Here is a 71,383-nt window from a genome sequence, read left to right on the forward strand (position 1 = left end):
GAACCACTCTCTTTTGATGGAGCATGTTATAATTATGCAGTGGTAAGCATGTTCATTTTTATTCTAATTGGTATTCTGCATACAAACTATTTTTTAGTGGGCTTCTCTCCATGTTGCTTCTCAAATACCATGTTTTTTTTAATACATTGAAGGTTTGTGATGGCTCTGTGTCCAGCAAGTCTTATTAGTGCCATTTTGCCAACAGCATTTTCTCACTTTGTGTCTCTGTGTCCCATTTTGGTAATCTTGGAGTATTTCAAACTTTTTAATTATTATTACATTTGGTATGGTAATCTGTGATCAGTGATTATGACTTGCTGAAAGCTCAAATGATGAATAGAATTTTTAGCAATAAAATATTTTTAAAATAAGGTCTTTACTTTTTTTTTAGACATAATGTTATTGAACACTTAATAGACTGCAGTGTAAACATAATTTTTATGTGCACTAGGAGACCAAATAAATCATTTTGATGAGGGAGCAGGAGGCTGGCTGAGGACAAAGCAAAAGCTGGCACCTTGCACCCCCTCTCCATCCTCTCCCCTCGGTGATATGTGTGGCATTCCTCAGGCACCCGTGACTGCCATAAATGAGAAACAAATAGTTAACTTGCAGAGATCACAATCCTGCAAGACAGGAATCTCCCAACCATCTTGATGTTAATGGCTTGATGAAACACAACATTAATCAAGCTGGGAGACCTCCGGTATCCCGATCCAGCACCTTTCAGCACCTTGTAGACCTCCTTTAGCATATGAAAACTCCGTTCAAACCTCCGTTTCCCTGCCTTCCCCCAACCTTGTAGACCTCCTTGAGCATATGAAAGCTCCGTTGAAACCTCCCTTTCCCTCACCTTCCCCCAACCGCAGGGTACATAACCTGCCATCCCTCAACCCGGGGCAGCAGCTCTTCCTGCCCACGGGTCCTGTCCCCGTGCTTTAATAAACCACCATTTTGCACCAAAGATGTCTCAAGAATTCTTTCTTGAGGTCCGGTGGGCTCCGGACCTCAGCCCACCGAACCTCACCTAGGTTCTAGAACTTCATCAATTTGACTCACTTTGTTGCTGTATTTACTTCATCGCAATGGTCTGAAAGCAAACCCACAGTATCCCTGAGGTGTGCCTGCATAGATAATCATGCTTGCTTTTTTGTCACTCACTTTCTATGTTGTACTCTTGGAGAGACTTATGGCCTTAGCTACATCACTATTGGAACCCCAATTTTAATCCCAAACAGTAGATCTGTAGTGAGTTTGACAGACTGATGTTTTCTCCTTATCCTCGCTTCCCATACAGTACTGGGAGATGTGGGAAACAAAGGCAGAAGGAAAAACCATTTAATTTCCTTACTACGTACAGCCCATTGATAAGTCCTTGAAACAGGCAGAGTGACATTCCTCTAGGGATGCAACTGCCTGGATGTTAATACTTTGCTAAGGGCAAAAGACAATCCTAGCCTGATCCCTCCACAGCCCCACCCCAGGATCCTGTAAGTCTTACTTTAACATATAAAAATTCCTTTGGAAACCTCCTTTATCTCTAAACCCCCCCCCCCCAAGCATATGAATGGCCCACCGATATATATCTAAAGTGTCTCATGACTAAGGTTTTATTAGATGGTAATAAATGACCTTTTCCCAACATCTAGCCCCCTCAAGGTCCTGGAAACCTTGCCTCCAAAGTTCCTTAGAAACTTAGGCTGTCCCTAACCCCCTCCCAACTTGAAAGTATATAACGTGTCACTCCTCATGACCCCGGTGCAGCTCTTTTCTGCCCACGGGTCCTGTGCCAATGCCTTAGTAAAATCAACTCTTTGCACCAAAGACATCTCAAGAATTCTTTCTTGGCGTCAGCTTCGAACCCTAATGTCATCTTTCCTACATCACTAGGTACCCAGTAATTTTTCAAATCCTTCTTCAATTTAACTAAAAGAAATCTCATAACTCTGAAAAATTTATATTTTGTAGAAAATCTGAAGGCTCTTATTTACCAGTTGATAGACAGTTGAGTGATTTCTAATTTTGGGCCAATAGAACAAATGCTATGAACATTCCTGTAAAACTCTTTGCATGGACTATGATTTCATTTCTCTTCATTAAATACACTAAGAGTGGAGCTAAGTCCTATGGCTGGTTAATTTTTAACTTCTAAGATGCTGCCAAATTATTTTTGAAAGGTTTTGTACCCTTGTTAACATTTCCATCAGCAGAGCAAGGGAATTCTTGTTGCTCCACATTCTCACGGGATTGTGGTCTTCTTAATTTGTCATTCTAATGGGTGTGTAGTTGCATATTGTTATGATTTTAATGTGGTTTGTCTCTAATGGTGAGTATTGTAAAACATCTTTTCATGTGTGTTTTTTTTTCTTTCATCTATATATCTTTTTTGGTGAATTGTCTGTTCAAAACTTTGCAAATTATAATTTTTTTGTCTTCTAGTTGATGTGTGGGAATTTTTACATAAATCTGGATACAGTTCCAGTATTACACATGTAATTTTGAATTAATTTATACCATTTTTGAGTTGTGTTTCTTTAATTTAATACTGCCTTTCCAAAATCAAACACTTCTAATTTTAATAAAGAGTAAATTATCAATTTTTAAAAATAAATCTTGTTCTTGGCATTGATTCTAAGAAATCTTTGCTTGCCAAAGGTTACAAATACTATTGTTTCCTTCCAGACATTTTAGAGTTTCACATGTTACATTTATGCCAAGCAATCATTTTGAGTTAATTTTTAGTAAGTTTCCACATATGGATCAAAGTTAAATTTTGTTATACATACTCATATCCAATATTCCAACCTCATCTGTTGAAAGATATTTCCCCACTAAGTGCAAAGAGGTTGAAAATAAATTATTTATATATCTCTTTATCTTGAGCAAATACCATACTGTCTTGGTTACTTAGAAGTATCATGATAATAATTTCATCCTTTTCTTATGTAGGCATTTAGTCTTATAAATTCCTACATACGGTTCCCCTGGGAGGCTCAGTTAGTTAAGCTGCTGCCTTGGGCTCAGGTCATGATTTCAGGATCCTGGGATCAAGTCTCACCTTGCGAGGAATCCTTGCTCAGTGGGGAGCTTGCTTCTCTCTCTGCCTCTGCCTGCCTCTGCCTGCTTGTGCTCTCTCTCTCTGAAAAATAAATAAATAAATAACAAAATTTTAAATAAATAAATAAATAAATAAATAAATAAGTTCCCATATAGGCACTTCTTTAATTTCATCCTGAAGGTATTTGAATGTTATATACATTTTTTATTTCATTGAAAATGCTTTCTAATTTTCTATTAGAATTCTCCTAGATGCCCTGAGTTTTTAGATGTGTGTCCACCACTTAGATCACAAAAATTTGAGAATGTTCCAGATATGTTTGTGTAATTGATTTTAATTTGTTTTTATATTAGGTATCAGTGTAATTTGTAAATTTTTAATTAGCTTTAAAACACTGAAATTTCTTTTTTTTAAATTTTTATTTATTTATCAACAGAGAGAGAGAGAGCACAAGCAGGGGGAGTGTCAGAAGGAGAGGAAGAAGCAGGCTCCCTGCTGAGTAGGGAGCCTGACCTGGGGCTCATTTCCAGGACCCTGGATCACGACCTGAGCAGAAGGCAGATGCTTAACTGACTCAGCCACCCAGGTGCCCCTGAAATTTCTTATAGGGACCAGAATTTGTTCCATCTTGATAAGAATCTACTTGTACTATTGGATTATTTTGAGTTAAACATAATCAAAAGCCAGCCAGTGCAAGAAAAGCTTTTTGCTGCCCCTCAACTGCCTAAATTTACCTTGGAATGGAGAGTTATTAACAGAGACTCCTCTCTTTACTTATGAAACTGCATGATAGATCAACCTTTGATTTTCAAAACATCTCTTTTCACCTTCCTGCTAATGACCTTCTCACCTTTGTCTACTCAGGCTCTACCCTTCTCCCTACCTCATATAACCTTCAAGTCCCTTCTTGTCTTTGGATTTCCATGTCTGTGTGGACTCCCTGTATGTACACCTATTGAATTTGATTTTCTCCTGTTAATCTGTCTCCTGTCAGTTTGATTCTAAATCCAACTAGAAGGGCCATGGGAGTGAAGAAGTTCTTCCTCCCCTACAGTACTGGAAAAGAGTGTGTGCTGTACCAGAGATGTTTTTTGTTGTTGTTGTTGTTTTGTTTTTTTGTTTTTGAGAAGCCACATATGCATAGATTTGTTTCAGGTATTTGATCTTACACAATTGTGGAAGATGACTAGGGTTTCGACTGTAAGATTGAATTTAACTGTAAGACTCATTCTGCAAGGCTTATTCTTCGCAACTCCTATTGGAGATTAAGGCCACCGGAGAGGCAGCTGGGAAGAATGACGGATTAAAGAGTGAGAGACATCCAGGACAAATGAGCCAACACCAGAATCTGAAAATCATGTCTGTTCTTGTGATCTCTCATATGGTGGAACAGATGCCTGGCAGAATGAGACCCTTCATCTTGGAGTTAATTATGTCTATCCACCCCAGATAGTGTAGAAACTGGAGGAAGATCCAGGGGAAGATTTGCCGTGCACTTGCCTCTTCTTCTTCTCCTTCTCTTGCTCCTCCTCCTCCTCCTCCTCCTCCTTCAAGATTTGATTTATTTATTTGACAGAGAGTGAGGGAGCATGTACAAGCGGGGAGAGTGGGAGAAGCTGGTTCTCTGCTGAGAAGGGATCCTGCCATGGGACTGGATCCCAGGACCCCGGGATCATGAACTGAGCCAAAGGCAGATGCTTAACTGACTGAGCCACCCAGGCATCCCACACTTGCTGCTTCTGACTAGCAAGTTGACTTAGCAGATCAGCAGCAATATCCCAGAGCTACAAAATGGCTTTTCAGTTCTGCTTTCCAAATCTGCCACAGGAATCATTTTCATGGCCCCAAATAGCCAGAAAATCATAAGAATGACCACTATTGGAAGTGTATTTAAATCTATTCATATTGGCATATGACAAAGCAGCATCATGTGTTCTGCCGATGTTGGTTAGAGTTCTAACAGATGTCTAATGTGCTTGGACAACTGACAGTGTTACATACTTTATATTGACATTATTTTCTATATATGTTATCTCAAGTTTTGAGCGAGGAGCATTGCGTTCTCTATATTTGTGGGGTATTGTTTTCTGTTTCCCCTTGCTGTATATACCAAATTTTTTCTAATAAAGTATATAAAATAACCAATTCAGTGTTATTTTAGTAGTAAACTTTTTTCAGTAAATGTATTTAATATTTAAATATGAAGGATGGAACCACCAGGAACAACGTGAAAAAAATAAAAACACCACGTATCAAGGAACCAGTCGACAAAGCTTTTTAAAAAATCATGGAATTTATAGTAGTGTTTGTATAATCAGGCATATATTTTCTATAGATACACTTAATATCAGTTATAAACATAGATATTTTGCATAGTTAAGTATCCACACATTTAGTTGTTTTTTTTTTTGTTGTTGTTTTGTTGTTTTTTTTTTTTTTTAGATAGGTTGATGAAAGGAAACACAGCAGTGCCCATTTCTGTTAACCACAGAAGCAGGAAGTGGATTCAATGTTTACTAAGGTTGATTCCGTTTTCATCCAGACTCTAGGCATTTTTGCTTTAGGAAGGTTTGAAGTATCATATTTCTGCTGAAATTCTGAGGTGTTGAAATGTTCATAATGCTGTCTTATTACTGTTACCCAGTAGGAAGGTTTAATAACCTGGTTCTTTTAAAAACATCAGTCTGCTGGCTTCTGCACACAATGCTACTTTCTAAAGTTTTGTAAGAGCTCATTTTTTTTTCTGCTGTGTATTAATAAGGTGGGCAAATGAGGGAGTGGGAAAGACATGCATGTGCTATACACAACAGCAAATTTTAAAATAACACTTGACATGTGACCTATGTTAAAGTATACAATATAAAAAATTATTTTGTGCTTATCATTCACCTGTTCTTCCAGTCTGTCTTCTGGGGGAGGAGCCTGCCATGAGAGACTCTGGAATCCAAGAAACAAACTGAGGGTTACAGAAGGGAGGGGTTAGGGCGATGGGGCAGCCAGGTGATGGGTATTAAGGAGGGCGCGTGTGGTGATGAGCACTGGGTGTTATATGCAACTAATGAATCATTGAACACTACATTAAAAACTAATGATGTACTATATGTTGATTAATTAAACATAATAAAAAAATAAAAATAAAAAAATTTTGTGGTGAGTAAAACACTTTAGTTTTCAATTTGCCTGTTAATTAATCTTCAATAATATTGGGCTAAGATGTCCAATAATCTGTACATATGAAATTTACCTCAGCACTTTTTTATTACGTGGTAATAAAAATACTTTTGAAAAAGCTATTAAAGAGTGTTTGTGTAGAAAATGCTAATGGCTTTTCTGGAAATAAGGAGCAAACACTTATTTTTTATGGTCTTCATGTTGCCATGAGCTGGGCTAGTTTTACAGCACTGAAAATTGTTCTTATGGCCAACTTAGTATGGTTGTATATCACACATTTCCCAAGGCAAAAGAAATCCCCAAGGTGATATGGCAGGCAACTGAGAATGTTACCCAGAGTGGAAACCTACCATCTATCTGTCATCAATCTGGTCATCATTGTATTATGCAAGCGTTCTATAACTTTCAGCTTTTCCTTTTAGATTCTTTTCTCTTGACGATTGAGTTCTGTAAGATTTAAATACCCAGATTAAAAAAACAAACAAACAAACATTGAAGCAGTGATCACATTCACCATCACTTTCACTGTTACATTCACTGTCATGAATGGGTACAAAGACAAATACTGACTGGATGGCAGACATTATCATTGTCACATGACTCAGTTCCTGTGATTCCTGAGCACAGACTTGGCTCAAATGACATACATACAGTTACTAATAATCTACCACTCCTTTGTGTTGTTCTCTGTGAGTTCACACTGCTTTGACAACATTCTGGAATTTTGTGCAATTTCACTCGACTCTACAGTACAAGAGTAAGAACCAAGCACACAGTCATATTAAAATTTCCATAAGATTCTAGGGTTGTTTTTTTTTTTTTCCTCTAAAAATCCAGTGCTAGCAATATAGGTTTCTCCCAATATCTGGAAGTGGAAAGTTTCTACGAAATTTTTCATAAGCCAAAATAGTGTAAAGGGAGGAAGCATTACTGTTAATTTATGGGGAGAAATTTTTAAGCAGCCCCAAACCTAAAAAATAACCTCTCCTAGGATTTTCTGATACCTTAGGATGCATCTGCTAACGGGTGCAGAAAATAAATGCAAATAAAGCCCAGATGCTCAGAGAATAGTTCAGTGCTTTGGGTACTTGGTGCTGAGATGCTGGTTTCTTCCTGGGAGGGAGCCTGGAAGTGTTACTCTCACTGCTTGGGGTGGGCTCTGCCTCATAAAGGGCTAAAGCAAAATGAATGCTGAAAGCTATTTTTGCTTTTTTTCTATAAAAGCGAAAATCCTCTGGATTTCTTTCAGTTAGTGAAAACAGGTACTAACGTAGGTCTTTTACACACGTGAAGGGGTATAATGCAAACTCAAAAAGAGGGGACATCAGTATCTTCAATCGTGCAAGCTAAATTTTTAAATAATCATATTATTCTTAAATATTCTGGTTGGAAGAAGAAGGCCAATATCTCAATTTAATGTATCAACAGTTGAGTCACAAAATCAAAATTTAGTAATTTAGTAATAATATGCAGATAGAGCTTTTCTTTCAGATGCAGTAAAGAGTTGAAGGAAATGCTTCCACTAAATCAGAGGAGGGTTAGAAATTCATCCTAGCCATTTGTTCACAGCTTTACCTCAGACATGTTAATATCTAGCCTCTCTGTATTTCAGTTTCTGCATCTGGAAATGTGACCCATTTCCACACTCCCCAATTTTTCCAATTATTTAATGAAATACCCTATGTGATACAGTTGTGATATGCCAAATCATGTACTACCTGCACCATTAACGAATGCCAGTTTAGATTAAAATTAGGTGCAGTGTCTGGCATCTCATTGGTAAATTGTGTGTAAAAGTAAACATTAATAGCTAATATAACATACTATCTGTTATAGATTCAGTGTAGATTTTCTCTCTATCTTCACAGTAACTCACAAGGGAGACAGTAGCATTATTATCCCCATTTAGAAATGAGGAAACTGAGGCACAAATGTTATCAGGTGGGTGTCAGCAATAGCTATTCTATAGGCCAGATGAAAGGCAGAACCTCTCTATCAGAAGCTGTGGGACAAATAACCTCCCTAAGCCTCCTATCCCCTCATTGTGTATGTCCCCTTGAAGGACTACAACAGACTGCCAATAAATTGTGGAGGTTGTTTTTACTGTAAGGTTTTTTTTGTTTGTTTGTTTGTTTGTTTTTTGTAAGTCATTGATCTGCTCTTTCGAATAAGTTTAAGATAGTCATCTAATAGAGTTTCATTATTTTCCTTGGTGCAAATAAAAATGTAGCTATCGTATGTATATGCTGCCATCTTGTGCTCATTTCTAGGATTACCCTTCATGTTATTGAACATTCTAGATGAATTAATAACTCAATAGCCTGACACAGAGTAACAACGTGGTTTTGCAGCTTTTAATTATTTCATACAAAGATACACATTTCTGTCAACGCTATATGTAACTGAAAAATAGAGATGACAGAACACACCCCATCCAGGGATAGGATCTCCTGGCAATAATTATACTAAAGAAATCTTGTCAGTTATGACAGGTTATTAAGTGCTTAGATCCGAATTTATCTGGCTAACTCAGGGATGATCACATCCATGCATGCTGTGATGTATTAGGCAGGTCCCTTTCTGCGCTGAAAGACTTATTCCTCCAACAGCTGGCAGTCCTGACCACAGGCAGCTCTCCTGTCTATTTTCTCTAAAAATTGCCCTGTCCATCATAGTAATCCCTTCTTTGGGAAACCCACATTCAAGACAAGTAGATGTGGGGGCTGTACGTGGCAGGCAATGTATATTTTTGTGGCACTTTCTGTAGGGGTTGTTGGGTCTCTGACTCTATCCTAACTCATCTTCTCTGTGTGTCCAGTCTTGCTTCTCTCACTACCTCCACAAGAAGATGTAAAACTGGAGATCTTCTCCCCAGTAAACCCCATACATGCTAACCTCTATCAGTATGATTATCTTCATTGGGCAAATTACTTGCAATATGCATCATTTAGTTTGCAATTCATGTATCTTTTTATAAAGGGTCTCTAGATATTACCTCTATTACTGTTAGTATGCTACTCCCTTTTTGTGATACATCCATGTTTAAAATTGCAAGTGATTATTCATGTTGGTAGTAAGCCATAAATGCTGGTCTTAACGAGTGGTTCTATTTTATCACATCCTAATGCTATGTACTGACCTTTATTCCTTTTTTTTTTTTTTTTTAAACCTCTGCCTGGCAGTTGTGTTTGTCTTTTCAGTTCTATTCCTGTTCCTTTAATTAGCTGCTGCTAATTCTATCAGCTTCATTATATTCATTGCCCTCTGCATTGTTCCTGGAAGAGTTCAGCTCTTCTATTCCCCTTGCAATGCTAGTCAGTTTTACTGTGCACTTAATCAATCATACTGATCTCCTACATTTGTACCTTACCACTTAAATTCATTCCCTCATTACTTCCTAGTGTTTTCTTTTTATTTGTCTTTAATTCTCAATATTAAGGTTTTTGAAAATCAGAACTATACTGTCCTTATATTCTTTAATTGTATAGCAGTTCCTGGGCACACTAATTGCTAATCTGAAAACCAAAAATTTTAAAGCCTTTTTACCCTAAGTGAAGTGAATAATTAAGAGGAGGATCCCTTGAGCTGGCCTACTTACATTCTAATCCAGGTTCCAAAATTTAAGACTTTGGATAAGTTACTTAAGTTCTGTGGGGTTCAGATTTATAATCTATAAAATGGAGATGATAATATTATCTACCCTACATGATTACTGAAGGAATTAAATGGGAATTAAATGAGTTACTATAATAAGGTTCTTAGTAAGCACCGAATGCCTGTCAACTATAAGAATGCTCATGATAGCTATTGGTTTTTGTTTTTTGTTTAAGCAACACATTGGCTTTTTTTTTTTTTTTTTTTTTTTTAGAGAACGAGAGAGCATGCACCAGGAGTAGGGCTGGAGAGAGGGGGGGAGAGAGAGAATCTTGAGCAGGCTCCACACCCAGTACAAGGAGCCTGACACGGGGCTTGATCTCAAGACCCAGAGATCACAACCTGAGCTAAAAATCAAGAGTCAGATGCTAAAGCAACTAAGCCACCCAGGTGCCCCTAAATAACACATTGGCTTTTAAGATAACTGAGAAACAAATTTTGAAATATTTTTCTATTTACTTGCTTTCTCCCCTTTGTCCTTTGAGGGAAGAAGCTTTCCTTTACAGTCACCATCTATAGCCTGCACTATTTCTAACCCTTCTTAGTTTAGGACACTTTAGGGTTAAGGAACAAGCTTTAGGATCCCCAAAACCTGAGTGATACTTCTAGGAGATAAAAAAAAAAAAATGCGGGGCTTATCAACCCCAAGCACCTAAGGTTTCCTGAAATCTTATTTTTAATAACACCTAGTCTGTTCACACAGCAGTTTTATAGCAAAAAGACCCTTTCTCTCTCATTGTATGGGATACAAAAAAACTGGGATAGAGATTTGCCAGTATTTATCTGCCCAGTGAAGACAGCTATGAAACCCCTCTATAACTTAAAGTTGTCTATAGTGATGATACTGACTGGCAGCATCAGAATCAGCTGGGACCTAGGTGTGGTCTCCATCCCAGATCTTTTGAACCAGGAACTCAGAGGACCCAGGACTCTACACTTTACAAAAGTCCTCCAGCTGATTCCAAAACACACTCAAGTTTGAGAGACACTGTCCCAGGGTTCATCAAAAATGAAGCTAGTCCGTCTGAGTTGGAATTAGCTCTCTGTTCCTTACTTACTGTATAATTTCAGGGAAGTCATTTACCTCCTCTGGGCCTCTGTTTCTTTTTCTGAAGCAAGACATGTCATCAAGGGCTCCTGTTCCAATGACTGTGACATTTGGGGCATGGGCTGAGAACTCTACCAGCCACTCGCTTTGGGAAGACAAATGAATGATGGAAGCCTCAGAATCTACCTGAAAACCTAACACATGGTGGGTTTCTTTCATTCAGGGAATTAAACTGCTTTCTACTTTATTCTTTCTTATTTGGCATTTGAAAATATGAATACCACTCATATCTCTATTAAAACTATTGACTGCAGGGCACCTGGGTGGCTCAGTTGGTTAAGTGTCTGCCTTTGACTTAGGTCACGATCCCCGGGCCCTGGGATGAGCCCCACATTGGGTTCCCTAATCAATGGGGAGACTGCTTCTCCCTCTGCCTCTCCATCTGCCTCTGCCCCTCACCCCTCTCATGCTGTCTCTCTCTCTCAAGTAAGTAAGTAAATAAATAAATAAATAAAATCTTTTAAAAAACCCAAAAAACTATTGACTGCAGCTTCTCTTAAAAATATGTTTTGTAAAATAAATATAAAAACCAATATAGAAAAATAATCCAAAATTTTGTTTTGATTTCAAAATGAAGACAGTGTTTGTTCAATGAGTACATAGCTTCAGTTTTAATAAGATGAAATGTTCTGTGGAGCTGTTGCACAATAATGTGAAGACGCTTCACACACGGAACTATACAATTAAAATATTTATGTTATACATTTTTTACCACAATTAAAAATCAAAAAATAAATGTACAATAAAACAGATAACAGGCTTTGTGTAAATGATGAAAATAAATTTTTATAGCAAAGCTTAGATTATTCATAGTGAAGGTTATTATTGAATTTTGGCAAATTATTACGGTTATATTCTTTAGCATACTTTTTAGCACTTTGCTTCTGCCCTGTGATTGCTGATGTTGTTGTCTTCAATGAGGAGTGGGCATCAGGGCCCATAGATTGATGCCATGCTGACAGTCTGTCACACCCCTCCCCATCTGGGACAGCTTTCCCTTTCGTATTTAAATTTGATATAAAAGTTCCTGTCATAATCCCAAATCAGGTATCTATATTGGATTATATACTTACCTGATAAATACTTATCCTCTCAGGGAAGAAAAAAGTGAAGTATTTTTTGTCTGTTTAGCCACAGAAAATTCATGGAGTTGTAACAAAGTAATTTCTGAGGTTTTCAGCATGTTTGTGTTAGCCAGAGGAGCTCTATTAAATAGGCCTGGGTCCTTAGAGCCAGACTGCTAAAGTTGTGTGACTGTGGATACAAGATTTAGCTTCTTTTTGCCTTGGTTCCTTCATTGGCAGAATAAGATAAAGAGTAGGACTTGGCCAACAGGACCTTTAGGAGAATTGGTGAGCAGTGTGCCTTGTGTCAACCAATGTCTGTAACATAGTAAGGTCTATTTAAGGGTTAGCTCTTAGCCTTACCTTGAAAGTAATAAGGAAACATAAAATCTTTACATATTCTTACCATCAGGCAAGCAGGAAGACAGCAGCAGGTGAAAATAAGAAAAATTTTATTGTCATCCTGAATAAAAATTAATGTAATTTTACAGTTATCCTCCATTTGTTGGGCAATGTTTTGTGATACAGCCTTTTCTGAACTACTTTCTGAACTACTGATGGGTGTTTGTATTTTCTACAAAGGAGACCTATAGGGCAAGAAAAAAGCCTTGATACACAGTTATTGGGACAAAGGGAGATGCACGGAATACAGCAAGTACATTTTCCATAATTTGAAGCATTTGGTAACAGTGAGAGATGCTTTTGAGAGGCAGTTAATTCTCTCATATTACCTAAAAGTGTAACAAAATTAAGATATTTTTCAGTCACATGGGCAACGTCTCAATGTCAGCAGATGAGTGTATTAATGAAACCAGTATCTAATTTATTTTATTTTTTAAAGATTTTATTATTTGACGGAGAGAGAGAGGAGAGCACACAAGCAAGGGGAGAGGCAGGCAGAGGGAGAGGAAGAAGCAGGGATCATGACCTGAGCAGAAAACATATGTTTAACCAACTGAGCCACCCAGGCTCCCCATAAGCCAGTATTTTAATGTATATGATGTGTCCTTTTAGTGATTTTGGCAAAACGCTACACTTTGAAATTGCTCCACACCTTCTGCACCAACTCTTCTCATAGAACTGTACTTAAATTTTCTAAATGAATTACATCATTATATCTAATGTGTTTCACTGTGTATTATATATCAGTAGGGAATAAGAAAAGTTTTGGAATATCTTAATAAATAATGGAATAAATATAAAAAGCTTAGATTTTATTTAAATACTTTGAAAATCTTCAACCGATTATTCAAAATGATAGCGTTATTAGGGAAATGCTTTTTAAATATATTTTTCATCTGAAAAGGCATTTATTATTTCCAATTTTCTCTTTAATTATCGAGTTACATTCATTGGTATCTTTTTCTTTCTTTAAAAAGAAACTTCCTTTTAAAAATTTAAACATGAAACACATGGTAGAAATCATAATGGAATCCTGAAGGATAATTATGCCTATGTAAGTCCATTCAAGGTTTATGGTTTATAGCTGAAATACTCTTCTATGTAAATGAAATGAATGTTTGAGTTCCTCAAGTCCCTTTCAGAGTATATGCATTTCTTTACAAATTTTCTTTATAAAGGTGACTCCTTAAATCAGCTTTCCTCGTGTCCAGGACACAGAAGTTTTATCATATCATCTCAAAGGAAGGATATAGTATGATGGTGACCACACCAGTCCATAGGAAAAAAAAGGCCAAACATAAGCAACTGAAATATATCTTGTAGATTATTTATCTTTGTGAAGTAGAGATATTCTACAATCTCTGAAAGAGATTGTAATCTCTTTCAATCTCTGAAAGACAAACCAGAGCAAATCTGTATCCATTTTTAAGTCAACACAGTCAAAATTTCTCAGACCTTAATGAAAATATGTCATAAAATTGGTTAGCACATAGGTTCTACAATACGACAAGTTGCTTATTTTTCAATCAATAATAGAGTGGTGAGCAGAGAAGTCCAATAATTATTTTACAGAAAATGTCAAAGAGAAGCTAAAAAGTTTTATAAGTTAAAAAGGAAAAATAAAGACACATCAAAATTTGTAGGATGCCCCTAAAGAAATGTACAAGTAAGTTATTTATAGTACCTGATGACTATTTAAAAGGATCAAATAAAAATGACCTTCACTTTCACTCTAAGAAACAACCAAGCAAACCAACAAGCAAAACCTCAAATTAAATGGAAAGCATGTAGATGGGATGGAATAGTAGAGTAGAATAAATGAAATTTTTAGAAAATGATAGGAAAAAAATCAATGACCAAAGCTAGTCCCTGGCAAAGATTTATCAAATTGAACAGGTTAAGGAGGGAAAGACAACACACCTTAATATTAGAAAGCAGAGAGTTAACATAAGAGAATAATATAAATAATGTAAGCAATAAATTTAATTACCTAGATAAACCAAATGGATTTAAAAGTCCTAAATTTCTAAAGTTCATTCAAAAAGAGATAATAACATGAAAAGATGTAAAAATAATAAAAACACTTGATTTGTCTTTAAACATTCCAAATGAGAACTTCTGGTTTAGATGACTTTACTAGTTATGTTAATATTTAATCTAACATTTAATTAAGAAGTGATATTTATTTTATATAAACTTCCTGAAAACTGAAGCACAGATAAGCTTTGGTATGTATACTATGAGGTCATAATTACCCTGATTAAAAAAACCTCCCCAAGAGTTTTCATGAAGAAAAAATTCTGTAGTTCAATATCTCTCAGAAACATAGACTAATATTTTTAACATGAGTATGTCAACTACAATAATACACAATGGTTAAAACATCATAATATGGGGTGCCTGGGTGGTTCAGTGGGTTAAAGCCTCTGCTTTCGGCTCAGGTCATGATCCCAGGGTCCTGGAATTGAATCTCACATCAGGGTCTCTGCTCGGCAGGGAGCCTGCTTCCCTCCCTCTCTCTCTGCCTGCCTCTCTGCCTACTTGGGATCTCTGTCTGTCTAATAAATAAATAAAATCTTAAAAAAAAATCACAATATACTGTTGTGCAACCCCAAAATGCAATTTTGTGTGAATATACAAAAATCAATCAATGAAATTCAACATATATATTATTTGCCCAATGTTGCTATAACAAATTACTACACAATTAGCAATTTAAATTAAAAAAAATTATCAAATTACAATCTGGAGGTCAGAGGTCCAAAATGAGTTTTAAGGGTTTAAAATAAATGTGGCAGAGGTGCATTTGTTTTGTGGAGTCTAGGAGAGCATTCACTCTTTGTCTTTTCTAGCTTCTATAGACATCATATTTCTTGGCTCATAGCCCCCTTCTAACAATAGCAATAACAATAGGACATTACTAAGATAATAAGGAAGACCTAACTAACTAAAAAGGACAGATCATGGATGGTAAAACTGAACATTCTTAAGAAGTTATTTATACAAACTGAAATGTATATATAACATATTTTCAATGCAATGCCAATAAAAACCTCCAATTCCTGAAGGTTTTTCCTTTTATAGAATTTGACAACTTAATCTGAAATCTATATTGAAATTCCAAAGATAACATAAGGCCAAGACAATTTTGACACTGAAAACAATGTTGGAGAACTTATACTACCTCATTACAAAGCTGTATAAGGAAGAAACTGTGTAACTGGAATAAAAATAGTCATATAGATCAATAAATCAGAATAAAGAGTCCAGTAATAGATGAGGACATATTTTATCAATTGATTTTCAAAACAGGTAGTAAGGCAATTCGATGGAAGAAGAATAATCTTTTAACAATTGAGGTTGAAACAACTGATAGTCACATACAAAAAAAAAAAAAATCTCATCCCTTATGTCACAAACATATGGAAATTAACTTGGAAGCCATCATACATCTAAATACAAGAGACAAAGAAAACTAACAATGAAATAAAATTTAATAAATTAGACTGAATGAAAGTGAAAAATGTTTTCTTTTCTAACATCACTGTTAAAAATGTAAAAAGCAAATCATAGACTGGAAGAAACTACTGTAAACTATATAAAGTAGGTTATATAATATATAACAAATACTTGTTCCTAGAATATATAACAGACTCTTAAAAAGTCAACAGTAAGAAGGTAAACAAAATCAAACCAAATCAAAGCAAGCAATATTTGAACACACATTTCACCAAAGAAGATAAAGGATTGTCAATAAGAAAATGGGATATGTTCAACATAATTAGGTATCATAAAATTGCAAGTTCAAACCACATGGAGAAACCCCTCCACAACACTAGAACGGTTAAGATTTAAAAGGCTGACCATTTCAAGGGTTGGTGAGGGTGAGGAACAACCGGAATTCTTATACATATATTTTTTCTTTTTAAGATTTTATTTATTCATTTATTTCAAGAGAGATTGAGAGAGAGAGAAAACACAAGCAGAGGGGAAAGGGGCAGAGGGAGAGGAAGAAACAGATTCTCCCTTGAGCAGGAAGCCTGGTTCCAGGTGACCCCAGAACCCTGAGATCATGACCTGAGCAGAAGGCAGATACCTGACTGAGGTACACAAGTGCCCTTCTCATATATTGTTAATGGAAATGTATTCGTTGTTTAAAGATTCCATTTACATCTTTAGAGAGAGGGGGAGAAGGAAAGAGAGAGAGACAGAGGGAAAGTGGTGGGGGAGGGGCAGAGGGAGAGAACTTCAAGTGGACTCCCTGCTTGGCTCGACGTGGGGCTCAATCCCACAACCCATGAGATCATGACCTGAGCTGAAATCAAGAGATGGATTATCAATCAACTGTGCCACTTAGGTGTCTGGTTAATGGAAATTTAAATGGTATAATCCCTCCAAATACATTTGGCAATATGTTAAAAGTTAAAATTATTCCTACCATATATTTCACACATCCATACTTTTTCTTTACACATAAGAAATAAAACCATGTATCAGCCCCAATCCCTGTGCATGAATATTCACAGTGGTTTCATTTTTAGTATTTGAAAACTGGCAAGAGATCAAATATCCACAGATATACGAATAAAAAAAGGAAAACAAATCTGTGGTATATCTCTGTACATGGGATGCTAATCAGTAATAATGAAATCAAACTATTGTATGCAACAAATAAATCTGATTTTTTTAAATTTCTTTTTTTTATTTTTTTAAACATCTATTTATTAGAAAGAGAGCGAGAGGGGGAAGGTGTTGGGAGCCATGAGGCCTGGTGGAGGGCATTGCCTCACTAGGTTAAGGTTTGAACTAATGCAGGCCTAACCTGCTGAGGGCAGGATCACCCCTCAGGTGACCGCCAAGGGTGGGATAGCCCTGCAGATAAGCATGGTCTATTATTCTCTTGCCTTTTCCTCTGATCCCCTATCTCTCTCAAACAAAGAGCCCCTTGATAATCTGCAAACATCTCTCAGGCTTATGGGGCAGAGCAGCTCCAAGGAGATACATTATTCTGCACCTAGGATGATGGAGAACTTTAAATGTGTATCGCAATAAGCGGTTTCCTACCTAAGTTGTCCAAGGCTTTCACAAGTCGAGCCATTAAAATACACCCTGCCTCCTACAAAGGTAACGCCTTCTCGTTCCTACTTCTCTCCTATATACTTAGTTTCTTCAGATGGCTTCTCGTTTTCCATTAACCTATCTCTTGTTTTCCTACAGTTCTTTATTATCTAGTTCATCCCTATAGGTTCTCGTTTTCCATTAACCTGTATCTCGTTTCAATGCAGACCCCAAAATAAGTTACTAAAAAGCACATATTTGTGCTACCTCCCATGGCTTTCTGAGGGACATGATTACTCAAGAAGCAAGACCCTGTCTCCCATCCCTGGAGCCAGTCTGTACCATTATGGCTTAACTAAAACAACATGTGGCAAACAAAGATAAGTTATCTGATGAGTGCTTGTAACCCCCTACCCCAATTAAACTGCCTATATAAGAAGCTTGGTAATCAGAATAAAGATGGAGATGCCTGACTACTGACCAGAACTTGCTGCGTGGCTCTCCCATTCATCTCGTCGACGCCACCCCTCCTTCGGGGACACCTGGACCTGCCAAGGCTGGACCCAGTGGGAAGGGGCAGAGGGAAAGAGAATGTTAACTTTCATGGACTCCCATGCAGGGCTTAATCCCATGATCCTAAGATCGTTACCTGAACTGAAACCAAAAGTTGGATGCTCAACCAACTGAACCACCCAGGGGCCCCTAAATCTGATTTTCTTAGTAAAAAAGTAGGATACATAAGAGCAGATATAATTCTATTTACATAAACCCAGAAAATACTGATTAACATACAGTGAGAGAAAGCAGATCTGTGATTTTCTAGGCATAGCAGAAGGGGAGAAACTGATTAAATAAAAGACCAAGAGAACATTTGAAGTGAGAAATACGTTGATTATCTTCTTTTTGTTTTTTTGTTTGCTTGTTTTATTTATTTATTTGAGAGAAAGAGAGTGAGTGTCGGGAGGGGCAGAGGACGAGGGAGAGGGAGAATCACAAGCAGATTTCCACTGAGCTTGGAGCTCAGCTTAGGGCTTGACCCCAGGATCTTAAGATCATGACCTGAGCTGAAATTGAGTCAGATGTTTAACTGAACCACCCAGGTGCCCCAATATATTGATTATCTTGATAGTTATGATGTTTTTGTGATACACACATCTATTAAAACTCTTCAAAATGTACTTTTTTTTTTTTTAAAGATTTTATTTATTTATTTGACAAAGAGAGATCACAAGTAGGCAGAGAGGCAGGCAGAGAGAGAGGGGAGGAACAGACTCCCTGCTGAGCAGAGAGCCCTATGTGGGACTTGATCCCAGGACCCTGACATCATGACCTGAGCCGAAGGCGGAGGCTTAACCCACTGAGCCACCCAGGTGACCCCAAAATGTGCTTTTTAATATGTGAATTTTATTTATGTAAATTTAAATTAAAAAAGGTTTTAATAAAAGGTATAAAATATCAGTAACAATTACCAGCATTTTCAGCATCCAACAAAACTGATGTTGACAGTTAATTGATATCCTTCAAATCTATTTTTTGTTCTGTATATGTTCAATACTTTCTTGTTTACTCAATGAAAATATAATGCATATAAAATGTTTTATCATGGTTTTTCAAACCACCCACATTTCCCTTATTATTGATTTGTTATGCAAAAGACAAATAGAATATATATATACACACATATATATATGATATATATGACTAAATGTTTATATAATACTGAATAATTCAATGTAGCTAATAACAACTCAAATAACCTATTAATTCAATAAAGTATGATATAATAAAAATAATACTAATCCTGGCTAGATTTAAATACTGGAGGTCTGACTTAGGTTTTCTTATTATATGTGATATTGATAAATAACAAATTTTCTGGAAACCCACTTTCTCGTGATTAGAATAAAGTACAAAATATTCAAAATTAACTGATTTCAAAATTCTGTGTCTGTTACAGTACCAAAGGACAAAAAGTAACTTCATGACTATCATTTACTAAGTAATATTTTTTTTTAAAAACAACCAAAATGATTTCTACTTTATTAATACTATTGTTAATTTTTATCTTCTGTGCTTTCAGAAAGAAATGTTAACAGGTCAAAAACCAAACAAAACCAAGCACTGAAAGAGGAAGAGTATTCATTTTCAAGATAGAAAATATACAAATATGCCTTTCATAATCTTATTCTGTTTCTGGGGAACCAAAGACTTTGAAGCTGAAGAAACTTGATTAAGGAGAAGGAATTCGCGGGGTCAGACAATTCCTAACCCTTGTAAAACATCCCCTCTGTGATGCCCTCAGAGCCCATTCCCCATCCAGAGCATTTTTTTCACTCCCAGATCCCCCCAAGGTCAATTAGTTCCTTTTGTTCCATTTTCTCCAATTCTCTCAATACAGAGATTTCCAACTAGAAAATCATGATCCAGCCCATAAAAGCATGGCTGTATGTCCTTCTAGGGTCTCTCTGACATTCCAGTCCCTGAGTTCTTAACTGCACATGGGTCAGTTCTTGAGTGAAAAGGCTTTGGTGCTGGAGCCCCTGCCTGGCTCTGCCACACAGAATAGGTACATATGGAGAAACCACTTTTCTGTCAATATCATTACAAAAGCTACTGTTTGATCAGAGACTGCAGCCAAGCAAAACAAATTGAAGGAGAAATTTGAAAAGGAGTTGGGAAATACTTGCTTTCAATCTAGATGGGCATGGCTATTTCAACTTTCTCTTATGATTATTATTTTTTTTATTGTATTATGTTAGTCACCATAAAATACATCATTAGTTTTTCATGCAGTGACTTCTGTTCGCAAAATGTTTCCACCCACCACTTCCATTGCATGACAGGGACAATTTAAAGGGAAACTACAGAGAGTCCCCAATTTATGATGCTTCAACTGACAGTTTTTTTGATCCTTCAATGGTGCAAAACTAAAATGCATGAAGTAGAAACTGTACTTTTGATTTTGAATTTTGTCCTTTCTGGAGCTAGTGATACTGTCTATGATCTCCTCTCCTGATGCTGAGCAGCTGCAGCGACTCCCAGTCAGCCATGTGATCACAAGGTTAAAGAAATGATACATTTACTATTGTTTTGTGCCCATCCTATTTTTCACTTTCAGTGCAGTATTCAATAAATCACCATATTTATTATTATAAAATAATATAGATGATTTTGCCCAACTGCTGATTCCTAGTATTCTATTGATTTCCTCATCTATTTATCTTTCCCTCTAACATAGCCCTACCACATAAAGATTAAGACAACTTAGCATTTACACATTTTTATGTTTCAAGTATTGACTGGTGTTTTGTTAGTGACTCCAAAGGATATCTGGTAGAGGGACAAAATAAAATGACTAAACCATGCAAACCACAAATATATATTTTCCTAGGGTATTTAACACTGAGTTCCTACTAAACTCTATTATTAGTTATTAATTTAGATAAGCAGGAAATTAGACAAATCCATTATGTGAGGACTTGAATGGGAATTTTAATTTTATTAAATTGATGTAAATAAGAGTCATTTAAAAATAAACAAGACAAAATCATCTCCAGCTCAACCTAAACCCATGAGAGAATTGTTGTGTTGCTGAGATTACATTTGCAATTTGCACTTCATATTCACTTAAAAGCCCAAATTGTAGCTGCAAAAAATGTGAATAATATTCTATTATGTTCTAAAAATATTGTTCTAAAAAATATTTGTTTCAATGAAATATTTCAAAAGGGAACCCTTAATTAAAATGTTAACAAAACAGTGATTAGAAACTATAGAGTTCAAGTAAACAGTAAGTTGTTTTTCTAATGATACTTCAAACACTAAGATTTTTCAAAATGTAGTTTTAAACATTTTTTGTATGATAATATTATCTATCTCTATGAGTTGTTCTTTTTTTATATTTTATTTTATTTTACATGTAATATATTATTTACCCCAGGGGTACAGGACTGTGAATCATCAGGCTTATAGAATTCGCAGCACTCACCATTGCACATACCCTCTGCAATGTTCATAACCCAGCCACCCTATCCCTAACCCCCTAGCCCCAGCAACCCTCAGTTGGTTCTGTGAGATTAAGAGTCTCCCTCCTGATCCTATCTCGTTTCATTTCTCCCCTATCCCCAACGAACCCTGCCCTGCCTCTCAAATTCTTCATATCAGAGAGATCAAGTGATAATCGTCTTTTCTCTGACTGACTTATTTCGCTTAGCTTAATACCCTTTATTTCCAACCATGTCATTGCAAATGGCAAGATTTTATTTCTCTTGATGGTTGCATCGTATTCCGTTGTATATATATATATCTATATACCACATCATCTTTACCCATTCATCTGTTGATAGACATCTAGGTTCTTTTCATAGTTTGGCTATTGTGGATATTGCTGCTGTAAACATTCTGGTGCAGGTGCCCCTTCTGATCATTACATTTGTATCTTTAGGGTAAATACCCAGTAGTGTGATTGTTGAGTCATAGGGTAGCTCTATTTTCAACTTTCTGAGGAAAATCCATATTGTTTTCCAGAGTACCTGCACCAGCTTGCATTCCTACCAACAGTGTAGGAGGGTTTCCCCTTTCTCCATATCCTTTCCAGCATCTGTCATTTCCTGACTGGTTAATTTTAGCCATTCTAACTGGTGTAAGGTGGTATCTCACTGTGGTTTTGATTTGTATTTCCCTGATGCTAAGTGATGTTGAGCATTTTTTCATGTGTTAAACATTTTTTTTTTTTAAATCACAAGACAAGGTAATAAATTGGTTAATCAAAACTTGAGATCAAGGTGCCTGGCTCGCTCAGCTGGAAGAACCTGTGACTTGATCTCAGGGTCATGGGTTCAAGCCTCACATTGGTGTGAGGATTATTTTAAAAAATAAATAAACTTAAAAAAAAAAAAACCCTGAAATCAAATTCAACATGCCTGTATAAATGTCTTCTAATATCCAGTCCCAGGAGTCTTATTTTCTTACATAAATTTTTATTACTGAAGAGTTTACAACTTCCCATAGGGAGTAGAAAAATGTCACTGAGGTAATTTCTCACTGAGTTTTCATAAAACGTATCTTTCTATCACTATCAGAGATAGGCTTTATCCTTTAGAGGTCTGCATAGTGTAAAATATGTTTTTTCATTAAATAACTTTATTATTCTTTATTATACTAAATTTTATAATGTATTATCAAATTTATCACATTTATTCATTATTATAAAGATTTATTTATTATAAGAAATATAGATTTGGTGTTCATCTCTATTTCTGGTTCACAGTTCTCAAAACACTTGGAATTTCATTAGTGTTGGGAATGAGAAAGGTGTCTTTCATTATCTTAATGAGGTTTCCTTTCCTAAGAATCTTTATTAGGTCTCACTGCCTGGAGGACCAACCAGGTGATTAGAAGGTTGGAATTTTCAATCCCACCCCCAGACCTCCAGGGAAGGGACAGGGACTGAAGGTTAAATAAGCCAATGGCCACAATCATACCTCTTTCATGAAGCCTCCATAAAACTCAAGAGGAAAAGCTTTTTAGTCTTTCTCTTTTGAAACACTCCCAAGTTTAGAGAACCTGAACACTCTTGTGTGTCACTGAGCGAAGGACCCAAGTTCCAGGAGGACAGAAGCTTCTTTGTCCATGACCTTGTCCTATGTATCTCTTCACCTGGATGTTGAAACATTAAGTGTTTTCCTGAACTCTATGGGGGCTCTTAGCAAACTAATCAAACCTAAAAAGAAGGTCACTGGAACATCCAATCTGTAGCTTGTAGATCAGAAACACAGGTAATAGACAATGGGTTGCCTCCGTCATCTGAAATTAGGGGTGAGGCTTCCAGGACTGAACCTTTAACCTGGGAAATATGATAATAATTCAAGTAAATAATGGCAAACTTGAGTTGAGACACTGTGGTGTCTGAGAATTGTTAGGTGTTGTATATGAGGGAATCCCCTACCCCACTTCAGCACTTGGTCCAGGAATCCTCAAAATAATTGTATTCAATTGACTAATTTCCCCACTGTTATGTAAAATGTGGATTCATCCATTATAACATAACAGTGCCATAGAGGAGATGTAAAGATTTTGGAGAAGAGAGTTGTAGTCTGTATAAAGTCTAGTGAAAGGAGACACAAAGAATGAAATTATATGTCTTTGTGTTTCTAGCATTAAGTAGGTCTGAGAGTTTTTAGATTATGAAGGGGACAAGGATAATTAACTCTAACAACCTTAACAGAAATATCCTACAAAAATATAGAAACTGAAAACATGGCCAGAAAACACAAAGTTTCTTATAAATTAGAGACTTAAACAATACATGCTTCTTTCCTTTCCCTCCCCTAGCCCTTGAGATGACAGAAACAGGACAGGAATTTTGAAAGCCTCTTTTTGCAATTGTAAAACAGAAGTAATGTGGATGGATTCTAAGATGGTTAGATCAGTACTAGCTACACCTGGAATTTATGTCAGAGCAGTCAGCACAATAAGGTGTCAAATGAAAGGAAATTGCAAAATTAAAGGAAGAAGAAGACACCTGTAGCTAGTCATGAGTGTCCTAGAGAGATTTTTAAATATGTGTTGCTCTTCCTTTGCCAATTACAGAGTAATGTTGAGTGTTGAAACCATGTCTGGGGCAGGGAGACCGAGGAGCTAAGAACCTAGAACAACAAATATACTTAGTTCTGGCAGCCTCTGGTCCTTTTTAATTGAAAGTGTTGCAGCCAGGAGGAGAAGTTATGGAATAGAGGAGCAGAGGTGTTATCTTGAGGATGGAAAATATCTACTTGTGTGAATAATTGGGGAGCAGATGACCAGTGACTGTAACATAAAGCCTCAGAATGAACGTCTTTTTCTAACTCTACCAAAACACACCATGAAAAAATTGAGAACAAAACCCTATCTGATATTTGCAGACTTAAGAATTCAAACTAACAAATATATTCATGGGGAAAATTTCAGTATATCTGAGTTACCTTCAGTATTGTGGGAGAAAGATAACAATGGAGCATTTGTACAGGAAGCTAAATTATTGAAAAGTCAGTACACATTTAAAATAAACACAACAAATATCATTAGAGAAAAAAAAATGAAAATTAACTAATCAAGTGTTTATAAATCATAACCACTTGGAAATAATGGAAATAAAAAATAGTTGAGATGAAAAACTCAAAATGAAAGATCGCATAGTAAATGAGATACAAATGTAGATAAAGTATAAATAAGTAAAAAGAAACTTGATGGAGATATTGCCTATGTATTGGAACACCTTTTTTTTTTTTTTAAGATTTTATTTATTTATTTGACAGAGATCACAAGTAGGCAGAGAGGCAGGCAGAAAAAGAGAGGAGGAAGCAGGCTCCCTGCTGAGCAGAGAGCCTGATGCGGGGCTTGATCCCAAGACCTTGGGATCATGACCTGAGCTGAGGGCTTAACCCACTGAGCCACCCAGGTGCCCCCAAGGGCCTGTTTTAAGTGCAGAGCTGAGAGAGAGAGAGAGTGAGAGAGAGAGCGTGTGCACAGGCAGACAGAGTGGCAGGCAGAGGCAGAGGGAGAAGCAGGCTCCCCACAGAGCAGAGAGCCCAATGTGAGGCTCAATCCCGGGACCCTGGGATCATGACCTGAGCTGAAGGCAGAGGTTTTAACCCACTGAGCCACCCAGGTGCCCCTGGAACACCTTTTTTGATTGTTGACTTTTTATCTGGTTTCCTTGATGAACTATCTAATAAATTTAAATATAAATTTTAATAGAAAAACATACAAGTAACATGGGTGATCATGTTTTTGAAAATGTAAAAAAAATAGCATCACAATCTTTATCTTTTAATCCCCTGTTAATTCTTTGTTAAGTACTTCCAGCCATATTTTGAACACTTACAGTAATGACATGCATATTTTAATTTTTTAAATATATAATATTTGTTATGTTTTTTATATTCTCTATCAGTTTATCATATCTCTTAATTAGGTCTAATAATTTTCCTTCCATTTCTTAATATATTGGGGAAATTGAGAGAGTTACAGGCTAATCTAAGAGTAGGAGACAAACCATATCCCCTCTAGCATTCAAAGGTTCAGGGTATATGATCCCTGAACTGCCCCGGGATCTCTGTGCCCTCACCGGTGAAGGGACAGTGGTGCCGTTCCATATTAGGGAAAAGAAGCTCATGTCAATGCTGTTCCTCGGGCACATTTAAGCCTTGGGCACATTTTGAAAATTCACAATGATCCCTGAAATTTAGGCCAGCTGTTAGTCTGCACATCTTGGATTGTTCTATTGTCCACGTCCCCATATAAATCTGTACAGAGCCCAGTTTTTAATATAGAGTTCTTATCATTGAGAATCAGGAATACGTTATCTTTGCTCATGGTATCAAATAAAGGTCATTCAGTCTGGCTTTTCTTCATGTTTTCCTGTAATCTGGATCCATTTTTGTGCCCATTTGCTCTCCACTGTGAACCTTACAACCTAATCGGATCTGTCATCAATGCCGCTCTTTACTATCTTTGCTTCAAGGGTTTTGTGGACATGTATTAGTATATGTACACACACACACACACACACACACACACACACACACACACATACATGCACCTGTGTGTTCCAGCTCTTTAGTCTAATCATGACACTTTCCCTGACAGTGACTCTGAACTTAGCATGAGATTTCTTTCTATGAGTAAGTGTGTCGCTTGTGCACAAACTCTCCTGATAAGCTTTGGTCATGGGAGTAATGTTAGGAAGCATTCAACAAGTTGCATTATAATTTGTATCACATTTCCTTGGAGATATTTGGCATATGAAATTTTGGAGGGGTGTCACACAAACAATTCTCATCCTTGAAGTAAAACTTGGTTTCTATTGCGTATTTCTTCCCTTCTTTCCTTCCTTCCCCCTTTTCTCTCCCTTCCTTCCTTCCTTCTTTCTCTCTCTTCTTTCTTTCTTATTTTTTAAAGATTTGCTTATTTATTTTAGAGAGAGAGAGAATGAGTGGGAGGGGCAGAGGGAGAGGGACAGTGAATCTCAAGCAGACTCTCTGCTGAATGTAGGAACCTGACCTGGGCTCAATCCCACAGCTCCAAGATCACAACCTGAGCTGAAAACAAGAGTCTGATGCTCAACCCACCATCAGATGCTCCTCCACTGCTTCTTATAAATGACATGACAAATGATGAGAACCTAGAGAATTTTTGTTTATATAAACTCTTAGAAAGAAAGAACACAATTATGGGGCGTGAGGGGGGAAGCCCTGAAACTGAAAACAAAACAACAGGTACTAGAATTTCTGTGTGGTCATACACTTCTCCAAGTTACTTTAATATTCATACTCACTAATATTTACATTTTCATTTGAAATAAGGCATACAATGTCCTCTATAGATGCATTACATTTTGTATGTAATCAGTGCTGAGCACATATTTTGTTAATGTAAGGAACACAATTTTCCCCCACTTTACAAATGTTTACAGATATAGTAATAAAACAATGAGACATTTAAGCCTCCTCCAATTAAGCACTTTGCCTTGCAAGTAGTAATACTTGACTCTTCATGCTTTGTGGATTTTTTTATTGCTCAATTTAAAATAGAAATAAGGTTATGGAATGAAAAATTACACTGCAGGTTAGTGGGAATTTTGAGAGCTTCTTTTTGCAGTTGTAAAACAGAAGTTAATGTTAATGGGTCCAAAGATGGTTAGATCCTTTTGTTTTCTTGTCTTCTTGGGAAGAAAACATCAGGAAGGTTGGAGACATAGGGAAGCAGGGGAAGGACCCTCCTCTAGCAGAGGTTATTGTCAAGGTGGCCAGTTAAACCATCAGTTGAATTTTGTCAACCTGTTTCAGGAAGTATCAGGACAGGAGTGGGTGGAATTGGTGTAATCTATGGATGCCGTATATGATTAGTAAAATTTGGCATCTCTAATGTAATTAAAACCAAATGAAACTTAGCAGAAGCTACTGAAGCAAAGTAAAGTAAAAGGTGTAATCCAGTGGACATTTCCCCAACAGCACATTATAGCTGCAAATAACCAAGATTATTTTATCTCCTTATCACAGAGACAACTAGCTTTGCAGAATTGTTGAACTGACTGGGACCCGCATCCGAAACTTCGTTTTTGTGTCTTACAGTTACTGTATTCATCATAGTGGAGGCAGGGGTTAGCTGGAAGGAAAAAGCATATTTACACAATATTACCTTCAAAATTCACCATTACTGAAGAAAGAGATAATTTTCTAAAAGACATCAATGGAACTATCCACCCCCCCCCCCGCCACCCCCACATCCCCAATGCCTCTGAAAATTACCAATCTGTTTCCTCTATCTGGGAGTTTGGTTTTTTCAGATTCCACATACAAGTGAAATCATACGGTGTTTGCCTATGTCTGACATATTTCACTTAGAATAATGCCTTCAATATCCATCCAGGGGTGCCTGGGTGGCTCAGTGGATTAAGCCTCTGCCTTCAGCTCAGCTCATGATGCTAGGGTCCTGGGATCAAGCCCCGCATGGGGCTCTCTGCTCAGCAGGGAGCCTGCTTCCTCCTTTCTCTCTGCCTGCCTCTCTGCCTACTTGTGATCTCTTTCTGTGTCAAATAAATAAATAAAATCTTAAAAAAAATCCATTCATGTTGTCATAAATGATAAGATTTCCATTTGTTTTACAGCTGAACAATATACATTATAAATACATATACATATATATGTGTATATATGTATATGTGTATATGTATACGTATATATATGTATATGTATATATACGTATATACGTGTGTGTGTGTGTATAGGTATTTTTATATATATATGTATATATATACACATATATATATACATATATATAAATACTTTCTTTATCCACTAAATCTGTCAATGGATCCTTAGGTCATTTCCATGCCTAAGTTACTATATCTTCTTGAGTTAATGTTTTTGTTTCCCTCAGATAGCTATCCAGAAGAAAAATTGCTGGATCATATGACTTATATATTTAAATTTTTGAGTAGCCTCCATAACTGATGACGCCTATTTACATTCCCATCAGCATCGCATAAGGGTTTCCTTCTCAATACCCCCTTGCCCCTACTTATTACCTCTTGTCTTTTTGATGATAGACATTCTAACATATATGCAGTATATCCTTGCATTCTCTGATGATCAGTGATACTAAACACCTTTGCATGTACCTGTTGGCTATATGGATATCTTCTTTGGAAAAATATAAATTTAGCTTCTTTGCCAATTTTCTCTTTTTTTTAACTTTTTTTTTTAAGATTTTATTTTTTATTATTTATTTGACAGACAGAGATCACAAGTAGACAGTGAGGCAGGCAGAGAGAGAGAGAGAGGAGGAAGCAGGCTCCCTGCTGAGCAGAGAGCCCAACGTGGGGCTTGATTCCAGGACCCTGGGATCATGACCTGAGCAGAAGGCAGAGGCTTTAACCCACTGAGCCACCCAGGTGCCCCATTTGCCAATTTTCTAATTGGATTTTTTATTCAGGTTTTTAAGTTCTTTATATATTTTGGAGATTAACACCTTATCAGATATATGATTTGCAAATATTTTGCCTCATTCAATGGGTTGTCTTTTCATTTTGTTGATGGTTTTCCTTGCTGTGAAGCTTTTTAGTTAGATACAGTCTCACTTGTTTATTTTTGCTTTTGTTATTTTTCTTTTAGTGTCAGTTTGCCCCATGTTTTCTTTTTTAAAAAAAATATTTTATTTATTTATTTGACAGACAGAGATCACAAGTAGGCAGAGAGGCAGGCAGAGAGAAAGGAAGGGAAGCAGGCACCCTGCTGAGCAGAGATGACTTGGGGCTCGATCCCAGGACCCTGGAATCATGACCTGAGCTGAAGGCAGAGGCTTTAACCCACTGAGCCACCCATGCACCCCTGCCCCATGTTTTCTTCTCGTTTTATGGTTTTAGGTTTTATGTTCAAGTCTGTAATCCATTTGAGTTGATTTTTTTGTGTGGTGTAATATATGATGCCTGTTTCATTCTTTTGCATGTGGCTGTCTGTCTATTTTTCCCAGCACCATTTATTGAAGAGACTGTCTTTTCCCTTTGTATGTATTTGGCTTCTTTGTTATAAACTAATTGACCCTATATGTATTGGTTTATTTCTGGGCTCTCCATTGTTTTATATATATTTTATTATGTTCAGTTAGCCATTCTGTTCCATTGATCTATGTGTCTGTTTTTATGCTAATACCATACTGTTTTGATTACTATATATAGCTTTGTAATATAGTTTGAAATCCAGAAGTATGATACCACGAGCTTTAGTCTTCTTTCTCAAGATTGCTTTGGCTATCTTTTATTATTCCATACAAATTATAGGATTATTTGTTCTAGTTCTTGAAAAATGCCTTTGGAATTTTGATAGTGATTGTACTGAAACTGTAGATAACTTTAGATAGTATGGAAATTCTAAAAAATATTAATTCTTCCAATACATAAGCATGGAATATATTTTCATGTATTTGTATCTTCAATATTTTTCAGCAATATCTTATAATTTCCAGTATATAGGTCTTGGTGAAATTTATTCTTAGGTTTTTTCCTCCTTTTTTTATGCAATTAAAAATAGGATTTAAGAAAATTTCTTTTTCTGATAGTTTGTTGGTAGTATACATAAAATAACTGATTTTTGTATATTGATTTTGTATCCTACAATTTTTTAAATTCAGTTATTAATTCCAATAGTTTTCTGGTGGAGTCTCTATGGTATTTTATATATACCATCATGTCTTCTGCAAGTAGAGACTGCCTTATTTTTCCTTTCTGATTTTAATTACTTGTATTTCTTTTTCTTGTCCTACTACTCTGACTAGGACTCCCAGCACTATGTTAAATTAAAATGGTAAAGGTAGGCATTGTTGTCTTGTTCATGGTCTTAGAGGAAAGGCTTTTCAATTTTGATTGATGAATATGATGCTTGTTGTGGACTTCTCATATCTGGCCCTTATTATGTTGAGGTAATATGATACCTGTGTACCCAGCTTGAGGTTTTTATCATGAAGAATGTCAAATTTTGTCAAATGCTTTTTCTGTATCTATTGAGATGACTATATGATTTTTATTCTTCACATTGTTTGATTTGTGGATGTTGAGCCATGCTGGCTATCTTAGCATTAATTCTACTTCATTGTGGTGTACGATCTTTTCAATGTATTGTTGCAATTGGCTTGCTAACTTTCATTGAGATTTTTCCATCTATGTTCTTCAGATATATTGGCCGGTAATTTTTTTTTTTTTTTTTTTTTTTTTTGTATTGCAGTCTTGTTTTCTGATATTAGTATCAGGGTAATGCTGGCCTCATAAAATGAGTTTGGAAGTGTTCTCTTCTCTTCTATTTTTTGAAAGAGTTTTAGAATTATTGGTACTAAATCTTTAAATGTTTGGTAGAATTCACTAGTAAGGCCATCTAGTCCTGGGCTTTTCTTAGTTGGGAGATTTTTGATTATTGATTAAATCTCCTTACTAGTACTTAGTCTGTTCAGATTTTCCATTTATTCATGATTCAGTTCTGGTGTGCTGTATGTGTATTTCTTCATAATTTAGTCTTTGTAAGTTGTATTTTTTTTAAGTTTAGTTTTGTACGTTGTATGTACAAATAGGATAAATTCCTATTTATCCAGTTCTTCAAATTAGTTATCCAATTTGTTGCTATACAATTGTTCATAGCAGGCTCTTATGCTCTTTTTTTGTTTGTGTATATCGGGTGTAATGTCTTTGCTTTAATTTCTTTCTTTCTTTTTTTTTTTTTAAAGATTTTATTTATTTATTTGACAGACAGAGATCACAAGTAGGCAGAGAGGCAGGAAGGGAAGCAGGCTCCCTGCTGCGCAGGGACTTGATCCCAGGACCCTGATCCCAGGCTTGATCCCAGGACCCTGAGATCATGACCCAAGCCGAAAGCAGAGGCTTTAACTCACTGAGTCACCCAGGCGCCCCTTTGCTTTAATTTCTAATTGTAATTATTAAACATCCTCTATTTTCTTTTCTTTCTTTTTCTTCTTCTTCTCTCTTCTTTTCTCCTCCTCCTCCTCCCTCCTCCTTCCCTCCCCCTCCTCCCCCTCCTCCTCCTTCTCTGCTTCTCCTTCTCCTTCTCCTACTTCTTCCTCTTCCTGCTCTTCTTCTTCTGGTAAGTGTGGCTAAAGCTAAAGATTTTTCTATGTCATCTTTTGATTAAAGAGCTCTTCCTTTCATTGATCTTTTTCACTCTCTTTTCAGTTTCAATTTTATTTATTTCCACTCTAATTTTTGTTATTTTTCTCCTTCTACTAACTCGGAGCTTAGTTTGTTCTTTTTGTTTTGAAGAATAAAGTTAATTCGTTGAGCTTTTTTTGTTGTTGTTGCTATTATAAGTATTTATTGTTATGAATTTCCCTCTTAGAACTGAGTTTACTGCTGTTATAGTATATAAATTATATTAATATATATAATTTGCCTTATTTTATACTGTGAATTTTATTTTTATAAAATTTATTTGAATTACACTAAGCTGCTTTTTTGTGTATATCCAGGTCGTATATTTTAAGCATTGTTTCCATTCCACTGTGGCCCAATCTGAGATATCTTTCTCTAATATTTCTCATCTTCTCATGCATTTATAGGTGAGCAGAGTTTAAGATATGCATCTTTTATGGCATAGATTTAATCTTCTTGAGTAATACTTTCCCTTTCCTACTCTCATTTTACTTCTATTACATTTTTTATACCATTATAGACATTCCTCTTATATCTTGGATTAAAAAAAACCTACCCCATCCACCCAGCATAGGTAATTAGTAGATATTTTATTTTTCTCCAACCACATTTCTTTTCAGAAATGGGATGCAAAAAGTGAGGTTGAAAGTAAGAGAAAAAGAAAAAAAAGAGAAAGGATAAATGAGACTTAGAAGAGTATCTAGCTATCTCTCTCTCTAGAGAGAGAGAGGAAATTTGAAAAAGAGTATCTATTTTCCTAACTTTAAGAATTAACAAAGTGACTTATTTAGGTGTAGAAAAATATGTCTTCTGGCCTTCCAAGTCTGAAGTTAAAGGGTACTTTTCCTGGGCTAGTTACTTCTCTATAAACTTGTTGAAAATTATCTTATCAAGATTATGCTCAGGGATTAGGAGTTATGTTTTCAGGAACCTCTAGAAAAAGGAACCCATTTGGTTAGTACTACTTTGTAGGTAAGGTTTATTTAAGAAATAGAGCAAGTGCTGTAAGGGGTCAGTGTGACCATCAACTGATACCTTCTAATGTGTCAGTAGGAACAATAAGGATCACTCCATAAGAAATTACATGCCCTAATAAGGGATCAGATAGGTAGGGGAGCTATGGAGCAGCAAGAAGCTGAGAATGTTGGTATCCTGAAAACAATATGTCTAATTTCAAGGTTGCGATAAGAGAGCCCAGGAATTTTTTTATAGAGCAGAGAAAAATATATAGTTATATTAACATCTTATCTAAGTTTTCCTTATTAGGGTCATTAAACTTTAGGGTGGGGGGCTTGAGTTTAGGCTTAGACATTCTAATATCCATTCCCATAGATTTAATCAATCATCTTCTTGGTCACTCAGGGAGAGAAAATAAGAAATAATGTTGATTTTTCCTTGTGTGATGATTCAGAAAAAAGTTACAGAAAAGTGCAATATTGTCAATCCTTAACTTGAAGGACACATGGCTCCTGGGTCTACATTAAGCAAATTGAATGTAAAACTTACTGCAAAGTTTATTTTCACAGTCATTTGGACAGTCTCCACATGGACTTCCTGCATTATAAGGATTATTCATTTTGGCAGGATCATTTCCCCTTAAAGAAAGGATAAAGGAAAAGGTGATGTAATAATATTGATTCTTGGACAATGCATATAAAATGTTACTCACTAGGGGCGCCTGGGTGGCTCAGTGGGTTAAAGCCTCTGCCTTTGGCTCAGGTCATGATCCCAGGGTCTTGGGATCGAGCCCCGCATCGGGCTCTCTGCTCGGCAGGGAGCCTGCTTCCACGTCTCTCTCTCTGCCTGCCTCTCTGCCTACTTGTGATCTCTGCCTCTCAAATAAATAAATAAAATCTTAAAAAAAAAAATTCTGTGGGTTAAAAAAAATTAAAAAAAAATGTTACTCACTATTTATAATCAACTTTGAAAACAATTTTTGAAAACCACTTCTAGATAATGATGATAATCTTTAAGATACATTTAAGATTTCTAGACTTGCAATGATGACAATTCATCTTTCTGAATGTGTAACGGGCAACTCTGGGCTCCTAAGAACTTTAGAATTTACCCTATTCAGATAGTTAAGTTATAACAGGACTGGAATCTATGAACAGTCGAATCTTAAGCAGAAGAGCTTTAGAGCCATTTATTATTGGTCACTTTTATTTATTTATACCTATAAGGACTTGGTAGGCAGTCATGTAAAAGGACATGTTGAAAACATTTTAAGTGAGTCAGTTGGAAATGTTCTAATTTAATCTTGCACAAGATCATGAGAAACTTGATACATGTTTCTCTTGTGTAGAAACATATGGAGCATTATAAAATATGAAAATCCATAAATATGTCTAAATCTAAAGTGGTAGATTTGGGGGAGAGAGAGTGGATGAGAATTTTTAGGTCTAAGCTAATAGGAAATTCAGATAAGACAGTTTTACCTGCAGATATCTAAGAAAACAAGGTGGATTATAACTGAATCTTACATAATGTGCTTGAAAAATAAAGTACATGTTCTGGTTACAATAGCATTCTAGTTGATATTGTTCCCTTCGATATCTGAATTGTTAGAATTTCATTTTATTTTTTGCCTTTTTTTTTTTAAAGTAAGTTTTATGCCCAATGTGGGGCTTGAACTCATGAACTAGAGATCAAGACTTGCATGCTCTACCAACTGAGCCAGCCAGATGCTCCCAAATTTCACTTTAAAGTTTTTTTTTTTTTTTTTTTTTTTAAGATTTTATCCATTTATTTAACAGACAGAGATCACAAGTAGGCAGAGAGGCAGGCAGAGAGAGAGAAGGAAGCAGGCTTCCCGCAGAGCAGAGAGCCCGATGTGGGGCCCGATCCCAGGACCCTGGGATCATGACCTGAGCCGAAGGCAGAGGCTTTAACCCACTGAGCCACCCAGGTGCCCCCCAAATTTCACTTTATAAAAGGAACGTATTCCTTAATTAAGTAAGGGATTTTGTCAGACTCTTGGCCTAATCTTTGCTGCAGAATATTCTCTATCACAGTTCCATGTGTTTTACTTTTCTGTAATTGTCAGTTTACCAGAAACCACCACCAGCCCCTGAAAGATTTAGTACAGTTGAAGTGTTGTAGATGCAAAGAGATCTTACTGCCTTTGGTACTAATTGTATAGATAAAATCATAACAAATATTAACTATTAAAATCAAGACACGATAAGACCAGAAAATAACTCATATAGAGCTCTTATATAAATATATCTATTGAATCTACGCTGATACTGGAGACCTCATTTAAAGTATAAATATAGTAACATATTAACAGATAAATAATTTTTACTGATTCATATTGAACATTTTTTATTTTGCAACACACATGGGGGATAGCAGTTAAACACTATGCTTAGAGCTTATAGTATGATGGAAAATTTGCGTATTCAACTATATAGGTACAGATAGCTGAAGGAGACATATGCAGACCACTCATTAACTTTCCTTAGCAGAATATATTTAAACAGGCATTTGTAGTGAACTATTAGAGGACTATATATCAAGCTCTGAACAATCTCTAATTTCTCATGATTACCACTGGAGCCACACAGTGTGCACCTGTGACCTCCTCCAATCATCTTTGTCTGAAATTTATCATGCTTATAGAGCAACCACAGTTGAGAGAGCAAAGGAGTCCACCTTCCCCTCACTGAGGCAATCAGATTATCTCTTCTAGGAGTGGTTACTCACACCTTGATAACACGTAAATTTAATTTCTAAAGAAAAGGCATATATCAATAGTTAGACCAAAAAGCTAAATACAGGAACACTTCAATTTTCCATTTGTTTATTCTTGATACTCCACGATATTTCTGCCCTTGCATTCTAAAAGTGCTTTAGAATTGTTGAAGTAGATATCCTTGTTTTTTTTGCTTATGCTAATCAATAACACAGAGCAATGCTACTGGTAATAGCTTTGAATTTGACATTCTATTAATGAAATATAAATAAAAATTTATTTTAAAAATATGATATAAATAAAATTGTGTGTGTGTGTGTGTGTGTGCAATGTTTTTAGGTATTGGCTAAATGACATTTTATCCCTAAGGTTCCACTTAAATGAAATGAAATATTTATTTGAGTTTTCTTATATATTCTTTGATAAACTGGATTATGTAAGAGGGATATATTTCTAAAGGCTTTGTGACACCAAGCTGTATAATACATACTCATGACAATAGTGACAAACATAGAGAAACTGAGTTGCCAGTCTTTTGGGGCATGATGATATTCCACAGCCAATGAGGTAAGAAGTGGCCCAAACAATCTGTAATGATAAAGAGATTATTTTATTAATAATTTGACTTGGGCTAAATGATTACAATATGAATATTGCTATCCATGGCTGAAAATAAACACGTTTGCTTTTAGGATGCTTTGAGCATGGCTTATTAGGAATTCATAGAAACAGAAAGATTTGCATGTGTCTGGATAACACACATACATATGCACACTTATTGGCCATCCTTAATCCTGGCTCATTCTATTATCAACTGTATATGGAAAATCAGGTAACATGATGAAGGCTGGTTGGTGATTATATAAAAATCAAATAATGGGAGGAACTTTACTTAATCATCAGAGAAGAAGCATGGTATAGAGTAGAACTGGCCTTTAAGGCAAAATATCTCAGTGTCAAATTCTATTTCTACCACTTCCTGGTTGTATGGCATTTACCAGTTTATGTTTTGAAATTTTATTTTTCTATTTGTAAAATTATATAAAATATTAGTACTATCTTCTATATCACAGGTGTATTGTGAGAATTGGATAATAAATTTTTTAAGTGTTTGGAAGAGGAAATATTAGGTTACCATCTGAGTGTGATGGAACTAATGGTCTTAGATGTATATAGTGAGTTTAGTTTACATCTATCTGAAAGAAATAGAAGGTCAGAATTGATGTCACAAATTTGGCAGATTTTTAGTTCTCTGGGTGATCATTTTATTTTTATCCTCTGATTATTTGATAAGGCATATTATATGAATAAAGAGTCTAATGTTATAATATTCTTAGATTCCTAGAATATATCCTTTTTGTCCAAGGGTATCAATTTTAAAATAAGAATACTATTTGCTAGTCTTTTGTTTAGAATATCTGCATTGTTATCCATAAGTGATTAAGTCTGTGATTTTTAAATGGGCAGTCCTGAAAAAGCAGACCAAAGTTGGAAGTCTTATGCTTTCTAATATCAAACCTTACCACAAAGCTATAATAATCAAAACACTGGTAGTGGCATAACAATAGACATATAAACCTTAGAACTAAAATAGAGTCCAGAAATAAATCTTCACATGTTCTTCATATATGGACAAATGATTTTCAAAAGGGTGCCAAGATGAGTCAACAAGGATAGGACTGCCTTATCCCAAACAAAGTTGGAAAAACTAGATATCTACATGCAAATAAACGAAGTTGGGCCCTACCTTTTACCATATTACAAGAAATAAGTCAAAATGGATTAAATATGTAAGTGTAAGAGCTGAAACCATAAAAACAATTCTTAGAAGGAAACATAAGGAAAAAAACTTCACAGTATTGAATTTGGCAGTGATTTCTTGGATAAGACACCAAAAACACAGACAGAAAAGGAAAAAAAATAGATAAATTGGACCTTATCAAAATTTAAAACATTTGTTCATCATAGGATACTATCATCAGAGTGAACAGGCATTCTATGTAATAGGAATTGATGTTTGCAAATCATATACCTGCTATAGGATAGATAGATATCTAGAATATATAAAAAACTCTTACAGCTCAGCAACAAAACCCCAAATAACCTGATATAACCCAGCAACTCTAACTGGAGAAAGAACTTCTACAGAAGTAATTTAGGTTAAATGAAGTTCTAAGCTTGGGACCATGATCTGATAGGGTTCGTGTCCTTATAAGAAAGTGCTGGCACTCATGCTTTCACTCTTTTTTTTTCCCTCTCTCTCTCTCTCTCTGCAAGCATGCATGGACAAAAGGAAAGTAAAGTCCATGCAAGGACATGATGAAAAGAAGGCAGAAAGGGAACTCTCACAGAAACAAACTATGCTGCAAAAATTCATAGACTTCCAGCCTCCAAAACTGTGAGAAAATAAATTTCTGTTGTTCAGTCCATCCAGCTTGTGGTTCTTTGTTATGGGAGTCCAAACAGACCAAAACAGCACGGATGTGGAGAAATCAGAAGTGTCATTGCTACTGGGAATGTGTCAAATAATGCAGCTGTTCTGGAAAACACTATACCAGGTCCTCAAATAATTCAGCATATGATTATCATGTGATCCAGAAATTCCATTTCTGGGTATATACTCAAAAGAACTGAAAGCAGGGTATGAACAGATATGTACACACCAATGTTCATGGCAACATTATTACCTATAGCCAAAAGTGGAAACAACCTAAAAACCCATCAGTGAATGAATGGATAAACAACAGGTGGTATATACATACAACGGAATATTATTCAGCCTTAAAAAAGAGTAAAATTATGACCTGTGCTACAACATGAATGAACATCAAATGAGGATATAATGCTAAGTGAAATAAGGTAGACACAAAAGGACAAAAATTGAATGATTCCAGTTATATGTGGTATCTAGAGTAATCAAATTGATAGATACAGAAAGTAGAATGGTGCTTGCCAGAGGCTGGGGAGATGGGGAAGGGGGAAGTCATTGTTTAAAGGGTACAGAGTTTGGGAAGCTGAAAAGTTCTGAAAATCTATAGTCGTGATTGCTTCATAACAATTTGAACGTAATTAAAGCTACTGAACACTAATGTTACATAATTTTAAAATGATTAAAATGGCAAATTTTATAAAATATATTCATATATGCATATACAAATGATTGTTATGTGTTATATATGTATAAATGCAAATAATTATATATAATAAATAAAAAATAATATATGTATATATTTTACAGATATATACATATAATTTTATCACAAAAATAAACCAGAAGAAGAGGATTCTCTGTATTATAAGGTACTATTATTTTCATCCTTTAGACATATTAGAAATATAATTTATAAGTGACATTGATGTTTTATGATTTTGTTAATTCCCAAAAGTCCAAATATATAAAAAAAGGAGACTAAACAGTTAAGCAGCTTCTCTAAGCCATCTATTGAAGGATTCACATTTCCTTATGTTTCAAATTATAACAGGAACTCAGTGGGTCAAGTGCAAGTTTGCGAAAAGTGGGTAGAATGATTTTTCTCTGTCACCTGTTTTCCACACATGCTTCTAGACATTTAAACAATGTGCATATTTGCAAGTATGCAGCTTACCTGAGTGTAATGCTCAATTGTTAAGTCATCATCTGTTGATATCTGTTCCCCATACTTGAAATATTTAGATTCATTGTACCAGATTTTAATTACATTTGACCATGAGATAGGATAAGTTGTCAAATGCATATTTTCTCCACAAAAAGTATCTGAAGGGAGAAAAAAGTCTGTGTCATACTTGAAGAAACTTGGAAATATATTACAAGGATATTTTCCTCATTTTCATTTTACAAATATTTCACCAGTCATCCAAGCAACGTCTTATTAAAAAAAAAACAAACTCAGCTGTATCTCTGCTGGAAATCTCTTCTGGCAACTTGTGGTACTTAGGTTTGGTGAGAAGTTGACAGTAGGAGGTGATGTGCAAGCTTGGAAATCAGGTCAGCATTTCAGACTCTGCCACTCCTGAGCTGTTGAGAAGGGTGAAACCAGTCCAAGTAGCTTATGGGTTGTAACAGAACCCATGACTTGAAAACAGCCACAGAGAGGTATTCATTATGCAAGAGCCTTGGAATAAACATTTGCTCATTTAACCATCCACTTGTGATGCAGGTTCTTGATCACAAATGGTATTCAGGAGTGATCTACCTTTCTCTGGGGCAGGAAAGATTCCCACTGCTAATTCATGCATCAACAGCATTGGGCAAAAATGGCCAATAATTTGTAAATATGGAAGTTTCATTAGTATTTTTAAAATATTTTGTAATAAACAAGTATCTCATAAGTGTTAATAATGTCTACTTGTGTAGGAAGTACTAATAGCTTTTCTGGAAATCAGCAGTGATCCACCTGATATATATGCCATGAGCAGCTCTTATGGACTCTTCTATGAGCACCTAAATTTTTTCTCATGTACAGCTCAGTGGAGTTGAATAGAACTCACCTCTCAACTCTATCAGTGTTTCAAAGGCAAAGGTATCCCTAGGGTGATATTGTGTGTAGCTGAAATAACTACATAGAATAGAAAGCTTCCAGCTACCTAGCTGTCCATCCAGTTATCATTGTATTACTCAACTATTCTGTAATATTGAGAGCTTTGGTTCTTGTTTCTGATGATAAGAATCTGAAATTTGAAATTTGAATATCCAAATTTAAAAATTAATAATAAGAAAACAGTGCAGTGGGCCACAATCCACTGTCATTTATGGGGCCGTATCATAGACTGAATGACTTAACTTACCTTTGCCAGGTTACTTAATGTCCCCTAAGGATTTTTGAGTATGGAGGTGAGTCATGCAGATGTATATACCTACTTGTAATTCGCCTCTTAATTGAGTTGCTTTCTCGTAATTCACACTGCTTTGACAACATTCTGGCATTTTGTGCAGCTTCTTCACTCCAATCCTACAGTGGAAGAGTAAAATAAAAGAACTTGGTCTTATTGGCATTTCCATGATAATATTCTAGTTTATTGTTTCTAAAAATCCAAGGCTAGCAATATTCTCAATTCTATATTCTAACTATTTATTTATTTATTTATTTAAAGATTTTATTTATTTATTTGACAGAGATCACAAGTAGGCAGAGAGGCAGGCAGAGAGAGAGGAGAAAGCAGGCTCTCCACGGAGCAGAGAGCCCGATGCGGGGCTCGATCCCAGGACCCTGGGATCATGACCGGAGCTGAAGGCAGAGGCTTTAACCCACTGAGCCACCCAGGCGCCCCAATCTAACAATTTAAATAATAATATTAAATATTCTGGTTGGAAGAGGGAGACATGACTCACCATGTTAGCCCTTGAATTTATAAAATCAAAATTTGGTAATAATATTCAGATATATCTTCTCTCTCAGAAGCGTGAAAGAGTTCAAGTAAATGCTTTCAATAAAACAGATCAGGGTTAGAAATCCATTCCATTATTTATTAGCAGTTTTCTCTCTGACACATTATTTAATCTTTTTGAATATGTTCTTCATCTGTAAAATGTGACCCATCATTCATGCCTAATAGTTTGTTCTAAAGTCTTAATGTAGTAATTTATGCAACACAATTGCAGTATGACAAATCTTATACTATGTGCTCTATAAATAAACAACGGCAATGTACAGTGTTACACGTCTCCATCTAAAATTATAAATAATAATAAAAATAGTAACTAAAACCACATGTCAGGATCTGTTACCAATTCTGTACCTATATTTTCAAATTTTGACCCAGAGCAACTCTGTAAGGGAAGTACTATTGTTATCCCCATTTGCAAATGGCTAAACAGAGATGTTGCATAATTTCTCAGGGTAACACAACCAATAAGTAGCCAAAAAAGAACTAGAATCCATGTCATTCTGTCTTCAGAATGTGTGCTCTTAACTCTTAATCTGTGTCAATTGTGTTGAATTGAAGCACTTTGTCAGGCATATCTCCAGGTAAATTGAAAGGAGGCAGAAAGTCTATATCGCTAATCATGGGACTTTGACGAATGTTCTTCCTAACACTCTTTAATCCTTACATCTGCATGCAACACATCACCAACAAAAGTTGTAGACTTCATTTTTTACTACAAGCTTTGACATAAATCTTTCACTTACTCTTTAGAATAAGTTTTGGATGACACCTGACTTAGATTTTCACCATTTTTTCTGGTAGCAAAGATATTTAACTGTTATATGTGTATGCTGCCATCTGGGTTGGTTTTACAGAATTACCGTTCAAGGAATTTATTAAATCTTGAGATGAATTAAGTAAATCATTAGCCTAGGCTCAAAGCAAGAACACGGTTTTGTAAGGTTTGATTGCTTCGTGTGAGAAAAGTTATATTTTAGTAGTGGATATATCTACCCGAGGAAGTGGAGATGATACAACACATCCTGTTAGGACACAGGATCTCCTGGTGGGAATATCATCATTGCATGCCTTAGTTAAAAACAAAAACAAAAACAAAACAAAACAAAACAAAACAAAACTTGCCTATTATAACCAGGTTACCAAGTGATTAGGACTATCAATTATCTGGGTAACTTACAACTCATTGCTTGTTGTATATGCCGTGAGGTACTACCAGGTCACTTTCTGAACCGAAGCACTAATTTCCTCTTAATCTGGGAGTCCTGTCCACTGACAGTTCTACTGTCTGTCCTTTCTAAAAATTGTCCTGCACTCAGGAGCATAACCCCTTCCCTGGGGTAGTCCATACTCAACAACTGATGGATATGGGAACTGTAAATTCCAAGCCACTTCCCTCCTACTCAGAAGGGTTGTCTTAGTTGTACTAAACTTCCTGAAGAATTATCTGAGACTTCTGTTGTGACTATATCACAATCCAACTTTTCCATATGTCCACTGCTGCTTTTCTCTCTACCTCCACAGGTAGGTGTCAAGCTGGTGATTGTTCTCCAATAAACATTCTGTGTGCTAATCTCCATCTGAATATGTTTATCTTGTCGCATAAACTACCTGCAGCATTCCTTACATACAGTCTGTGGTTCAGACCTCTTTAAGGAAGCTGTCTAGGATATTACCTCTGATTAATACTGGTAAGATGCTCCTTTCTTTCTGTGATAGATCCAGGATTAAAATCACAAATGAGTAGTCATGGTTATTGCACCAAAGCTATGAATTCTGGCTTTAATACGTGGTTCCTTTTAATTGGTTTCTAACCTATGTAAACTTTGGAAACTTGTGGAAACTCTATTGAAACTTCTAGAAAATCTCTGCCTGGCAGTTGTGATTGCCTCTTCAGCCCTGCTGTAACTCTATCAGTTCCTTTCTAGCCACATCCAACACATTGTTTATGGAACAGCTCAACTCTCGTATTCCTTTTAAAATATGATTCAGTCTTACTGGTCACCTAATTTATAGTCTTTTTTTTTTTTTTAACATATACTTTTTTTTTTTTTAAGATTTTATTTATTTATTTGTGAGAGAGTGAGCACAGGCAGGCAGAGAGGCAGGCAGAGGCAGAGAGAGAAGCAGGCTCCCTGCTGAGCAAGGAGCCCGATGTGGGATTCAATCCCAGGACGCTGGGACCATGACCTGAGCTGAAGGCAGCCACTTAACCAACTGAGCCACCCAGGCATCCCACCTAATTTATAGTCCTGTTGATCTCTCCTGCCTTTACACTTTAGCACCTGAGTGTATTCATTCTTACATTAGGTTCTAAAAGTTCCTTTGTAGTTGCCTTTATTCCACAATAATACAATCTCTGAAATCAGAGTCTATACTTTCCATTTATTCTAAAATTTCTTTAGAACCTCCTAGCTACATGTGTTTGCTCTTCTGGAAACCAAGGAGTTTGGACCCTATTGGAGTCCAGTGAGTTTGGACCCTGTTTGTACTAAGAGAAGTATATAGTTAAGAGCTGGTGCCTGGAGCTGTGCTATTTGCATTTGAATCTGTACTTAATTCAGTGCTTATTACTTTGGATGTTAGCTAAATTCTCCTGGGTTCAGACTCATTATCAATAAAATGGAGATGACAGTATTATCGGCATCACAGAACTATTGATTTAAATGAGTTTATGTAACAAAGTTCTAAAAGAGTGCCTGTCAACAGTAAGCACAATATACATGTCAGGCACAGCACTCACAATGCAAGAAAGCCTGTGATAGGTACTGAATTTTTATTGTTTTGTTTAAATAACACTTTCTATTTTAAGGTGACCAAGAGATAAATTTCAAAATAATGTTTTTCTTCACTTGCTTCCCACTTTCATCATTTGCATGAGGAGACGGTCTCTTAGAATCGCTCTCCAGAGCAAGTGCTAATTAGAAATAGAAATTTCTAATTCTTGTACACTAGACCCATCCAAGTAAGGTTAAAGGGGCCAGGATAAGGTTGCAGAGAAACCTGAGTGATACTTCTGGGAGATAATACGTATGCAGCTAATCACCTGGTACTTCTGAGACTGCCCTAAATTTGTTTTGTTTTGTAGCACCTACTCTGATCACATACCAGGTTTATAGTGGAAAGACAATTCTCTTTTTATGGGATGCCAGGGAACTGGGAAATAGGTTTGTCAATATTGGTTTATCTGGCAGCACCCCCTGACTTCGAATCTGGACATCTTGATTCTCAGATGAGAGTCTAGCCTCTGGGCTGCTGCCCAATGAAGACAGTTATGAATTGCCTCTATAACTTAGAGCTCACCGTGCGGACAGTACTGGCCAGCAGCATCAGCTTCAGCTGGGAGCTTGCAGGGGTCTCCACCGGAGACTTTCCAGATCAGGATCTCAGACAGTGGGGCCCAGGAATCTGTGTTTTAAAAAGTTCTTTGGTTGGGGCGCCTGAGTGGCTCAGTGGGTTAAGCCTCTGCCTTCGGCTCAGGTCATGATCTCAGGGTCCTGGGATCGAGCCCCGCATCGGGCGCTCTTCTCGGCAGGGAGCCTGCTTCCCTCTCTCTCTGCCTGCCTCTCTGCCTACTTGGGATCTCTGTCTGTCAAATTAAAAAAAAAAAAAAATTAAAAAGTTCTTTGGCAGTTCTTTCAAGATTAAGAAGCACTGTCCTAGGGTACATTAGGAATGAAATTAGACTGTCTGAGTTGGAATTGTTGCTCTATCATTCAAAAACTATGTGATTTTGGGAAAGTTACTTACCACCTCTGTGCCTCCTTTCTTTTCTTTCTTTCTTTTTTTTTTTTTTTTTTAATTTTAAGATATATTTATTTGAGAGAGAAAGAGAGGTTACCAGCACACAGAGGGAGAGGGAGAAGCAGACCCTGCTGAGCAGGGAGCCGGATGTGGGGCTCTACCCTGGGACACTGGGATCATGACCTGAGCCAAATGCAGATGCTTAACTGACTGAGCCACCCAGGGGCCTCTGTGCCTCCATTTCTTCTTCTGTTAAGTCATAGATTTGTTTGGGAAGACCGAAGTTTTAGTATACTTAAAGTGAAGAGAACTTAATAAAAACTCAGTAAACACTATTACTATTATTGACACCATCGTTGCTGTTTAATTAATCTCACCATCTTCAGCATGTTGCTGGCTGACGGAACTACTCCTCTCCTGAGGGTGTTATGTACAGTAACGATTTCTTCTTGGACAGTTGCCAGTTCAGTGAGGAGAGTATTATATGGAACATATGGAACTGGAGTTGGTTTTGCCTGTGATCAGAAAATTAATTTAATTAGTCTTATTTCTTTTATGTGTAATTCATCACTTATATTCCTAGCAGACCTACAGCAATATGAATTTGTAGTTTATATTTACTAGACAATGATCTATAGGATTTTAAAATTAATTGTAAGGGCCTATTTAGCCAGAGTGGCCCCACCCTGGTTGAACTGCCATCTTGTTGTTTATGCAGTAAAACTTAAATTGACCCTGCCCCACCCAGGGGAACTTATTTAAAAGCAAGTCCGGGAAACCAGTCCCAGGTAACAGCCCAAATACAAGGGTGGGTCAGGTCAGGTGGAGACGTTCAATCAGTGGGGGCCCGTACTGTCTCCTAGCTACCAAGGTGATAGGCTAGTTTCCATAGCTACTATGGGGTGAATTATAATTCAGTTAGCCACCTGTGTGTGGCCAGGCCCAACCACATGGCCTTTGCTCTATAAAAGTTAGTCTGGAAAGCAGGGAAGAGTGGTCCTCTCTGTAAGGGGCGGCCCCGACAGGTCTGTTTGACGGTCGGTCTGATTCTTGATGTTGGGCGCGAAATAAAGCTTTGCTTGACCTTCGCTTTGTATCAGTCTTGCTCCTTTGACTATGAACCCATTATTGGGGGACCCAACATTGGGGACCCAACAATAATGATTGGTCAATAGATTATTTTCCATTTCTCCAGTGCTAGTCTTTCAGGTTTCTGAATGTCATTTGACATTATACAAGTGTATAGCATAAAACACTGGAGTTTGGGGTTTTTGATTGGGATTTTTCAAATTTATGATCGGTACTTTGAGCCATGTAAAAGTACTTTTAGGGCCATATAAGCCACAGTGGAAGATATCTTGACGTTACACTGACTTCCCTTCCTTGGCTCCTATCCCACCCCATTTCCTGCAAGTGTTCTCTTTGGTTCTTAAATAAACCACTTGCACTCAAATACTGTCTAAAGGATGTATCTAATCTAAGATATTAATTATTGAATACAAAGCCTCCAGTGTCTTTAACTCAGATTCTACCTTTTTCTCTTATGCCTATGAAAAAACATTAGCATTTGCATGCATATATGTAAGTATAAAATAGAATTAAAATCAGCTACAATCCAGAATTAATGACTATTCTTTTAATTTGTTTACCCTTTATCTTGCAACTAAGAAGAAAACTAAATAGCTTTAATATTTTAGGTTAACATTAATTCTATCAAGAGCAGCTTCTTTTGTGTGTGTACTATATGTCACATACACTTTATTCCTTTTGTTTAAAAAGTGGCAAAACATATGTAGTATAATTTGAGTAGTATCTGTTTATTCCTCAAGTACCATAGGGACATTAGCAATTTCTGGACATTAGCAATCCAACACCATACCTTGCTCAAATTTAGTAGTTATTTCATTTATTTTATATCCACATAAAATAGGAATGGGAAAAAGGCATAAATATGGAATCCAGAAGACCCTTCTAGAGACTATTTTCTATGGATGTCATTTCCTCAAAAACACAGTCCTATGGTGCTATTTTCCTCCATACTTCAGGTAGCCCTTGTCTATACTCAAGGAGAGGTAGGGAATGACCAGAATCCCTTTCCTATATTCAAATTAAATTTTCCCTGTTCCTCCAAACTCTGCTCCAGTGAAACTCATGACATATTGCTCTACCATCTCGTTTCTGAACATTCATTCTCCTATAACATTTTCCTATCACTTCCTCTCATTCATTGAAATTGGGCCTTCTGGTTTTTTGGTGTTTTTTTTTTTTTTTTTTTAAGATTTTATTTATTTTTTTTGAGAGAGAGAGAGAGCATGATCTGGGGCAGGGAGGGGCAGAGAAAGAGTAAGAAGTAGACTCTCTGCTGAATAGGGAGCCCCATGTGGGGCTTGATCCCAGGACTCTGAGATCATGACCTGAGCCTAACACACATGTTTAACTGATTGAGCCATCCAGGTGCCCTGAAATTGGGCCTTCTGAAACAAATTCATCCTGTCTACGTCTATTTCTGCAGTCAACTCAAGGAACTTCAGCATTCACATGGATAGTTCTAGCCATCTGCTATCTCAGGCCCTTGAATTTTTTTCTCTCTTAGACCTCTCCTTCAAGTCTCATTAGTCTCCACCATGGTGGTCACAGCTATATTTTATAATCACGCTAAATGCCAAATCGCCTGGTCACACTTTTCCCTGCCTGATCAGAATTTCCTGATTTTCCAGATTGCTAAGGTCAATCACTCTATTTTCAACATAGTCTAGTCTTCTAGCTCTTTTTTCACTTTCTCTCTCTCTCTTTTTCTATTCATGTTCTCTCTCTCTCTCTTTTCAAGATTTTATTCATTTATTTGACCAAGAGAGACACACAGTGAGAGAGGGAACACAAGCAGGGAGAGTGGGAGAGAGAGAAGCAGGCCTCTCACTGAGCAGGGAGCCTGATGTGGGCCTCAATCCCAGGACTCTGTGTTTATGACCTGAGCCAAAGGCAGACTCTTAATGATTGAGCCACTCAGGTGCCCCTATTCACGTTCTCTTATTTCAACAAATTCCTTGCTAAAATATTGAATCCTTCCCCGCCCATTGCCATTTAAGAACGTCCCCACTTTGCGTGGGACCACAAATTTCCCTGCCCACACAGAGTCAGATGAGCAATGGCAAAAAAATATTCCACAAAATGCCAGGTATTGGTATCATACAAAATCCTGATGTCTAATCTCAAACAGTCCCTTAATTTTGTTCATCAATTCTACTTATTTTACCTGGTTAGTTCACTTTGTCTTTCTTCACAATGTTATTGCAGAATTTGTGCACTCTACTCCAATTACATTGACCTCTCTCAATAGATTTTGCTATGTCCTACTTTCCCCAGTAAAGAGACACTCTCTGATGTCTGCTTCAGCTTCTCTTGGTCAGTCTACTAATCTGCTTCTATCTGTTCTCATTCTTTTCTCCTTATCACTTGTGGTACTACCGAACAGATCATACTTTCTTGTTTTTTTAATCATCTTATGGAGGTATAATTGACATGTAAAAGCTATACATGTTTAATGTATACAATTCAATGAGTTTGGGTAAGTATACACTTGTGAAACCATCATCACCATCAATATAAACAAACAAAAGAACACAAACATATCAATCACCTCTCAAAGTTTCCTCCTGTCCCCTTTCCTATAACTATTGTTATTATTTTGTATATCTTATAAAAGCATTTAAAATAAGATTTATCCTCTTGGCAAATTTAAAACTGGATGTCCGCATGCAAAAGAATGAAATTAGACCCTTATCTCACACCATACATTAAAATCAACTTACAATGGACCTGAAAGGTCCTATAAGACCTAAAACCATAAAACTCCTAGAAGAAAACATAAGTAAAAAGTTCCTTGACATTGGTCTTGGCAAGCACAGACAATGAAAGAAAAAATAAGCAAGTAGGATTGTATCAAACTAAAAATCTTCTGCATAGCAAGGAAACAATAAAAAAGATGAAAAGGCAATTTAATGAATGGGAAAAATATTTGAAGCTATATATCTGATAAGGAATTAATATCCAAAATATTGAAGGAACTTGTATAACTAACAAAAACAAAATAAAACAAAATACCTGATTTTAAAAATACACAAAGAACCTAAACAGACATTTTCCCAAAAAAAACTAAATGACCAACGGCTATATGAAAAGGTTCTTAACCTCATTAATCATCAAGGAAATGAAAATCAAAACCACAATGATATATCACCTCACACCCGTTTTGAAAACAAAATTTCAAGTGTTGCAAGGGATGAAGAGAAAAGGGAACCTTGATATACTGTTGGTGGGAATGAAAAATGATAAAGCCATAATGGAAAATAGTATCCTCAAAAAAGTAAAAACAGGTCATTCTTTCAAAAGCTGTTTCTCCCCAGTGTTGTTTACTCCATTCTCTTCCACATTTCCCCAGATCTTACATTACTCATTACCTTTCCACTATAACTTCAAGCAATTCATTTTCCTTCCCACTTATTCATGATCATGATGCTTGTAACTTAAAATAAACAGACAAAACTTTTCATTTATTTCACTTCCCCATTCATTTGCTATACTTTCTATTTGCCTTCCCAATCAAAATTCCTGAAAATGTTGCCAGTTCTCACGGCCTAGTTTTTGGCCTATTTGTTTTCTACCCAGAGTCTAAAACGAGAATATACCATACTGTTTATTTTTATTGGACAAATAGCAACAGTTTATTATTTCCTTTAACTAGGATTCATGTTTAAATTTTATGCAATGAATTTGTGTTTGGGGCTTAATTTGTCTTATGATGTTGTTTTCTTTTAAAATTCTTAAGCCTTAATTTTCTGAGCGAACTTTCTGTAACCATGCAAATATTCCAATAACTATCTGTCTATGGAATGTATAACAGTTGTTTTATCAATGCCTTCAACACTCATATTTTTCCTTTGTATTCTTGGCCAGTAGGTAGATGAGGCTCTGGTTCCCCTGACTGAGAGGAGTTCTTGTTACCTACTTTTTCATCTGGACTTTTAACTCTGATACTGATTCCTTCTTTCACATGGCAGCGTGGGCCAGGCTGTCTCCTGGAACATGTACTAACTAAGTGACCTAGACCACCCTAGTACTGATTAGGTCTTAAAGGCAAAATTTGCTTTCTCACTGTCTTTCTCCTTTCTCTCTGATGGTGGGTTTGCTTCAGCACAGCTTTTCCTTACTGTGAAGTATGAAGGTCTTGCTTCCACATTGGGGGAATAAAATGGAAAGAGAACCAAAGAGGAAGAAGGAGAACTCTTTTTAAGACTGTACTTACAGCATACTGGAGAATTATTGGGTGTTGGATGAGAGCTCTACCTGGTTCATCTTTGAGGAAGAGGTGTGAGTGATAAGACCCAAATCAGTGCCCCAATTGTCTGATGAATATAGATTTTCTTTTATTTATAAAATTAAATGTATTGCATTTTTAACTTCTCTTACCTAGCACATGAAAACATAAAAATCATTCATTTTCTACACCAAAGCTATTGACTTCAATTCATCATAAAAATATTTTGGGTACATGGGAAGCCTGGGTGGCTCAGTCATTAAGTGTCTGCCTTTGGCTCAGGTCATGATCTCATGGTCCTGGGATGGAGCCCCAATGGGGTTCCCTGCTCAGTGGGGAGCCTGCTTTTCCCTTTACCTCTGCCTGCTGCTCCCCCTACTTGTGCTCTCTCCCTGTCTCTGTCAAATAAGTAAATCTTAAAAAATATATTTTGAGTAAATTAAAAAATGAATTTTTCTATATCATTGAGGTTATTTAGAGGTACACATTGTTGGGTGACCATAAAATATTAAAGACATTCCTTATACCTCTGAGTGTTTTGTTTTTATTTTGTGATTGTTGAAGTTCTTGTCTTTAATGAGTAATGAGGTGCAGGCCTCATACTCCTTTGCTTACAGCTCCTCACACATCTGTTCTTGTTCACACCTTGCATTTCATATTTAATTTTGATGTGTTCAATTCTTGTTATAGTAACAAATCAGAGGGTGCAATTGGGATATTGATAAAATACTTTCTTTTCTGTGTTAAAAAAAATCCAAACAATATTTTCCCATTTAGTTTATGGAGAATGCATGGTATATTACAAAGAAGTAATTCCTGCTTTACAGTCTTAGCTTTTTGAATTATCCAGAGGAGCTATAATGAAATTGGCATGACCCCATGAAGCCAAACTGGCTAGGTTTACTTTCAGGGTCTGCCACTTCCCAGTTATCTGTCATTGCCACATGACTTCACCTCCCTCTGCTTTGGTTCTTTTCTCTGCAATGTGAAATTAAGAATAGTACTTGCCTACTAGAGCATCTGGTGAGACCAGGGTGATTAATGGGCATAGCGTCCTCACAACAGTGTCTGTAACAAAATGAATTCTACGGGGGTAGATCTTATCCTTTTCTGTAAAGTAATTATGAAACATACAATCCTCACATACTCGTATAATCCAAATAAGCAGGAAACCAGCAGCAGCAGTCAAATACAAGAAGTATTTCATTGTCATCCCTGAGAAGAAAACATAAATTTAGATTACTGTCAATTCCTGGGATTATGTTTTATTATAAACCTGTTTTCAATCCTCTTTTGAAGTATATTTGCATTTTCTGCAAAAAGAGACCCGCAGGATCAAAACAAAGTTGAATATGTTAGTGGGCCAACAGAGGAAGACAGAACTTTGATTGGAAGAATGATAGATTTCATGTCTTAATCCCTAGAACCTTTGAATATGTTACATTACATGACAAAAGAGAATTAAGGTAGCAGATGGAATTCAAATTGCTAATCAGCTGACTTCAAAGTAGGGAGATTGGGGCACATGGGTGACTCAGTTGGTTAGGTGTCCAACTCTTGATTTCAACTTAGATGATGATCTCAGGGTTCTGAGATAGAGCACTACATTGGGCTCCATGCTCAGTGGAGAGTCTGCTTAAGATTCTCTCTTTCCTTCCCCCAACTTGCGAGCATACATGCACACACATACTTTCTCTCTAAAATAAATAAATCTTGAAAAAAAAAAAAAAAGTAAAGCAGGGAGATTATCCTGGATCATCCATGCAAGTTTATAAGGGTACTTAAATGTGGGAGAGGGAACCAATGACAGTGATGAATCATGACAAAATGAATCATGACAAAAACCAGACCCACCATTGCTTTGAAGACAAAGGAAGGGACCATGAGCCAGAGAATGTGGGCAATCTCTGGAAGTAGGAAAAGGCAAGAAAATGGATTCTCCCCTGGTGCCTCCTAGTTGAATCTTGATTTTAGCCCACTCAGTGAGACCATTTGAACTTTTGACCTCCACAACTGTAAATTTGTATGGTTTTAAAGCACTAAATTTATAGTAATTTGTTACAGTAACAACAGGAAACTAACATAAAAACACAAGATCATATTTGACCTCTATTGCCTATAGAGAAGACATGTGATCATAGTCCTAGTAATTTATATACATGACTTAGAGATATTCTGTATATATGATCACTCTAAGAATGGTTGTCATTGTGAGTCAGGCAAATCAGAGTTAATATACCCTCCTCTTTATTTCTGTTTGATAAGGTTGCTGACTGTAGGGTATTAAATTTATTAGTATAGGTTATTAAATTTGGTTAGCACCTTCTTTAAACAATCTGCCATGCTTATTTCTGAATCATCCTGTTGAGTGGAAAGCATTAAAAAGCAACAGTTTTGTTCTTATTTTAAATAAAAAATTTAAAGAACGGGTTAAATGACTTGGGCTGAATAATACATGTAATATGATTTGCTGTTGTTCTCAATATTCTCCTGCCCACTGCTGAAGAGAGGAATTCTGTAAATCAATTCTTTCAGGAAACATGAACATGAAAACAATCTCCTCTTTATCACTCCTTTTTGTTTTTTCAACTCTTTCTTTCCCTTCCTTTCTTTCTTTTCCCAAAATGTCACATACTTCCAAACCTTCAGATTTATAGTAATATAGCAACATGGATAATGAAATATGAATTCCATTCTTTTATTTAATCCTCAAAAAGTCCAGTAAAACAGATATTTTCCACCTGTGTTAACTGAAGAAAAAATAAAATAAAAAAGAGCTCCTTCAATATAGTAGATTGATATATATTTATCATGCATGCGTTAATACTTATACCCATCCACAATGAAGTATTGTTATTCAAGTTGTTCCCCATTATGAAGCTGTCTATAACTTTTGTTGCTGCATTTTCTGACTGGAAATATGGGGTGATGGTGTGTGTGCTCATTGTCTTAATGGTTACAATGCTTTCTTGAGTATACACTAACATATATCTTAATTATACCTCAAAAAACTGTTATAAAAGTTTTAAGAAACAAAGAGTTATCCATTTCACATGAATCAGACAACTGGCATTAACAATTTAGATTTTGTCTTTCCAGTATTTTTTTCCTTATATCCAAATTTAATACTTAAATTTATACCTAAGCAAATAATTTATATAAAATATTTTATCCTATTTTTTCCCAGATTTCCAATTAGTATACATTATACTATGCTTCATCATTATTATTACTTATGTATATTTTAACACAGACACCAAGCCATTTTTAGGACTTTTCTTATGAATAACCATAGGATTTGTGCTCCAAAATTGAAATCAATTGAAATCTTTAGACTTTTTTTTGGATGACATAGATGTAATTTTATTTCTAAGTGTACCTGATAGATAAAAGTGTTTAATAAATATTTAATAAATGAATTGGTTTTGGTACAGTTGAAATAATTGGTTAATTCAGACACACACACATGCACACACATGTATCTGTGAATTCACTTTAGTGCAATATAATACAACTCATTTTGATCCTGGAGTTAAAATACTACTGTTTTATCCTAGTATGCTGGCAAATACACAAGTTCTCTGAAAATCAACTTCCTTTTGTTTAGAATGAAATCCAATATGCTGGAGATACAAATGACGTATCAGGAATATATAACACAACCAGATCTTTAGTGTTTTTTTTTTTTTTTAATTCAGAATGCTGCAATCTGCTTAATGGGCTTCATAATCCAAGTTTAAAAGCATATCATATTTTATAAATGAAATCTAATTAATTCTCATAGAAGTCCTTTGAAAACATACAGTATTGCCCATATTATCATAAATATATAAATACACCCTGGAAATTTTATATGTAAATACAATAACTTTCATCTGTCATAACTGGGTGAAAATCATTATTTTATGTCATAAGATGCATAATGAATTTGACACAATCCTGTGTAGTGATGATTTAATGCCAGTATTTGTATCCTATGCAAGAATTGAGAGCAATCACAAGTAGCTATTGCAACTCTTGAGAATGATTACATGACAATTAGTGTCAGTGGGAATTATAATTAACTTAGCATTTTTGGCTCCTCCAAAGAACTTTGATTTTTTTTCAGTAGCATATGATTTATTAATAACTAGCTAAAGCTCTTTGGTGTCTCAGTGTTAAATATCTTATATTTATTATTGATATATAATTGACATACAATATTATATTGGTTTCAGGTATACAACATAATGATTTGTAAAATAGCAAAATATTGTAAAATAGTCAACATAAATAGTCCTTGTAAAATAGTCAATGACAATTGTCAAATGTCAATAAGTCCTCTTACAAAATTAATACAGTATTATTAACTATATTCCCTCAGACTTATTTATTTTATATCTGGAAATCTGTACTTCTTAATCCCCTTCACCCATTTCACCCTCCCAACTGACCCCTCACCACCTCCCCTCTGGCAACCACCAATCTATTTGTATCTTTGACTTTGGGTTTTGTTTTGTTTGTTTTGGTTTTCAGATTTTGCATAAAAGAGAGATAAGGAGATATTTGTCCTTCTTTGACTTCTTTTACTTCGCAGAGTTAAGGGCAAACTAAGGACAAACTCAAAGTTAAGGGCAGCTTTTTGTGTCCCAGTTTTGGTTTGAGGTTTATTAATAGGTAAAATGTGCACACTCAACCAAAAACTCCTCAGATAACAGAGACTATGAGGAAAATAGGAGGATGCCTTTGTTTATTTAAGAGTCAAACATACACTTGGAGCAACTGAATCAGAACATGAAGGTAAAGTTTAACATGGGGGCAGCAATAGTGTATGTTAAGCATTTTTGAATGAGGCTTGAATTCAGGCCACTATGAAGGTATCTTTTTTGGTTAAGAATTATTATGAAGTACAGACTTTGGGGTCTGGGCTAGTCCTCAGAGACAGAGTTCAAGAGTCAGGCTGAAACAAGCAATAGGCAGATATTTTGGCAAACAAGGAATACTGCAGATATAATACTACACAAAGGTCCAGACACAGAGGTTAGGATTGCAGAGCATGACAGAGGTAGAGTAGAGGTTGTAGGGATGGAAAAATAAGTGGGTCTATGGTAAGAGGTTCTGGGGACCCAGACTGAGGCATCTTCCCTAGAGAATTAGAACAGCATTGGTCCCAGGGCCTGGACAAGAGCTAAAACCTCCAGAATGGTCTGAATCATTCTCCATTGCTTGGAGGATTACAAACTTAGAAATCAAGTAGGTTATTTTAACCAAGGAATTATAGGTGCATATACTCATGGAAGGGCAGCTTTTCTGAAAAGAAATACTATGGGAGCAATAGAAATATCACCTTCAGTACCAGTACATCAGTATCAGTACTTACTTATCACAAATATTTCATGTGCAATAGGCAATTTTAAGCCAAACTCTTAAAATATTTTCAGATAATAATACCAGAAACTTGATGCGCTGGTTATTTAAATTTATTTTCCTTACACTTCTGTTTTTTTTATTATATTTCATCTTAATATATAGGCAGAACACGGATATTTGCAAGTTAATATTTAGCAGGAGGAGAGATCAAGAATGAAGGAGAAAACGAGAATTGATTCCTGCTTCTAACACGCCCTTGAGAAGACATTCTCACATATTAACTGGTGAGACCAAGACCTTCCCAAGAAGCATGAAGTCCCTTCCTTGCCTGAACCAAAGAAGTCAGAAGAATAAGCTATATAAGGAATATATCATGTCTTTTTTTAATCTTTGCATCTGTGAATTTGTCAGTTTAGAAGAAATTACTAAGGTAAAAATTGTATTTACTAAATTCCATAAATTTCAGTCTACAAATTGATAAATTTGTGAATATGTATATACGTGTGCAACCACAACCAGAGCAACCAAGAGGATCCTTCATTCCCCCGTTTGGTCAGTAAGTCCCAAGAATAAAAACCATTCTGATTTCCATAACAGGGTGTTAATTTTATCAATCTGAAATTTCATATGGGTGGGATATGTGTTTTTGGTGTTTAACCTTTCCCCCTTAATATTATGTCTATGAGATTCATCCATGTGGCATGTAAAATTTATTTTTGTTAATACCTGTGCAGTATTCTACTGTATGTAGACAACATAACTTATTTACCCATTCTATTATTAATGGGCATTTCATTCATCTTCAGTTTAGATCTATTTATGAGTAAAACCTATATAAATATTTTGTCCATGGGTCTTTTGGTGTATATTATTATTCACTTTTTTGGGGGGGGGATAGATATCCAATAATGAAATTATTGAGTTATATGGTATACACATGCTTTCCTTTAGTTGGTACTATCAAATATTTTTCCCAGGAGTTCTAGACATTTATAGTTTTATACTTCTATCCACTTTATATTCACCCATACTCAGTATTTTAAACTTTTTTTTTTAAATTATCCATTTGATTTTTGTAATGGTATTTTATCAGTTTTTAATTTGTAATTTTCTAATTACTAATGATATTGAACACATTTTTGTGTGTTTTTTTGTTTGTTCATTTATTTATTTATTTATTTTTAAAAGATTTTTATTTACTTACTTGAGAGAGAGCAAAAGTGAGAAAGCTCACAGAGGGAGAGGGAGAAGAAGACTTGCTGCTGAGTAGCGAGCCTGATGTGAGGCTTGATCCAGGACCCTGAGATCAAGACCTGAACCAAATGCAGATGTTTAACTGACTGAACTACCCAGGTGCCACCCCCTGCTTGCAAAACTTTTTAAAAAGTTATTTAAATTCAACTAATCAATACATAGTACAGCATTAGTTTCAGATTTAATAGTCAACAATTCATCAGTTGTATGTAATACTCAGTGCTCATTCCATCCAGTGCTCTCCTTAATGCCCATCACCCAGATACCTCATCCCCCCACCTACCTCCCCTTCTGCAACCCTCAGTTTGTTTTCCATAGTTAAGGGTTTCTCATGGTTTGTCTCTGCCTCTGATTTCTTCCCATCCAGTTTTCCCTCCCTTCCCTATGGTCCTTTGCACTATTTCTTATATTCCATATATAGTAATACCATATGATGATTGTCTTTCTCTGATTGACTTATTTCACTTAGCATAATACCCTCCAGTTCCATCTATGTCCATGTAAATAGTAAGTATTCATCATTTCTGATGGCTGAATAATATTCCATTGTTTATATATACCACATCTTCTTTATTTATTCATCTGTCAAAGGACATCTCAGTTCCTTCCACAGTTTGGCTATTATGGACATTGTGCTGTGAACATTGGGGTGCAGGTACCCCTTTGTTCCATTAAGCTGTCTTTTTTTTTTTTTTTTAAGATTTTTATTTTATTTATTTGACAGAGAGAGGTCACAAGTAGGCAGAGAGGCAGGCAGAGAGAGAGGAGGAAGCAGGCTCCCTGCCTAGCAGAGAGCCTGATGCGGGACTTGATTCCAGGACCCTGAGATCATGACCTGAGCTGAAGGCAGAGGCTTAACCCACTGAGCCACCCAGGCACTCCTCACTAAGCTGTATCTTTGAGATAAATACCTAGTAGTGCAGTTGCTAAGTTGTAGGGTAGCTATATTTTTAACATCTTGATGAAACTTCATACTGTTTTCCAGAGTGGCTGGATTAGCTTTCATTCCCACCAACAGTGTAAGAGAGTTCCCCTTTCTCTGTATCCAAAATTTGTTGTTTCTTGTCTTGTTAATTTTAGCCATTCTGACTGGTATAAGGAGGGATCTCATTGTAATTTTGATTTGTATTTCCCTGATGACAAGTGATGTTGAGCACTTTTTCATATGTCTGTTGGCCATTTTTATGCCTTCTTTGGAGAAATGTCTGTTCATGTGTTCTGCCCATTTCTTGACTGGATTATTTTTTGTTGTTGTTTTGTTTTTTTGTTTTGTTTTGTTTTTTGGTTTGACAAGTTGTTTATAGATCTTGGATACTATCCCTTTATCTGATATGTCATTTGCAAATACTTCTCTCATTCCATAGGTTGCCTTTTAGTTTTGTTGACTGTTTCCTCTGCTGTGCAGAAGGTTTTTATCTTGATGAAGTCTTAATAGTTCATTTTTGCTTTTGTTTTCCTTGCCTTTGGAGACATGTCTAGCAATAAGTTGCTGCGACCAAGGTCAAAGAGGTTGCTGCCAGTGTTCTCTAGGATTTTGATGGATTCCTGTCTCACATTTAAGTATTTCTTCCATTTTGAGTTTACCTTTGTATATGGTATAAGAGAATGGCCCAGTCTTATTCTTCTACATGTGGCTGTCCTATTTTCCCAGCACCATTTATTGAAGAGACTATTCTTTCCCATTAGATATTCTTTCCTGCTTTGTTGAATATTAGTTGACCATAGAGTTAAGGGTTCATTTCTGGGGTCTCTATTTGGTTCAATTGACCTATATGTCATCTAGTATCCAAGATCTATTTGTCCTAAAATTTGTTCCATACAAATTTTAGGGTTATTTGTTCCAGCTCTGTGAAAAATGTCAAAGGCATTTTGATAGGGACTGCATTGAATGTGTAGATAGTTCTGGGTAACATAAACATCTTTGTGATATTTATTCCTCCAATCCATAAACACGGAATGTTTTTCCACCTCTTTGTGTCTTCCTCAATTTCTTTAATAAGTGTTCCACATTTTTTAGAATATAGATCCTTTACCTCTTTGGTTAGATTTATTCCTGATATCTTAATGGTTTTTGGTGCAATTATAAATGGGATTGATTCTTTAATTTCTTTTCCTTTTGTCTCATTATTAATGCATAGAAATGCAACTGATTTCTGTGCATTGATTTTATGTCCTGCCACATTGCTGAATTTTGGGGTGGAGTTTTTTGGGTTTTTCACATAAACTGTCATATCATCTGGGAAGAGTAAGAGTGGACTTCTTTGCCAATTTGAATAACTTTTATTTCTTTTTGTTGTCTGATTGCTGAGGGAAGAACTTCTAGTACTATATTGAACAACAGTGGTGACAGTGGGCATCCCTGTTGTATTCCTGATCTTAGAGGAAAAGCTCTCAGTTTTTCCCCAATGAGAATGATATTCACTGTGAACACATTTTTATATGTTTATAAAGAATTTTGATATCATTTTTATACTACATTTTGTGAAGCCTGTCAAATATTTTGCATGCTGTTTTAACTAGGTTGACTATCTTTTTTATTATTATTATGATTGATTTGTAGGAATTCTCTATATGTTCTTGATATGAAGTATTTGCTAAATGTATGTGTTGTAAATATCTTCTCTTAGTCTGTGGCTTATTTTTGAACTCTTATTTGTATCTTTCTTTAAATAAAAGTTTTCAATTTAAATATGTCCAGTTTGTCTTTTCTTCTTTATGGTTCATGTGTGTGCTTGTGTGTGTGTGTGTGCATGCACGTGTGTGAGAAAAAGAAAGAGAGATGCTACTTAAGAAATGTCCATTATCCCAAAGTCATGAGTCATGAAGTTTTTTCTTCTAGAACCTTGATTCAACATTGACGAAAATATTGAAGACAAAGCTGGAGGACTTATACTACCAGATACTAAGATTTTCTACAAGGTTATAGTAATTAAGACAAAGTACTAGAGGCACAAATATAGATATGGACCAAACTAATATAATGGAATACACATACAATTTCATGTATACACTTACCTGATTTATGACAAGCCAGGAAATACCTGGTGATTCCTCAAAGTAAAACTTGAAACTAGCCTGTCTTCAATTAGAAGAGAGATAGAGGGCTACTGTTTGCTTGAGTATGACTGACTGATTATTTTGGCAGCAGTGTCACATAATTTCTGAAATAGAAGATACCTATCTTGGTACTTTAGAATCTATGTAACTAGTTGGTAATCTAAATATCTATAAGATATTTATGGGAATGATCTGAATTATTAATATTACCTTACATTTATATGTATAAGTTTATTAATCCCCTTATTAATATCATAGAAATAACAAGCATTTACTTTTATATTATAATGGACAGTGTTAAGGTAAGACCATATATAATCTTTTATTTAACATTGTGACAATAGGATAAGGTACTCATTTATCATTAACCTCACTTTTCAAGGAAGTAAACTAACATTTAAAGACACAATATAACTTACCCAGGTTCCCACAGTTTGTAAAATTCAGTGTCCTAAATAAGAACCAGATATTTGGCTCTGTGGTATGCTCTTGCCTTCAAACAATACTCTGCAGGGACAATTTGCTCTATGAGGAAGTCAGTTCAAAGAAAATTCTTGTAAGAGATCCAGGAATTAAGGGCATGAACGTATAATAATCAGAACAAATCTAAAGACTGTGAAGATTGCAAGTCATGATTGTGGATGTATTTCTAGTTTAGGATCTGGACAACGTCATCAACAGACCTCACCAGTCTTAAACTTCTACATGTTGAACAAGTTGCAAAGATTAGCTGCATGATTCAATGGAGCCACAATCAGATAACAAGAACACAGAAAGGGAAAGTGGCCCCATGGCCCAGTAAGAGAGGCAATTTATCAGCCTTATTACATGCATGTATGCAATCATTCAATAAATATTTATCAAGGTATTACTAGGAATCCTGCCTTCTTGTAGATACTGAGGTCACATAAAATAAACAAACATAAACTACACAATCTTATGAAGTTTGAGTTTCTGGGAATGAAAAGATAGTCTGTTTTTCTTTAGGAAAATAGGAAATTGTTCAATAGGAAAACCACCAACAATATGGGAGCATTCTATTAGAAATTTGTCCAGAAATTATGTGGAAACAACTAACTAAAAAGTCTGAATATAGTAAGTCACGTTATACCACATATTAAATAGTAAAATATGAAATGCTTCAGATATTATTTGAGCTAGAGGACAATGAATAAATAGGACTTTAACAACAAAGAAGGATGGCACAGATAGAAATCATCTATGATAGTAGAAAAACCACTCTGAAACTAGGTATAATCAGATGGTTTTGATTTATTATTCTGAAAACTTGGGAAATGTCTGTATTTATGAGTGTGTGGCCGTTTATATTAAAGTTTCTATCCACATGACTGACTGGTATCTTTTCCTTTTTCTCTTTTTTCCCCATTGTGGAGTTTGCCTTTGTTCTCTAGAAGAAAGGAGACATTATTATTTAATAATAATGTTTTCCTCAGATCTTTCCTGAGAAAGGCCAGTTGAATATCTACAGTGAAGAAAATAAAGTAAAAAGTGTGTAGTCATGAGTTATTTTGTATTATGTGTTGAGGTGGGGGATATGAAATAAAAAATAACAGATTGGAGGCTCTTAAGACAGAATTTTCTGGTCTTGCCAAAGAGTTCGTAACAAATACGTGGAAACAGTCTGCAGAAAAGGAGGACTATACATCATTCAAAAATTTCTCACTGTGGCCATAAGAATATTTCTGTTGCTGTTGATGCGAGATGGTATTAAGCTGGAAGCATGCCAGAGCTCATCTATAAATCCTTTAACATTTTGCAGACAGAAAATTTCACATGACTTCTGAAGTAAATCTCACAAATGAATGAGCAACTTTTTTTTTCTTCCACATTGTAAAATGAAAGCTGAAAAAGAATTCTGCTGCTTCATCAAACCAGCATGGTTTATATATTGGAAATGTATAATTTGTCATTTATGTCTTGCTATGCTGTTGTTTATAAAGAAGAGTGTTGATTCAATGGCAAGTGTTTATGGAAACTTAATTGCTTTGGTTTTATCTGCTGGTCCTGTCAATTCCTGGCATTGCTCTACCCAACACAATGCTGTCCGTATTTATATCACTGATGTCTTCATATAGAGTTGCTAACCAGCTTCAAATATGGTTTTAAAGGAATTTGGGAAGTGTTGGAAAGCAAAGAATAACTTGATTTGCATGTGAGCCCCAAGCATGGATGCCAGTTGGCTGCTTCTGTTCACATCTCTCCTATTTTCATACATTGTTCTTTTTCTGTTAAAGCTTCTTCACATAGTAAAAAATGATCTGCCATGACTTTTTTTTTTCCTGAAACAAAAAAGCAAGACACATTGGTCTAACATATGATATAACAACATTATGGAATATTTTTAATTGGAACTATCCCAGAAAAACCTCCAGAGATAGATGAAGACTAATGTGTTTGTAAACACATGATGCTTGTTAAAATACATGCATTTTAAAAGAACTTTATCAATTATTTACTTAGAAAACATAAAACATATAACCACTGAGAAAGAAGAAACCAGGATCTATGTGTTGAATATGATCTGAAAATAATACCTATACAAGAACAGTTACATACATCATTGTTATAACATCCTGAGGGCAAGAGTAGACCTCATAATATCTCCTATGTGATTTATGCTGCTTTATGCAGGCACACACACACAGCATTTCCAATCCAAAGGCTTCACTCACTCCCATTTTCCACTGGCCCCAGATTTCCTCTCTTCTCTCTTCCACCATGGCTGAAATCTTAAATGGCTGATCGCTTCTTCACATAACTCAAGAAAATTGTACTTATGCTTCAAAGTCTTTCACGTTGCAAGGCTTCAACAACTCTAGACTTAACCTGGAAACTTGAGCCCATCCACTCAAATGTCTCTAGACCCTATGAAATCCAAATGTGTGTCACACAGAATAAACTCGTTAATTTTTAAAATTTGATTCTAAGGAACTTCTTCAATGTGAGAGCCCTTTGAACCCCCCCCCCCGCCACGTCTTGTTCTAGCCTCTGTAGGGGTGGAAAACTTTTCCCTTCTTCCCTTCTGCTTCTTTGATTGATCTAATAATTAAGTTGCATAAGACAGATTAACAGGGGAATGACAAATTTCATATGTACTGGAGCCCCATAAAAATATGAGACTCATAGAAAATTGAGGTTTTCTAGGGCATCTGGAACTGAGGACAAGGAGATTGGAGTCTATGGCTTCAAAGGGGAAGAAAATTCACAGGAAAATCAACAAATATTTGGTAAACAGATGTTTGCCCTGCCTGTACACGTAAGTCTTTCTGATATAAAAACTTATCAATGGTAATAGCTCTCTTCCTGCTATAGGTTCCCTATCTAAATTATTTTAGGCAGTTAAGAGAGACAAAATGTTTTCCTAAGTCTGCTGCTGGGTCTTAACTGCCTCCAACTCAAAACCACATGACAAAAGAGCACATTTTGGGGTCATATATTCTGCCTTCCTCACTTCTGTAATCTGGAATGAAAGTCAGTATACATTCTTCTATTCAGCTTCATTTTATTTCTTTACTCTTTGTAATAAATTATCCCAGAGGTGGAGTGGCTTAAAACAATAAATATGACCCCTCACAGGGTCTAGGGATCAGGAATTTGGGACCAGATTCACTGAACAGTTTACTTGGGGTGTCCTATTGGTTGTAGTCAGATGCAATTATCTGCAGGCTGCAGGCATTTATCTCTCTGGTGGCTTAATGGCTTCCAAGTTGACTCATACGTATGACTTTCAGATTTCTTCTGTTTGTTGGTGGGAACCTTTAGTAGTTCTACTGACTGGCCTCTTCACAGGGATGCTTAGAAGTCCTTACAACAGGGCAGCTACAGGGAGAAGTAGCAATAACTTGTATGACGGATTCAGAAGTCACACTTTAGCATTCCATTGGTCTCAGAAACTGGTCCTAATTCATTTAAGGTGATCACACAAGGACGTAGATAACAGGAGGCAAAGCTTGTTGGAGCCATCTTGGAGGTAACTGCTATAAACCCCTAACCCCATCTCCTTTGTAACTCTATATTCAGTTTTTCCATCTCCAACTTAAAGGTTTGTTATTTCTCTCCAGTTTTCAGGAAGGCATCAGTAGGAAGCTAGAGGTGTAAAAGTCTGTCTCTACTTTCTCAGAAGTTAAGTCCTTAAACATTATGCCTTTAACTTACATGGCAGAGAAAGGACTGATAAAAAAAAAAAAAAAAGATGCTCCCATTACCCCCTGAAAAGTTTCTTAAACAATGCAAAGTGCCCAAGTTATATGGATCTTTCTGAAGTATTACTATAGAGATACAGCTATAGTTAATTTGTATCAGTTAGGGGGGCCAACAGAAAACAGAAGTTATTCCCAAGAAGGGTAATTTGAAGAGAGTTTAATAAAGAGAAGTTCTGAAGGTGTGCATAGGGTCCATATTGTCCATAGAGACAATGTGGACAATGTGGACAATGCAATAACCAGTAATGGTAAGTAAATTTATCACATCTAGCCTGAATGGATGAAAGGGAAGTAGAGTTACAGGAACCCAGAAAGGGCGAAAGAGAGCTGCTGGGAAAGGGCTGCCTTATAGGGAGTTTTAGTCTTGGGTGTAGGAACACAGCCAGCCTGAGAAAATCCTTCAGAGAGGGAGATGAAGTAAACACCCCCAACCTTGGCCAACTCAACCTGAAGCCAAGTTCAAGAGAGATTGTTGATACAGGAATTATGCAAATACAGGTTTTAATTTCTCAACTTTAGTTCCTTGTGAGACCCAGTCATATTTCCTGTCCTTGGGTTATGAAGGGAATTATTCTCTGCTTCAAATCAATTCCCAAATTGTGCTTAAGGTGGTCTGTGTAAACTTTAGTTTGGGTTCCCAGCAATAAAACCATCTCTGCCTAAGACACATGTCAACATCCATTCTTTTACTGTGACTCACACTATATCCGGATATATTTTGCTAACATGGAACAAGAACTGACACGGGACATAAAGGGTATGGTTATGAGTCGAGTTGATGAGGGAAGTTGTAAAGCTTACCAAGTGTGTGATAGAAAACAGTAAGACTGTGTTATGAACCAACCATGAGAAAAAGAGCCTAGTTCTGCCAAAGAACAGAAGTTTTGGAGAGAAGAACAGTAGACTTCAGGTAGACTTCAACCTGAAATTAAAGGGGTGTTTGAAATAGGTCCAGGTACTGCAAGCCCGGAGGGTAAAGTGGCAGAGAAGTATGCTGTGGAGAGAGGATGCCTGGGTCTGAATCCTGTGGCTGCTTTTCATCGGATGATTGTCGCTCAACATCTCTGTGCTCCAATTTCCTCATTTCCATAAACAGGTAATCTTAATGTCCACCTCTCAGGGTTCCTCTAGTGATCATTTTAATGTATCTGAAGCATTTGATGAGTTTCAAGCACTAAGTATTAGTTATTTTCATCATCATCATTACCATAAATCTAATATCCATGAAAGGGCCTACAACCTGAAAAAGAAAGATATCAAGAAAAATACAGGAAAGTTTAGCTTGAAATGATGATTACATACATGAATCAGGAACCATGACATGTGTGTATTTACTATGTAGAAACAGGATCTGGTGCCTTCCTTCCAACATGATGCACCCATTCATTTAACGAACATTGATCGAGTGCCAATTTTGGGCCAGGTGGTGTACAAAACGATGAAGACAGGGTGTCTGGGTGGCTCAGTTATTAAGCATCTGCCTTCAGCTCAGGTCATGATCCCAGGGTCCTGGGATCGAGCCCCGAGTCTGGCTCCCTGCTCCACAGGGAGCCTGCTTCTCCCTCTCCCACACTCCCCGCTTGTGTTCCCTCCCTTGTTATCTCTCTCTGTCAAAGAAATAAAATCTTTAAAAAAATGATGAAGACATGGTTGTGAACAAAACAGCTGCCCTATGAAAATGGAACTGCTTTACAGTGACTTTGTGACTGCAGGAAATAGATACAGTTATGAGAACAAAAAGAAGATGCTGCACAGGACGTCAATAAGATAGGGAGATAATCCCTGTTGAAGAACAGGAACCGGAGTTAGATTACCAGGAAATTGTGAGAGCATCCTAAACAATAAACTCGAAACTTCCTTCTGTGTCCTCATGTTGAGATGTTTTCTTAGGGAATACACCACTTAAAGTGGCTCCTCAATGTGTGCACTCAGACTTACAATATTTCGGGGTGCAGTTTACACTATTCAACAGAAAAATGAGAAACAAATAGGGACAATGTACCAAGAACTAAATTATGTTAAATATAAAAGAGGGTTCTTTTTCCTAATATGTCTGGTTTATGCTGTTGGCATTAAAATTTTTTCCATAATGAAATTTTCATAATAGTAGATGGAAGATTTGAAGTTGTTTTTAAAGGTTAGTAGACACAGTTGACAAAATATAAATCTGGCAACCCACTTGATCTCCAGATTTCATTTCTCCAAATAGTTTAATTTAATTTGATGAATTAATTTAATGAACCATTAATGTGAGTTAGTAATATATTTCAAAGGCTATTGGACTGATAGCCACAAGCAAATACCTCTTTATAAATTGTCTCCTAATTATCTGGTTGGCTTAAATAAACTTTTGTTTCCTTATTTTTAAAATGAAGAACTTAGAATATATGCTCTCCAAGTGTTCTACTTAACTAATAAGCCATGTTGAATTTTTACCTTTTCCCCACAGTCCCAAAGTTGTCTTGTTAGGAAAAAATAAGTGAATGAGGGGGGCACACTTCTAGTCAGTGATAGAACTTTAGCAAACCAGAAACTAATGTACACATTTTACTATCAATGCTAGATCGTATTATTTTTCAGCAGTTATGGAAAAATAAACATGGTGATTCCAAACCATGTTAAAGCTAAAAAAATTATTTAGTTTCTTAAGGCAAATGCCAGTACTCAGTGCTATAAGTTATTTTTTTAATAAATCCAACTGATTTCAGATACCTAGAAACACTCAGAAGAATTGCATGTTTTCTTTGTGTTCTGCCAGGAAACTTCAAACCATAAATGATAAATTTTGAAGAGTAATGACATTTGATTTTGACTATAAATGTAAAAAAAAAAAAGCACCTTTCAGTTTTTCTGCATTTTAAATTAAAACAGATCTGAGCCCTTTCCTAATTCACCTCTTGCTTTTTGGCTTTACAAAATTATTTATTGCTCCCTTGTACTTCCCCAGTTGCCTGTCAGCCTTCACTTAGCCTGGCAAATGGAGAGACTGTCCCATATGGATTACATAGCAGGAGTATCAGTACTTCTAGATCTTAAAAATTGATGAAAATAGGGCTCTAACTTCTACAAAAAGGGACTTAAGAGCAAATTGTGACTTATTTTAAGCATTTGGTTTTTCTCAGGATGTACATTAGAAAATCATGAAGTAAACCTATCATGTGTTGCTTCACTAATGTCAATACTTCTGAACGCACTTTCTCCACACGGAATCCCTGCTGTGGGTCTTCATGGTTTTTATGATTTGTTTTATATCGTTAGTTAACAAACCACGTCTCTCAAAATTTGAACCTCCCTACGTCTTTGCTCACATTTGCCTTTGTAACCTCTTCAACCTCATTTGGAAATCTCTGCCATCGTTGTGTTTGCTGAGTAAATCACTTCCTAGCTGTTTCTGGTAGGGCGGATGAGATAACACAAGGAGCATGTTTACATAACATGTAGTCATTTTTCTCCATTTTTTTAAAAAAAACCTGCAAACTGAATTGGCTCTTTTTACTTTATAATTACTTTCCCTGTTTGTTGGCTTTGGTACCTTTTATTTTTATGCTCAAAATATTTGCTGATCTACGGCTGTCAGCTCATACTTGAAAATGAAGCCCTGCAGACGCTAACTGGAAGTGAAGTATGTGGGGGTGGGGCTTAGCCACCGGTAAACTTGACCATAGTATAATCACACATCAGAGTGGCTTTTATTTTAGAGATCACCCTGAGATACCCGATACCTGGCCATTTACCTATCAGAGTTAGGTAAACTATGTTGATGGAGAAGGGTATCTCATGGGATGCTTAAGTCCAGTTATGGCTTCTCTTGGTTTCCAAATCCAATTCCAAACAACAATGAAATTTTAACACTTATGACTCTACTTTCACTCTTGCTGTTTTTCTCCTCTTTTCTGATTTTTTTGGTTTCTGATTCATGCATAACCAATAAATTATTGTCCATTGGTGGGTGGTAGCAATAACCGAGAATTCCGTTTTCTTGTCTGACCATTTGGTGTTACTTGGTTGATGGAGGACAGAAATCTGTTAATCATTTTCATTTATTTGTCTATTTGCAAACTCAGATAAATGAATAATTTTATGCCTTCTGGTGAGGGAATGTGCAAGTTTTTGTATTTATGTGAACTCTGGCTGAAGTTGTCCAACTGAAGCTGTAAGCTCTGGATATGTTTGTACATCTGTGAGTCCGTGTGTCTATATTCAAGAAAAGCATTGACTTTCATTGTGTGAGTATGAAACGTTTCCCTACCTCCAAAAATTATTAGTAAACTGTTATAAAAGGGATGTGCATGACCATACAAAACATGCCATGTGAAAGACTAAGACATAGAACAATTAGAGAAATAATTTTACTCAGTCTATTGCAATAAGGAAATAGGGATAGGGAACAACTCAAAGAAAAGGATGAATCTGGGGTTTTAGAGGCAGATAAACAAAGGGGTCATAAGTGTATGAGAGACATGAAAAAGGAAGGAAAATGATCATATCTCTAACTATGTGAGAGCAGGATGGTCCTTTGTGATTAGCCTTTTCTCAGAACACACAGGTGGGGGCGGTTCTTAATTGTTGTTGTTTTCTAGGAAAACGCTACTCAGATAAAATTGACGTTACATGTATTCAATTAATCTCTCAACATGTTTGCATATGACACTCAATTCTTATTTATACCTTCCATGTTTTTCTCCGTACAATAGAAGTAAGGTTATTTTGATTAGAAGTTATAAATAGTACTGTTAGTGAAGTTTATATAAGGAGTAACACTGACAGAAATACTTGTATGTATGTGTTTTTTTTTTTTTTCCCAAAGAGAAATAGAATAGTTTTATCTTAAAGTTTCAGTTTGGGCTAGAATATGAAAGCATATAGAACTACATACAAAGAAAGGCAAAACTATTCTATCACAGCTGGATCTAAGAAGCCATGGCACAGATGAATGTTTTTACAAACTTTGCTCAGTTCCAATGGGTTTCCTCCTTTGTTTTATTGGTTAATGCCATCCTCTTCATTATGAAAAAGTATTCTTTGCCTTCTAGGTAATGTGCTTAGATAACAAATATTCCTTTCCTTACCAGAATTATTTTTAGTTATTTTGAAGGAGATAACACCCTTACCTCCCTGCTTCTGTGAGAGGTAGAAGCCTACCTGTGGTGGGGTGCCTTGATCCAAGTTAAAATACTACTTCCTGTCATAAAGAGATGAGAAGTTTTTTATTTATTTTGAAAAAAAAAAATTAGCAAACAGAGATGACATTTGACTTCCCTCCAATTTTGTCCAGGAATTTTCTTCTAGCTCACCCTAGACCTTAAATATCCTACAGCTCTCCACTTCAGAGTAATTGAGTTGACTTAGTTCTGATCTCTCCCCCATTGCAAAAATCTCTTTCCCTCCCTTATAATCAAAGTTTTTTTGAATAAAAGTTTGTTCTTACTAAGTTTAGATTTGTTTTTGATTTGAAATTATTACATTTCTATAAGAACCATGATTTTCTCTTTAAAAATATTTAAACATCTCATATGTCAAAATATGGGAGCTGCCCCCCACCCCAAGGGAAAAATACTCTTTTAATTTAAAGGGTAAGGTATAGAATTGTCTGTTGGTATTCTTGGAGCAGTGGGGAAGATTATAATTTAGAATTCTGATTTTGCATATAGAGATTACCATGTAACATCCATTTTTAAAAAATTTTTCTTGTAATTTATCCTTGCTCTGTGCTTCATTTTGCATCCCTGAATTCAAAGATTTTTTTTTGTTCAATTTCTCCAAGGTATAAATCTCCCATTTTCAGAAGGTGGGGGGCATCTGCCTAGAGAGATAAAGAAGGGAACTGAAGAAGGTCTGGAAGAAGTTAGCTCTTCTAAAAAAGAATTTTATCAATTATTTCTTATATACCAAACACTTATGTACATTTATGTTTTCCAAACTGGGTTATAAATTCATGTTTTAAAAATAATGTCTTTCTCACTGATAGTAGCAGTATGAGACATGTAGGCATATTTTTTGATCAAATATGTGATAAGCTTATAGTCACCATATTTGTTTACACCTATAAGTTGCAAAAATCCCTGAGTTTGTTATCTTCTTTTATATATAATAAAATATTCTGAGTTTTTAAATTATTTGATTATTATTACTATTATTATTATTTTAAGGACAAGCATCATCATTCGAGTATTGTTACAGTTGCATTTGTGGAGTTCTGCATTTCTGCTGTGACAAACCAGACTGAATTCCCCCCAAATTAAAAAAAAAAAATCATTATTAGTACGAAATTTTAAGTGTGAGAAGAAAGGGATTTTTAAAGTGAGCCCTCTATATGTTCCACAAAGGGCTTCCCTGAATCTAAAAGGAGAAATGACTCAGGAATTCCTCTGTTTAGGAGTATAGGGGAAATGTGTTGTAATTTTAGCAGTGCCAAAGAGTGGTACAGATGGGATGCCGAGATAGCCAGGCAGATGGTGCCAAGGCAAGAATGGCAGCTGCCGGTGCTCGAGCGCAGAGCAGATGGTGCGCTGACATAGGCCAGGCAGCTATCAGCAGTGAGAAGTACAAGTTCACGATGGAAGACTCTGCAACAGCTGTCCTGAACCTTGTACAATATGAAGTCATTAATTTCAACGATCATTTGTCGTGGGCACTGGTATGGAGTGTTAGGGAAAGACCACTAATGATCATTGATCAGAGGATACCTCTATAAGAACAGTCATTGATTTAATATTTTCAACAATCCAATTGGGTAAAGCCACTATTACTCATTACATGTATCCTTTCAGGAATAAGGAGACCTAATATTTGCATTAGCCATCATTGTTGATGGTTTTCAAGCACTATCAAAACATGTAATTTCTTAATCCTTAAAGCTAGTTTTTTTCAAGGTATGAAAACCTTCAGATGTATAAGAAACTTACAGGATATTGGCTTAAAAATTGCAAATTCCCGAGTTCTTTCCTGAAAGAGTTATGTCAGGAATTCTAGGAGTGAAGACATACATCTGTCAATGACAAGCTTCTCTAGGGATTCTTATTCACTCTACATTTAGGGTCCCCAACTTAAGGATATTTGGGGGGAAATTAGAAACAATGAAATCTGTGTAGAATATAGTATAGTTGCAAATGAAAGCAATATGTTTGTCGTCTGCATATTGGAGTCAGATGGAATGGTTTTGATATTGTATGTCTAGATCCAGAAGCTCTGATGCATTTTCTCCATGTTTTTCGCCATTTCTAAGGTCAGCTTGTTTCTGCTGGGCCTCGCTCTGGAAAGTAGGAAGGTTTATCTCTCAAACAACTTCTCTACTCATGAACTCTGTTCTTAATGGGGTTATAAATCTCATCCTGGAAAACAATCATCCCCAGGTCTGCAATAGGGACCTTTTCTTTGGCTGGCAAGTGTAATGACTTGGGGGAGAAGTGCGTATGGATCACTTGAGAGATAAAATATAGCTTGACTGAAGCTACAACCAAGATGGGGATGGGCCTGCAAAATCCACAGGTAGCAGATCAAAATAATCAGATGCTAAAAAGTTTGACCTTATTATCGAGGAAATTAAAACACTGAAAGATTTACTCAGGCAACTGACAGCTTTAGAGAATCATTTTAGAAAGATCACCTTTATCATTCACTATATTCTCAGGTATGAATATTGTCCTAAGTTTCCTTG

General features: G+C 36.0%; 1 protein-coding gene across 1 annotated transcript; it reads right to left on the bottom strand.

Annotated features, from left to right (window-relative positions):
• Positions 1–27,533: 27,533 nt before the first annotated feature.
• CRISP1 (cysteine rich secretory protein 1) lies at positions 27,534–59,972 on the bottom strand (the record flags this gene model as incomplete). The annotated part of the gene is made up of 8 exons (XM_080806379.1): positions 59,923–59,972; positions 50,991–51,058; positions 44,907–45,044; positions 40,262–40,352; positions 39,009–39,157; positions 35,894–35,991; positions 33,213–33,301; positions 27,534–27,661 (listed from the first exon to the last, which is right to left on the bottom strand). The coding sequence occupies exons 2-8, from the start codon at positions 51,054–51,056 to the stop codon at positions 27,534–27,536; spliced, it is 759 nt and encodes a 252-aa protein (XP_080662505.1). The 5' UTR covers positions 51,057–51,058; positions 59,923–59,972.
• Between the last annotated feature and the right edge of the window lie 11,411 nt (positions 59,973–71,383).

Source organism: Martes martes (genome assembly GCF_963455335.1).
Source record: "Martes martes genome assembly, chromosome: 6".
Classification (NCBI taxonomy): Eukaryota; Metazoa; Chordata; class Mammalia; order Carnivora; family Mustelidae; genus Martes; species Martes martes.